Here is a 72,089-nt window from a genome sequence, read left to right as displayed (position 1 = left end):
TATATATATATATATATATATATATATATATATATACATACATATATGTGTGATCGTTTATGTATATTCATGTTTATTTAATTTATTTACACACATCATCAGAGGAAATGAAATGAAATTATCAAAATGTTCAGCTATGAATAAACATATATTTGGCTTTTCAGCACATACATTGAAAATGTTATGTGAATGGTGATTAAAATGTGCCTAAAAGTCATAGGAAAACGATTTTATACAACCTTAGCAGTTCAATATCAGAATGAGTTCAATAGTTTCCGGGATATTATTGCCAGGTCGGACGAGTAGTGATTTTCCCCTTGGATACTAATCGAAATCGGAGCCAAAACTTATGAAGAATTCTTGATAAAATTATTTATTAAAAATAGATTACTGGAGTGCCATCAGTAATAATCAAAGCCGCAACAAAAAATTATGAAGAATACTTGATAAAATTATTTATGACAAAAAAATGGAAGTACGTAACAATTAAACGGCCCGGATGTAAGCGCGACACAGAAAATAACACACACACTATCGTATTAATATAGATTTTTTTTCTAACGTTCGCACCTGACAAAGGATATCGTCACTTGGACGAAGGGGCTACTATTTGTGATGATGCCCATGAAAGATTAACAAGATGTTGGTTTACGTTACATTTAAACTTCCGCATATCAGTACAATCAGAGAAGCAGGTGACAGGAAGAAAACTCCAAAGTCCAGCTGTTCAAGAAAAGAAACTATTAGAGTTTAACTTTTTGGTAGTTAGGTACCTCAACAGTGAAGGGGTGTTATTTTGTTGCTGAGCGAGTTTGTCGGAGATATGTACGTCGAGGGGGCACAAATGCAACTAGTTCATCAGAACACGTTCTACTAAAATACTTGTAAAAAGAGGCACAGATTTTCCTTTTCTTGTTTTAAATATTTTTGTTTTATTGCATTCTAACATTTTTTTTGCGTGGGGGGGGGGGTAATAGTATCACAACTGGGTTCGGACGTTAAAAAGAAACTCGAGTCTTGGACTTCCGGTTCGTTGACTGTCATAGCTCTTGTGAGCTGCGACGTTGTTTGGCTGTGGAATTTATTATATACAATCTCTCACATTCTGAAAATCATATATATATATACATATATATATATATATATATATATATATATATATATATATATATATATATATATATATATATATCGCTTATGAAAAAAGAATTAAATCCTTATAAAGTTGATTCTCCACTTAATCGTCAAAACGAACCTTAATAGTACATGCAAATTTACAGGACTAAATTATTTCATTCATTCATGTAAAGGCTACCGTACTTTCTTCGAAACTATCATTAAATTTTGGCTTTTTTAGTTTCGCCACGCGAAATCTATAGACTGAGATAAAAGATGGAATTGTTTGAAATTCAGGTACTTATGTTTTTTGCATTTTTTTTATAGCAAATCACCATAAGTCTTATTTAGACAAAAAAATTAATTTATTCAAAAAAAATATATGAATCTGTTATCCATCGAGAAAAAATATATAAATCTGTTATCCATCGAGAAAAAATGGCGGTCAATAGTGTTTTTTTGGGGGGGGGGTTAAACTTAAAATTCTATTAAAAATCGTAGCAAAAAGTTTTATATTATTCTGCTTTTAATATGATAAAATTCAGGCTTTTATCTTTCAGAAAAAAAAGTTGCTAAAAAATAATGGATTTTAATTCGTTAAAAAAAAAACAATTTGTTTTTTCTACTATTTTTTTTTTTTTTTTTTTTGGCCATGAGTAGTTTAAAGCGAGGAAAAACAACTTCACGAATAAATATTTCTTTTTATCTGTGATATAAAACGCAATTTGAGTTCTAAAGGTCAGATTATACAAAGTTTTCTTTGTTTTTTTTTGTTTTTTTTTTGGGGGGGGGTCTTAGAAGATTGGCTGATTTACGGTGTTTATTTAATTCACGTCATCCGACAAATACGAAAAGGCATATTGTTACGTAGGAAGCTGTTGGATACAACCTATAAATAATAGTTATTTCCCTTGGTTTGAAGACGGAAGAATTATCGCCCTAGGAAAAATATTTGTTTTTGGTAAATATTTTTTTAGGTATGAACCTAAAAAGATATTTGTGAACTCTTAACTAAAAGTTGTGACCAAATCCGTTTTATTGTTTATTTCAATCATATCGTAAGAAGTAATTACGATACTTTGTGTTGACTGCACTGCAGAACGTCTGCTGGTGGAACTCAAGAGTTTGTTCGAACGACTGGACGAAGTTCCTTGAAGGGCGAATAGGCAGCTGCAAGTAGTTGTGCTTCTTGATCGAGTATAATTTCGTTGTAAATAAACAGTAACAACGGTTTGTCTGTCACGCTTAAAAATACTAATAATATGGTTTTTTTTTTTGTTGTTGTTTTTTTTTTTCTTTTCATAGATGTCAGATTGCGAGTGGACATGATCCGTCATCAGTCATTCTTTGTCAGTTTGTCACGGTTGTTATTTTTTAATTTGTTTTTATAGAAATCGCTCGAGACTTGACATGAACCATTTAATGTAAGAAGCTAACAAGAACGAAAGATGATTGTCGCTAAGATAGGAGATGTCTATTGATCTTAGTTTTGAAAAGACCAAAGCTGTAGGCAAAAGGAAAACAGTAAGCAGGAAGAGAGTTCCACAAGCTCGTAGTTCTTCAAAAGAAGCTACAGGAATGAGAAGCTTTATTGCAGTGAGTATTAAAACGGCACATTGGTGGAAACTTCTAGACTTAACAAGTCAAATAAAGGAAACAGAGAATAGATTAGATAATTCTGAAGAATGCGTACCATCTTCTATAATATAAATCTCAACTGTCTGGTTAAATGTATGTATGTATGTATGTATGTATGCATGCATGTCTGCCTAAAACAGAGGCGACGGATTGTCACAAGATCGATACCGTTTGAAGTTCGACCCTTCGGACGACAAATATCGAAAATTTGGCTAAAAAAAATGATATCTTTTACCCTCAACTGGGCACATTTCAACAAGGAGGGGGTCGCTTTTTTCGACGATTTTTTTCAAAAGTCATCCCCACTTTTCAATTGACTAACATTAATTTAAATCTTCGCCACTTCCGGTTTGCCGATGGACGTAACAGCAAAGACGTCACGGTTTTTTAACGTTCTTTTCCTCCTTCGCGGTACGGGTTCGAGCCTGCCAGCTATCATTTTTTTTCTTTCTTTTTTTTCTTTTTGCTCAACACACACCTCCAAACCCTGGGACAACGCCGGGCACCCATGGCACTAATAGTATGTATATATATATATATATATATATATATATATATATATTTTTTTTTTTTTTTTTTTTTTTTTTTGACTGAGACTAGCAACATTACGTGCGCGTGAGAGAAAAAGAGACCAGAGAAGAAGTGGGAGAGCCAATGAAATGACAGATACGTTTCTGTACTTTATCAAAAACCTTAAAATGGTACAGAAATTCGGTAATGCAAATACGGCAACAGTATTCCATATATGGTCTGATGATTTACAAACATAGAGAATAGCCTCAGGTGTGAGAAAGTGCTTAAAGCAATAGAGAAAACCGATTTTATAACGAACAGGAAGAGAAATGAATCTGATATATAAACTAAAATTAATTAATCTCATATATAAACTAAAAATCAATGAATCTCATATATAAACTAAAATCAATGAATTTGATATATAAACTAAAATCATTGAATCTCATATACTAACTAAAATCAATGTATCTGATATATAAAACAAAATCAATCAATCTGATATATATACTAAAATCAATAAATCTGATATATATACTAAAATCAATCAATCTGATATATAAACTAAAATCAATGTTTCTGATATATAAACTAAAATCAATGTGTCTGATATATAAACTAAAATCAATGAATCTCATATATAAACTTAAATCGATGAATCTAATATATAAATTAAATCAATGAGTCTCATATATAAACTAAAATCAATGAATCTAATATATAAATTAAATCAATGAATCTCATATATAAACTAAAAATCAATGAATCTGATATATAAACTAAAATCATTGAATCTGATATATAAACTAAAATCAATGAATCTCATATATAAACTAAAAATCAATGAATCTCATATATAAACTAAAATCAATGTATCTGATATATAAACTAAAATCAATGAATCTCATATATAAATTAAATCAATGAATCTCATATATAAACTAAAAATCAATGAATCTCATATATAAACTAAAATCAATGAATCTCATATATAAACTAAAATCAATGAATCTCATATATAAACCTAAGTCAATGAATTTGATATATAAACTAAAATCAATGAATTTGATATATAAACTAAAATCAATGAATCTCATATATAAACTAAAATCAATGAATTTGATATATAAACTAAAATCAATGAATCTCATATATAAACTAAAATCAATGAATTTGATATATAAACTAAAATCAATGAATCTCATATATACACTAAAATCAATGAATTTGATATATAAACTAAAATCAATGAATCTCATATATAAACTAAAATCAATGAATCTCATATAAACTTAAATCAATCTATCTGATATATAAACTAAAATCAATGTATCTGATATATAAACTAAAATCAATGAATCTCATATATAAACTAAAATCAATGAATCTGATATATAAACTAAAAATCAATGAATCTCATATATAAACTAAAAATCAATGAATCTCATATATAAACTAAAAATCAATGAATCTCATATATAAACTAAAAATCAATGAATCTCATATATGAACTAAAAATCAATGAATCTCATATATAAACTAAAATCAATGAATCTCATATATAAACTAAAAATCAATGAATCTCATATATAAACTAAAATCAATGAATTTGATATATAAACTAAAATCATTGAATCTCATATATAAACTAAAATCAATCAGTCTCATATATAAACTAAAATCAATGAATCTCATATAAACTTAAATCAATGTATATGATATATAAACTAAAATCAATGAATCTGATATATAAAATAAAAGTCAATGAATCTCATATATAAACTAAAATCAATGAATCTGATATATAAACTAAAAATCAATGAATCTCATATATAAACTAAAAATCAATGAATCTCATATATAAACTAAAATCAATGAATCTCATATATAAACTAAAAATCAATGAATCTCATATATAAACTAAAATCAATGAATCTCATATATAAACTAAAATCATTGAATCTCATATATAAACTAAAATCAATGAGTCTCATATATAAACTAAAAATCAATGAATCTGATATATAAACTAAAATCAATGAATCTCATGTATAAACTAAAATCAATGAATCTCATATATAAACTAAAATCAATGAATCTCATATAAACTAAAATCAATTAATCTGATATATAAACTAAAAATCAATGAATCTCATATATAAACTAAAATCAATGAATCTCATATACAAACTAAAATCAATGAATCTCATATACAAACTAAAATCAATGAATGTCATATATAAACTAAAATCAATGAATCTCATATATAAACTCCAAGAAATATCTGATGAAAAATTAGGAGGATTCAAATATCAATTTGTCGGTACGTCCAGTCAACTCTAAAATGGATTCTGTCTGTTTGTCAGTTTGTCTGTAACGCTTAAAAATACACATTTCTGTTTTATTTTCAAATGTGTTTGATTACGATGAGAGGAGTCCCGTCATCAGTCATTGTTAAAATAACTTTAGACCTGCGATAAGAGAAATGGCGGGATAAGAAATCTCAGATTCATTGTTTATGACGTCGTTAATTTAAAATCCGCCATTTTTTTTTTTTTTTTTTTTTTTTTTTTTGTTTACTTTGTCGAATCAATTTGTCATTCTTACTTATCAAAGGATTTATTTCATGGACGTTTCTTCTTCTTCTTCTTCTTCTTCTTCTTATTATTATTATTATTATTATTATTATTATTATTATTATTATTATAATTATTATTATTATTATTATTATTATTATTATTCTCTTCATCTTCTTCATCTTTTCTTACAGTCTACTTAATTTTATACTTCTTGTTTTTCTTATTCCTTCTCCTCCTCATCCTCTTCATCCTCTATTTCATTTATTTACCTTTTTTACAATTCTTCTTGGTTTTTCTTCCTCTTTATTTCATTTTTCATCCATACTGCATCCTCTTTTTCCTCGTATATTTTTTTTTATTATATCCTTCTTCTTGAATCATCATCATCATCATCAACAACATCATCATCATCATCATCTTCTTCTTCTTCTTCTTCCATCCTCTTTCTATTTCGTCTTCCAATTTATTTTTATTTTCTTTTTCATTCATTCCCTTCTTCCTCGTTCTTCTTTTCCTTCTTCATCATTAAATTCTCCAGTTTTCTTAGATTCTTCTTACTCAAGACTTTCATTATTTTCAAACCATATAATAAGTGAATGCAGCAAACTAACCCGCAAAAGAATATAAGAATTAACACGATCAAGTAGAGAAGGAACTATGCAATCAACTGCATTTTGAACACCTAGACTAATAGTTAAAACACAAACTGGCAGGAGTATTTGAAAACGGAAATCATAAAATGCTATTGGTCGTGAATGCATAAACAGATAAACCTTATCCAAGCAGGGAGACCAGATGTAATAAGAGTTAACAAGAAAGAACATTTTTCTTCGTACCAGCAGATCGCAGTATTTATATCAAAGACAAAGAGAAGTGAAGCAAATATACGGTACTGGTTGGAGAACTTGGAGCAATATGGAATATAAATAAAATCAAGATAATATAAACAATTCTAGGATCACTCTAGGAACAATCTCGAAAAACTTCGTAAAAAGAATGGGAGAAATTGGAATCACGGGTATAGATAAGAAGATACAACGGACAGCAATAATGTAAACGGCTAAAATGTTAAAGAAATCCCTTGAATGCGGAAACTAATACACATGGGCTAATTGACCACATAGAAACTGCAACAGAAGTAAAACAAAAAGATAGAGGAACATCACGTGGAGCCAAGAAAGTCGCAAGTTTATTCCTCCGAAAAGAAGGAAACATTGTGCGGGCATCAACTGACACCACACCCAATAATCGAGAAGGATCGAGAAGGACAGAAAAACAGAGGAGAGAAAACACTATCCAGACCTCCACCGTATGAGTGCGAAGATTACTAGGACCTGGAGGGGGCGTATTGCCATCCAGATTCCCCCAGTTTTTAATACCACCATAATCGGGCGCCACACCAAATAATCAACGAAAGTCAAGGAGGATGGGAAGACCGAGGAGAAAAGGCTCTACCCAAACTTCCACTGGACGAGTGCGAAGAGTACTAGGACATTGGGGAGGTTTATTGCCACAAAAATTCCAGTGAAGGCCAATGGTCGCTGCAAATTAAATAATAAACGGTAAACAGCTATTGTGATAACGCAGACTAATTTGCAAAGGTTATCAAAAGAGATGGTGAGTACTGGAAAACTGGGGAGACTTGTTGTCACTCAGACTCCAGTGAACGCCACAGGTTGTTTTCAAAGGGAATTCTATGAGAATAACCTATGTAAAGACTCCTACTGAATACTACTACTACTACTACTAATAATAATAATAATAATAATAATAATAATAATAATGAAATTGCATATTTACAAGTTCTACACCCCCCCATCATGCATCCCCCCATTGTTTCATCACCGATCCCCCCCCCAAGAAAAATGATACCAAAGGGCCGAGAAGGGTCAATAAGGACTGAAAGACCGAGGAGCGAGCGCCAACCAGACCTCGGCTGAACAAGCGCAAAGAGAACCGGGACCTCGGGGAGGCTGAGTGCCACTCAAATTCCAGTATAAACCAATGGCCACTACCAGCGAGAAATCAATGGTAAGCGGCTGTTGCGATGATGCAAATTCATTTGCAAATGCTATCGAAGGATGGTGGAGAGAGCTGGACGTCTGGGGAGACTTGTTGTCACTCAGCTTCCAGAGAACACCACAGGTTTCCAATCAGATCGTTTGTTGACTTGTGTGAAAGCTCCATGTGAGCCAATAATAATAATAATAATAATAGTGGAAATTTTATTATGTGGTAGCCCTTTGGCTATGATCACAGTGTAGTATCTTTGTTATGTTGTGGCGGGCAGTGCCAAATGTCAGAACGACTATTATGATTAATTGCTAAATTATTTAGGTAAAAAAGCATATTGAGAAAAATGTTTTAAAAGAAAAGAATGTTAGTTAAAATATTTTAACTAAAATATTTTTGTTAAATATTTTTTGTTAAAATACTTTTGTTAAACTATTTTAGTTTGAAATATTTAACTATGGAATTTTGGTTCAAGGAAAAATGTTCTGAATAAGGGCAAAGCATAAACAACGATGTGGCGTACGTGACAAACAAGATTGTCCACTCTGACCGAATCAGAATTAGGAATCACTCTGAAACGGGACGCCGACGAGACGAGTTGTGAGTTAGCTAGCCACTGAATTAGGGCGGACAGGAGTTGCGTATGTGGTCCAATGGAAACATCTGCGGACCAACTAAGGAAGATGTGGGGAGAAGGGTAAGAGCTGCAGACTCCAAGACGTGAAACATTTTCGAAATAAAAATCGAGAAATGATAACTCGGCGTTTTGAATGTTCAATTCGGAAGAAGATGTCTTCATTTTCAGGTGCCTACTCCCAAAAGGGGAGAGACAAACAGTGAATAGGGTATGTGTCAAGCTGACAAGGGTTTATTCATTAATTGTTAAAAACTATTCATTATTGTCCCGTTCGTTACTGTCGTGAATATGTAAAAACACCCACATACACACAAAAAGACTATTAAATATACACGTAACAGATAGGCAGGTACAGACACCCCGTAATGCTAAACATTAGACGATACATGAGCATCGATTATACAAACACGTATACCTCATATACACTAGACATCCATAGACACGGTAGTATAAACCCGATGAAATGCAACATTTGTTCGAAATGACAATAAGGCTTAGGCTGAAAAAATAAAATGGATAACAATAATGTAAACTTAAAGAAAAATCCTAGAATGCAGAAACCAACCATATAAACTGCAAACGCTAACAGTAACTTGAGTCCTGTAATAGAAACAAAACCAAAACATACGACCATAAGGCACTAACAACACGGAAACCACTAAATATTAACTACCCCCTCTACCCTTTTAAAAAAAAAAGGAGGTGCCGTTTAAATCGGACTGAAGAGGAAAAGCACTAACTAGACCTCCACTAGAAAAATGTCGAGAGCATTAAAGTTTTGGAAATTCTTTTTACCACGCAAACTCGAAAGAATACCAATGGCTGTTACCAGCGAAAAATCAAAGGTAAACACCTGCTGTGATAACGCAAAGTCATCTATTATAGCTATCGAGAGAGGTTGAGAACACTGGAAATCTGAGTAAACTTGCTGTCACTCAGACTCCAGGGAACACCACATGTTACTCCCAGTAAGTGATCGCTCGTGATGTCCTGTGTGAGAACCCTAGTAAGTGGGTAATCATTATGGCTATGAAAAGAGAATATTCTTTTCATTATTTGGACTCTCGAGTATATATCAGTTAATATCATATATGTTTTTGGATAGAGTGATGTGGTTTTCGATTGATTAACTATGTCTAACTGTGTCGGATATATACTCGAGAGTCAAAATAATGAAAAGAATATTCTCTTGTCCTAGCCCTAGTAATCACTGCTGAAACCAACATTTATAAGCAGCGAACGCCAACTAGCTGCAGGTAAATTGAAACAAAAATAAAGTAAAAAATATAGAAAGAAAATTAAATGAGTCCAAGGGAATTGAAACTGCCAAAAATCCCATAAACAGAAACCACCCTCATAAGGGCATACACGCACGTCGTAAAGGGTCAAATTGATGGGTGGAAAACCAATGAAGGTGAACATTATTTGAATTTCCATTGGAATCCTATGAGGAGCGCGGGAATATGAAGGTGGGGGGCATTCAAACTCTCAGAGAAAGTTAACGGCTTTTATCAGAGAGAAATCAATGGTAAGCGGCCGTGGCGATAATGCAAAATAATTTACAACGATTATCAAAAGAGGCAGAGAGCGCTGAATATCTGGGGAGACATTGCTGTCACACAGACTACAAGGAAAACCATTGATAATGACTCGTGTGAAAACACTTAGCGAGTAAATAAGAATATGCATAACCTGCCCCTGCTTCCGCAGTCGCACCAACACTTGTCAGCACGAGGTGAGTCACGGGAAACGGATGTTTTTAAGGGAAACAAAATATAGCGAATATTTCAACAAAAAAAAAACATAAAACCATTTACTAAACACATTCTAAGCATGTTTTAAAAACACCTGTACAACAGAAAGTGACCGCTAATGATCTGAGAAAATGGAAAGGCCGACGGGGGGGGGATGGGAATACGGACTATTGAAAAGTCTTATTATTACTAAGCCTATCATGCCTTGACAGAGTACAGAATAGACTTCGTGGCTTAGTGGGGGATGCTCTTTTCTCTACCCTGCAACCTCTCTCCCACAGAAGAGACGTTGCGAGCCTATCCTTGTTTTATCGTTATTTTCATGGCAGGTGCTCGTCTGAACTCCAATCCCTGGTCCCCCCTCGCCAATCTTTCACGAAAAACACCCGTCTAGCTGAATCCACTGTGAAAAATTTCCCCCACTCTATATCTGTGCCTAAATCAAAACGCGGATTCCATGAACAAAGCTTCTTTCTTAGAACTGCACGCCTGTGGAACTCTGTTCCGTCTGCCTGCTTCCCTCCGGACTACAACTTGGATGTCTTCAAGTCTAATGTTAACAAATTCCTAATGAACCGCCCCCTTAAGTAAACACTCCATCAAATCTCCACACTAACGTAATGTACTTGCAATAACCCTTATCCCTGAGTGGCTTCCGGGCCTTGATAAGTGGTGATCACTGTGTAAAAAAAAAAAAAAAAAAGATTCCCGACCTCTTCTTTTTCTTCTACTCAGTATCCAGAAAAAGCCATTGGTTTTTATCAGCGTTTAAATCACTCGTAACAACGTGTGTAAGACGAACCTTTATGATGACATCTTTTCTTTTTCTTTCTTTTTTTCTTTTTTTTTTCTTTTTTTTTTCTTTTACCATTTTATACATCTCATCTTCTTATCACTTTTCTCCTTCTTTGTCTTCTTTCTTTTCTTCTCCGTCCTCGTTTTCTTATTCTGTTTATTCGCCATCTTGTTTTTACTGTGCCTAAATCAAAACGCGGATTCCATGAACAAAGCTTCTTTCTTAGAACTGCACGCCTGTGGAGCTCTGTTCCGTCTGCCTGCTTCCCTCTGGACTACAACTTGGATGTCTTCAAGTCCAATGTTAACAAATTCCTAATGAACCGCCCCCTTAAGTAAACACTTCAGCAAATCTCCTCACTAACTTAATGTACTTGCAATAACCCTTATCCCTGAGTGGCTTCCGGGCCTTGATAAGTGGTGATCACTGTGTAAAAAAAACAAAAAAACTTTCATTCTCCATCTTCTTACATTTTTCTTTTTCTTTTTTTCTTTTTCTTTTTCATCTACTTTTCTCCTTGAAGGTCTTTGTCCTTGCACCTCTCTTCTTCTTCCTACATCGGCATCTTTTCCCATCCTCTCTCTCTCTCTCTTTCTCTCTCTCTTCTTCTCTCTCCCTTCTTCTTCATCATTTGTTTCTTATTCACAACATTTTTCTATCATTCTTCTTCAAACTCGTTTTTTTTTCTTTTCTCATTATTTTTTTCGTCTTTTTATTTTTATTTTATTTTTATTTTTATTTTTTATTTTTATTCAGCTTATTCTTCCTTGTCCTCTCCTTCCTCACATTCTGCTGCAAATTCGTTGTTTTTTTTCATCATACTTTTCGCCTTCATCTTTTTATTTTCTCTTTCATATTCTTCTTCATCATCATCCTCTGCTTTGCATCCTCTTTCTCCGTGTTCTTCGTCATCTTCTTTTTTTTTTACTCTTTTCTATTATTTTTCTTCTTCATCTTTTTCGCCTTCATCTTTCGCTTTTCTCCTTTATTTTATTTATCTATTCTGTCACATTCTCCTTCCGCCTTCTTTCTCTTCTTCGCTTTAATCTTCATTTTTTTCATCATCATCATCAGCAGCATCCTTTTCTTCTTCTTCTTCTTCTTCTTCTTTTTCTTCTTCTTCTTCTTCTTCTTATTATTATTATTATAATTATTATTATTATTATTATTATTATTATCATTTCCCTCCTCCTCCTCCTTCTTCTCCAGCAGCAGCATCAGTAGCAACTTCTTCTTCTTCTTTTTCTTCTTCTTCCCATACTAAGTGGCCTAATATCATTATCTTTTTATTCCTGCGTCTTCTTTCTCTTTCATTTCTTCTCCTTTCCTTCCCCTTCTCCTCCCGTTTTTCCTTCTCTTCTTTTTTATCCAGCTGCAATTCTAATTATAACAGGGACGAAACGTAAAAGATAAAAAAAAAAACTCGAAACTAAAAACCTAATTGATAAAACACGAACAATTTTTTCTTTCATTCATTTCATCACGTGTGACATTATTTAATTGCTTGTCAATGTAGCAAAATATGCCACAAGGCCGGAAGTTTAAGGGGACAAGCTCCCTTGATGGGGCACTATGACTTGGGTATAAAAATACCCGGAAGGTGAGACAAATCAGTTTCCTCGAGGGGCTGGGAACCTGTCGGAAAAAAAATCCGATAAGGGCTCTCAATATTTTATAGTAGGGGAGCCTCAGGCAACCGGCAAGAAGCCCCCCCCCCCCAACAAAAAAGAAAACTTTTAGTGGAAAAGGTAAAACATGGGAAGTTGAATCTCTTTTGACTGACCTGAAGTCATTTCGACAAAGTAAGATTCAATTACCAGTGAGAGAAGTTAAATTAGAAGCTAGTTAAACGTAGGGATAGAGAATTCTGTTCCTTTTTAGTGGGGCGGGGGTCACTCTGGAAGATAAAAAAAAAATATTGCCAGGAACTGGTCAATTGGAATTTCACGGTAGGAGACGACTCAGATGATCACCACGGAGATGGTAAAACCTAGGAGGGTGTACCTCCTATGAAGAAACCGAACAATAACACTCTGAAGATAGTGATGGTACAATCCAGTCCCTAGGTTGCCAAAAGGATGACAATGCGATTTTTCCAGGTATCCTCGAGTGGCTTTTAGGCTTTGAGAAATTGTGACGCCCATGTTAAAAAATTGAAAGTAAATAAAAAACGTGACCGCGTCAATTAAAACATCGGTTATGTTTTGTTTATAGTTTGTTTTTTTGTTTTGTTTTTTGTGTGTTTGTTTGTTTGTTTTGTTTGTTTTTTGTTATGTTTTATTTCTAGTTTGTTTTTGTTATGTTCTGTTTTTAGTTTTTTTTGTTTCTTTGTGTGTTTGTTTGTTTGTTTGTTTTGCTTGTTTTTAGTTTTTGTTTTGTTTTTTGTGTTTGCTTTGTTTGTTTTTTGTTTTTTGTTTTGTTTTTCTTTTTTTGTTGTTGTTGTTGTTAATTGGTTGGTTTCCTGTATTATAGGCGTTGGTAAATAGGAAATCAAATCGAACACGAAACTCGCCATTATCAAGATTTTTTTTTCTCTAAAACCTCATGGGAGTACTGTTAGGCGAGACGAGTTTCTTCGCCGAAATATATCGATAAACGTTATTTTAAATGGTTTATTCTTTGCGTTGGATGGCTTCAAAACGTATTTTTACATACATGTTCTAGTTGTTTATTGCTTTTTTTTACATAGGCATAAGCACTTATCAAGGCCCCGAGACCACTCGAGGATAAAGCTTAAGAGTGTACAGTAGTCAATTGGACAATATAGTAATCGTTAGTAATGGAAATTCGGTAAATTTGTTAACTTAAGTGGAACGGCTCATCAAGAACGTGTATACGTTGGACTTGAAGACAACCATATTGTAGTCAGTTGGAAAGCAGGAAAACGGAAGGCAGTTCCACAAGCGTGCAGTTCTAAGAAAGAAGTTTTGTTCATGAAATCTACGTTTAGGTTTAGGCACAGATAAAGAGTGGGGGAATTATTGATAGTGTTTTCAGCTAGACGAGTGTTTTTTGTGAAAGTTTGGCGAGGGAGGTTCATTGAAGCTCAGTCGAGCACTTGCCATGAAAATAACGATAAAGCAGAGACAAACTAGCGACATCTCTTCTGTGAGAAAGAGGTTGCAAGGAAGAGAAAAGGACATCTCCTACGAGGCTACGAAGTCTATTTTGAACTGTCAAGACAGGATAAGCCCTTTCTAGCAACTCCTACCCAGATGTGGCAAGAGTACTCCATCCTTGGACGTACCTGGCTCTTATATAGATAGAGAATTGCATCAGCAGTGAGATATCTACTAGATCGATAGAAGGATCCTACTATTTTTCCAGCGGCCTTGGCAATAGATTTGATGTACCTGTTCCATTTAAGAACAGGAGTAAAGGTCAAGCCCAGAAGCTTGTCAAAACATGAGACCTCCCCAAGACGAGAGCCATTCATTTCAATTAATGTCAGATGGGGATCAAAGCGTAAAGATAGAAGCTTGGTTTTAGATTCATTAAGAATCAGCGCTTATCATGGCTGTAAAGCCACTTGAGAATAAGTGTTAATGAATGTCAGGTCGACGGGACAACTTCGTGATGATTGGTAATAATATAAGGAATTAAGCCAACAAAAATACTACTTCAGGATCAAAAACTTGCGAATGATAAGTCTTACATGGGATAGATTCTGACCCTGAAAACATCAAATCTTCTCCCTAATTCTGTGTAGCAATAACACGTCATTGTCAGTCGTCGGGTTATGTTCTTGTAAGTTCTCTGATACATCTGGTATATCAGTCAAGTAATATTGAGTGATTATTTTTCACAATCCAAAAATCACGTACACTGATCAAGTAATGCTGGGTGCTTATTTTTCACATTCCAAATATCACGTACATTGATCATTAATGGCAAGTGCTTAGTTCAGCCGCAAGAGTTTCAGGGTAGATCTGAAAATTATCTGAATTATTCTCCACCATCAAAACAATCAATAATCAATGATAACTTCCGAGACCACTTTCTTATAAACGAAAATAATTATAGCATGAGATAATTCCAGATACAATTCGTCCAAAGAAAAGTTAACTTATTCGGATTCTTGGCAGACATAAGCCAATTAAACGTGTTACTTCTATGCATGCGCAAATATACATTTACACCATTAAGAACGTTATTTACGACTTAGTAAATATATACTATGCCGTACACGCCGGTTCTAGTCATATCACCGAAGTTAAGCAACGTTGAGCCTGGTTAGTACAAAATGGGTGATCATTTGGGAATTCTAGGAGCTGTATGTGCTCTCCGCTTATCTCGGCATTTCTTTCCAGTCGTCCTGTACATACACTTCACTTGCCACTGGTATTTAACAATGTCGACTCAGGAGAGGTGTGGTTGGAAATTGTGCACCTCCTGCCACAAAAATTTCACACGCAGGCACCCCTATGTGGGTATTCATAGTCTGTCAAAGACTGAAGGAGCCTGCTGTCTCTCTCTATAAATATATATATATATTATTTAATATTATTTTACGTGCATCTTCGTCAGCACAGGTAAGGATCGAACTCATGAAATCAGTATCCGCATTCTAATATGCTACCAATGAACCACGGTTGATCACCACTTTAATGCACGGTTTTTTATCGCTTATAAAGATTTGTTGTGGGTATCCATAGTCTAAAGACTGAATGAGCCTGCCTGTGTTGAAATATATACTGTTTGTAAAGGCAGGATGTTTGAACTCAAATTCTGTCAGACTGCTTCGCGGTAAGAGTAGGAAAAGGCGACCTTAGACCCTGGACAGTTAGCTTTAAAGACTGACCTGTCCCGTTCGATGCCAGCAGGCAAGTCTCTCCTATCTACCAAATCAATGGCTTTTTCTCTTTATTTTCTTTCTGAATTGATGTTCTCTCTCTTTCTCTCTCTCTCTCTCTCTCTCTCTCTCTCTCTCTCTCTCTCCTTTTCGTAATCTAAGTTGATCTCTTGCTTGCCATAAAATACATGCCTTACCGCCGATATTTTCGTGTATGTCAATGCAGACACTGTCAACCAAATGTATAGATTATCTCGTTGGGAAATTAAATTTTTCTCTACGATATCTCAACAAAAACACATTCTATCATTTTCCCCCGAGATCTGGGATTTCTTAAATCTCGTGTTAAACACCTCACTAGCGCATCAGGCCCTTAGCCCGTAAGCAAGGTGATTTGATTCTGGCCGGCGCATGAAAATAGTGTTCTACTCGATCTTCCTTGTTTTTTTTTGTTGTTGCTGCTTATTTATTTATTTATTTATTTATTTATTATGACAAGTACGGTTGAAAAACTGTCACATGTCGACTTCAGCGCGTGTTGTTATCCAGACTAATATACATAGCGCATTTTTTGGACATGTTGGAATAACAGTTTAATGACAATTTCCTAGATCATCGGACTTAAGTACGCAGTGAAAACCAACCTACAAAATGCTCAAATAATCAATATTGAATACAGGAAAAAACATCGTTAAAAAAATGATCAAACAAAATACATTGAATAGGTATTCCTATCGCAAAAAGAAAAAAAAACGTGTAGCAATCAGAAATAATATTGGAAGACGTTCAAAATGTTATTATTTTAAAGTTAATTCTCATCCTCTTCCTTCATTATTATTACATTGTACAATATCTCTACAATTATATAAATGTCTGTGTGTGTGACTTTGTTCCTTATACACTCCGAAACGGTTAAATAGATTTTCTTTAAAATTTACAGAACTTTAGTGTATAAGTCTGGGGGTGATCTTAGTTAAGTCTTGTCTCAGAATACCCCCCGATAGTCACCGATGTGTGTTCGTCCGTCGAAACAACGAGGACCATCTGTTCATTCTGTAGGGTAGGGTGGGGGGTCATCATCGGTAAGAACGGATATGGCCGATAATCGATAATCGAAACCGTTTTTTATTTATTTATCTATCATCGGTAAAACCATTTTTTTCATGTCGTCGCTTAGCAACAATGATAGAACAAGGGGCCGTGAAAATTCTGCTGTGGGTAAGTTGAAACCGTGTTTTTTTTGGGGGGGGTGCATGACGTGGTCTGTGCGTTCAAACTCCGCACGTAAATTGTTATTTTTTTTTCATTAATTGCAAAAAATCTTATAAAACTTGGAAATTTACGTGCATTTTTTTCTCTTCTTTCTTTTTTTTTTTTTTTTTTTGTTGCAAGATGTGGTCTGTAGGTTCAAACCCCGCACGTAAATTTCTTAATGTTTTTTTTTCGTTAACTGGAAAGAAGTTTATATAGAGTCACTGTATAAAAGAAACAGTAGGTAGTATGCAGAATACCATATATTTTGGACTAAGTTATGTAATGAAAGCATGTGAAGCTTCCTCCCGGGCGATTTCACGGATTTCGATGACAATAAAAATATAGGAGTGCGAAATATTCGTTGATCATCATTCAATTCCGGACAACGTCGGGTATCCTATGCTAGTTAATAAAACAGTGATTTCAAAAGTTACAAAATAAATAAAATATGACTTAGGTGCCATCAGCTGGAATCGAAACTAAAACATACAGCTCTCCAGCATTACTCGTAACCATTTGAACTAAGTCCATACGCATATAAAGGCGTTAAAAAAAATAACGTTCTTAATGGTATAAATATATATTTGCGCAGGCATAGAAGAAACACGTTTAATAGACTTATGCCGCCCAGTTCCATTTTTTTTTTTTCAATTTTAACTCCTCGTCAGCTATTTTATCGGCTAACAAAACAAATTGAATTGGTTCCACAAGTCCAAATCCCCTATATATCAAGTATCACGTCCGTAGATAAAAAAAAAATCTCGTCATTAAAAAAAATCAAATTCAACCATTTTCAGTTTTTCTAGTTCGGCTTTATTGCGAGCAGTTTACCTCTGCAAGATTTTAATTTTGTAAGAAAAGAGATTAAGTTTGTAAGAAAAGAGAAAATAATTCGCCTTAAACGAGATAGAGCCAGATAGACTAAAGAGGAGAGAAAGAGAGAAAGGGGGAGAGAGAGAGAGAGAGAGAAAACAAGTAACACGGCTAGCTATCCGCTCCTTACCCATTTTCTACTCGCCTACCGGTAAGAATTCTGAAGTAAAATTGTGCATTTTTTTTATTATTAAATTATTTCAATTGCTGTTAATATCGACAAAATTACCGCATATACATAGACAAAATAAGACAGCAAAATTAAAAACGAATAACACCAAGCATAAATGAACTGTAAAAATAGTTATGCAATACTTATGGATCGTTCGTTGAAAGGATTTTTTTTTTTTACATAGGAATCACCACTTATCAAGACCTAAAGGCAACTTGAGGATAAGATTGTCAGCTGGTCGGTGAGACAACAACTCTGTAATGATCGGTAATGATGGAAATTAGATAGAATTTGATTATTAAAGACGATAGCTCAACAAGAATTTGTTTACATTGGACTTGAAAATGTTGTAGTTAGCTGGAAATTAGTTCCATGGTATAGAATTGCATAGACAGTAAATTCTAGGAAAGAAACTTTGATCGTGGAATGTGCATTTAGTTTTAGACACAGATAGAGAGTAGGGAAAATTGTTGACAGTGGTTGTAGCAAGATGAAAGTTTGTTGTGAATGTTTTCGGTGGGGGATAGCATAGATTAGAGCTTAGTTTAGCACTAGCTATGCTATATGTAACGTATTTCAGACGGTTTTATTGATTTGTATAAGAGTAAGGCGTTTTGATGGTAATCGTCGCGATGTGAGAAGCGTTAACTGCACCTTGCCACTGACACGTGCTTTCGTCTATGCCTCTTCTCCTCGAGGGCAGCTAAGCGGCTTTCTTAAAAAAGTATTTGTTTCCTCGGCTGCGATCTCTCCCCAAGTGTAACGTCGTCCGGGAACCAACACGTTGTATATTTCGTTGCAAAGGAGACCAAAAAGTAGGAAATAACTTCAACTCGCTTTTTGTTTTGTATAACGACATTCATTTTCTTCATTCTCTTGTAACCGCTGTGACGTCCCTCACGTGATCGTCTTCTCGAGAATCATTCACGTCTCGCACGTGATCGCGAACGTCATCCACGTTTCTAACGTGACCATTCTTTTTCTCTTTTGATAATTTTTTTTTCTTTTGGTGACATCATTTCGTGTGCATTTGCACACGCGCGTCCGCGCTATGTTACACAAGTGGTTTGTTCTTAGTATGTAAATCCGACAAGTTGGAGTCAAAACTGCACTTATTTAAGTTGGCATGTGGGGTATCTGTGCAGTGTTTTTTCTAATCACCCTGATTACAGCCTTCTTTCATACGTTGGCCATAGAAAATTTGCTTCGGCAGTCGGGTGTCTGGTATTCTACTCAACGTGGCCACTCCATCTCAGTTAACTTTTAATGACGAACATTTTAACGTTAGTGATCTCAGCCTTCTAGAGGACACTGATTTTGGTGCGGTAGTCCCGCCCCACCAGTTGATGTACAAAATGCTCAGAAGGCAACGAAAATGGAAGTTCCCCAGAATCATTAAATAGCGACGATACGTCGTCCATGTTTGAAGCATAAAGAAGCGTTGGAAGTACGACAAATTTGTATACCGCTGTCTTAATGCTCGTCCGAATGCCATCATCCTGGAAGACACGTGTTCAGAGACTACCATAAGCAGCACCGCCGCGTTTTAGCCAATATTAAATCTCACCTTGGATGTCAGCACATGATGAAAAATAGCTTCCGATGTATATTTTTTTTTTTACTAGATCATGGGTCACCACTTATCAATGCCTGAAGGCTATTCGGGGATAAGGTTAATGCGTGTCAGGTGACTGATGAGACAATACCGTGATGATCAGTAATGGTGGAACTTGGGTTATGTTTGTTTACTTAAGACGATGGCGCAGCAGGTGCTTGTCCACGTTAGACTTGAAAACGTCCATGTTATAGTCAGGTGGGAAGCAGTCCTGCGATATTGTGTTTCACAGACGAGTAGTTAGAGTAAATAAATTTTTCTCGTGGATTTTACGTTTACTTTTAGGGGTAGGTAGATAGTAATGGAAATCGTTCGCAGTTGTAGCTGGATGAGTATCTGTTGCAAATGTTCTAGGGGGCATAGATTGGAGCTCAGTTGAGAACGTAATAAAAATAACGATAGGAGAGAGATAGACTAGCAACATCTCTTCTGTGAGAAAGAGGAAGTAAGGTGAAGAAGAGGTTTTTTCCCAACTAGATTTCGAAGCCATTTTGAATCCCGTCAAGGTGTTATGAAAAGGGACAGACCCCAGCAAGTAAGAAAGCAAAACTTGATAAGTTTGAAAATGATATTTGGAAAAGGCTAGAATCGAACCCAGTAGGCAAGTGTTAAAAGATAATAGATCTCGAAATCCTAGGAATGCAGAACGATTGGCATTGTTCTCGCAAATAACAAAACAATATTATTGACAATCATCAATCATCCAGTTGGTATGAATAATCATCTAATATTTGTAAACTGCTGTCTTTGTCTGTCGTCATTCCAGCCAAAAGGAAAAGGTAAATGTGTTTCTGTCCATTATCTTGTAAACGAACTTTGTATACCCCTCCTTCCAAATAATGTGTCCCCTCTTCCATCATAAATAATGATCCTCCCCCTCTGATGTATTACACATTCCCCTCCTTCAATCATGAATTCGCACCTCTTATGTGTTATAAATATGAACTGTGTAATGTATATAAATGTCGTTATTATCTTCTGTTCTGAGTCCCCGAAATATATGTACCTCGCTACACAACAAATGTTGGAAAGGGTACTCTTAGCAGCTCCGTCCCTAGATGTCGCAATGTTACGTTATCTCTAATAATGGATTAGAAGATATGACGTGTTATATTATATATGTATGTTGTATTATAAAGGGAATCGTATGTCATCGTCTAGTCAGAGTTAATGTTGTGTGTGAATGACATGTATTTTCAGAACCTACCTCTGCTTCTTCGATGTTGGACTATCTGGAATTTTTCGTCCTGGGGGGAGACTTGATACCTGTTTTGGGATGAAGATTCAATCGCTTCAAGACAAGGAATTGGTTCTATAGTTTATTTCACTTTCCCAGATGTCTTGCAGAAGGTGGAAAGTGAAATTGGCCTGTGTGGGTTCTTCTTCTACACACGTCAGCGTTCGTCCCCCCCCCAGTGAAGGAGAGGAGACAACGGGAAGCCGTCCGTTCTCTTCTAAGTCCAAATCAAATCTCAACGATTCAGCAAACCTGATCACATGACTCACACGCAATCCATTCAGCTGATCTTGACTTCCGGTCTACGTGTCTAACTATGTGATTTAAACAGCTCTCTCTCTCTCTCTCTCTCTCTCTCTCTCTCTCTCTCTCTCTCTCTCTCTCTCTCTCTCTCTCTCTCTCTCTCTCTCTTGGTCCATTCTCTATCTAACAGCAACAGTACTCCACGTTATGATGTATTTGGCTCTTATACAAGCAGAGGATTGTATCAGAAGTGACATACCTTCTCGGGTGGTTGAATGATCTAACAATCTTACCAGTAACGGATCTTAAGCAAGTTTTCCATCTCAAGTTAGGAGTGAAGGTCAAACCCAGGAGGTATGTGAAATTGCTGACGTTTTACAAAGTTTTCCCCACGGATGCTGAGAACGGGAATCTTGTCGAACTCTGAAACCTGCACGGAATTTCAAACGGAACCTGTTAAAAAGTGTTCAGAAGCCAACGAAAATGGAAGTTTCCCAGAGCCATTAAGTAGCGACGATACGTCGTCCATGTCTGAAGCATAAAGAAGCGTTCGGAGTACGACAAATTTGTATACCGCTGTCTTAATGCTCATCCGAATGCCATCATCCTGGAAGACACGTGTTCAGAGACGACCATAAACAGAACCGGGGTCGTATGTTCTCGTTCCGTCAGCCATGGTCGAGTGCAAGTCCTAAGTAATTCAGAATTGTATTCTGAGTATCGTCCGCACTTAGGATTGAACTTTCAACCTCCACAAGAGTGTCATTTACAACTGAATTTTTGCCTTCTACTTTATCTATTAAGTCACAGGTACTTACCTTCGAAATTCCGTACAGATTCCGGAGTTCAACTGAAAGATTTCCGAGTTCAACTGAAAGACTCCCGAGTTCAACAAGATACATTTAAAGAAGGTCGGAGGTTACATCAACCGAAACGTTATGCGAATAACAATCTAGATGGGAACATATGCGATTACTACGATATTGTCCCATTGACTACTGTTCCCTATTCAACCCTTATCCTCGAGTGGCCTCTGTGCCTTAATAAGTAGCAACTATTATGTAAAAGAATAAATCAATAAATAATAAAACAAACAAAAAAAACAGTAGTCCGAGTAGTCTAAATATTAACGGACATTTAATGCATTTAATGCCGGAAATCATTCTAATATCTTATTGACTTTCCTTTTAAATTTCTCCGTTCCTGTTTTTCTAGAATGCACCAACATGCAAAAATTTAAGTGTGATGTGAACAAACATCTTGCTGAAGATGTTTCCTATAAATCTATCCCCTAATCACGGTAGCCTCTTACGTGTCAGTTGCAATCTTACTTGCTGAAATAACAAGATGCCTGGCCCCTTATTACTTTATTCACAACCACTGCTTGCGGTAACTTAACACGCATATAAGTCTTTTAAATCAGAGCACATATGTTACACATAATAAAATCAAATGTTGGTTGTTTTTCAGAATTTCTCCCATATGAAAAAAAAAAAAAATAATCTGTATGATGTATGTGCTCGTTCTCGTAACGAAACAAAAACAGCATATTCCCCAAATCACGTAAATTTATCAAGTTGTTCGATTTTTAAATTAGAAAATCAAAATTTATAAGCAACGGACGAACGGCTGTCTGGCTCGCCATTTGGAAACAATCTAAATGAAAAAAGGGAGATAACTCAACAATAATTCAAACTTGCGAGATTTAAGTTGTAATGCCTACGAATTCCCATTAATCGCTTTAAAATGATTTCCTTTATAAAAATAAAACTACTTGATCAATTTTCGAGATTTTTTCAAATATATTTTCATTTTGTCATGAGTATCAGTGTATTTTTTTTTTTAATTTTTGTTTTTCAATATGGAGGGATTCTGGACAAGAACCTAAAATATTTTTGACCAATTTTCTCTCTCTCTCTCTCTCTCTCTCTCTCTCTCTCTCTCTCTCTCTCTCTCTCTCTCTCTCTCTCTCTCTCTCTTGTAACGCTTACCGGACAAAGTTAGACACAAGTCCAGTCCAGCTAGCTCCCCAAATAGGCACACTGTGTGTGTGTGCACGCGCGTGCGAGAGAGAAAGATAATACCTTAAAAATGCAAGAGAGAGAGAGAGACAAATTAAATTAAAACATAAAAAAAACATCATTAAACAAACAAACAAAAGCATTAATAAACAAACAAAACAGTTTAGTGGGTGGTCGCTTTATTTAATGCATTGAACCTAAAATGATCACCCAGTTCTTGACCACATAGCCGTGTTTTTATATTTCCAAAATGGCCACCATGCAAAACAATGGTTACTCCTTCTGTCCTAGGCTATGTGATCGAGAATCTAGCAATCGATAATGCCTTCTGGTTAGGAAGGTGGTGATTATTTTACATTAGACTTCCTTTTTTTTTTGTCTTTTTTTTTTTGTATTTTTTTATTTTGTCGTTTTTTTTTGTATTTTTTTTTTTTTTTTTTTTGCAGGTGTTTGAAAGGTGTTGACGTTAAATCGCATAATAAAAAAAAAATCTTTTTTTATTTTTCCGTTGCCAGCGTGGGATAATTTTTACTTATATTTGCCTCAGTCTAGATAGATTTCTCTTGTTTCCACAAGGACTTGAAGGTCAAGTACGACAATTTTAAAAACAAATAACAAAAAACAGTCAGTCCAAGCGTAAACGCCATAAAACGGTTATCAACGTAGAAAAGGACACAATCCTATAAATCATTAAGCTGTACGGCTGCTGATCGTCTGCCCCTATAGCTCAGTGGTTCAGAGCACTGGTCTCGTAAACCAGGGGTCGTGAGTTCGAATCTCACTGGGGGCATTGGTTGAGAAATTAACGTATTTTTTCCGAAATATTAACGTAAATCTCACCTCTTTTGTTATTTTTAGACAAATTACAAATATGACGGCTGGATAAGACATACTTCTCTTTCCATTCCCCACATGCAGTATTAGATATAAATTGTAAAACCCACTTTTATATTATTCTTTGTTAAATACTTTTGATTAAGCATCATGCTTAATCAAAAGTATTTAATAATACTAGCAGTATCTACCCGGCATTGCCCGGAGTGATTTTACTTTCGTTTTTGTTTGTTTGTTTGTTTGTTTGTTTTTGTTGTTAATGTTTTGTTTTTTGTTGTTAGTTTATTTGGGTTTGTCTTACTACACACATAGATTCGAAAAAGTTGTCAAAAAAAAAAACAAATATATAGCAAATAAATTTTATCAAAGGCAAGATAAGTTACTTTTTTACCTAACTGGATATTTTTTTAGTGTTTTTATTTAATGTAACATGTTTTTCAGCTCAAAAAACGTACAGTGTTTACCGATGTATTGGAAAATTTTAAATGGCGCCCAACTCTCTGTTGAACACGTTGAGTTTGAGAAAATGAGTTAAAAATAAAAAGACTATACAAAATACTGTCAGAAACGCGTTCAATATGTTACGGTGACATAGGCTGATTATGTAGAAAAATAGATTCTGGAGCACAAAAGTTTGCTCGTTTTAATGGTACCACCCCCATCTTTGTAGCTCATCTCATCACCTTCGTGAGTTAAAAAATACGAACCTTTACTCCTCTTATATATATATATATATATATATATATATATATATATATATATATATATATATATATATATATATATATATATATATATATATATAAATATATATATTATATTATATTATATTATATTATTATATTATTATATATATATTAGTATTGGAGATATATATATATATATATATATATATATATATATATATATATATATATATATATATATATATAATATTAATATATATATATATATATATATATATATATATATATATATATATATATATATATATATATATATATATATTAGTATTGGGTCGATTAATCGAGAATCCAAAAAAATCGGAAATTTTTGGGGTATCGGAATCGGTATCGGAATCGGAAAAAGTTGTGCCTATTTTCCGATGCCAACAACGATTCTTTAAATTGTTCTTTTTTTATTTGATTTTCTTTAAATAGAAATATTCCACCGCTGATAGTAATACTAAAATAGTGAATATCTGTTGATTTTAACCTATTAAGTAAAACTAAAATGAATAGATCATCGCTCACAAGTGTATCCTTACGTTTAATAAAATATCTGCACATTTAACGTGTTTTTATGGTAATCGTGAAAAATTAACAACTTTATAGTTAAATATGTAGAGATTTAGAAAGAATCGGAATCAGAATCGGTAATTGTATCGGAATCGGGGATTTAATACGGAATCGGTAATTGTATCGGAATCGGTTATATATTGAAGTTCTATATAAAAAAAAAGAAGACTTTTAATCTCAAGTCCTTCCTTTGAAAACAATTTTGCTTGTAAATCAATCAATCTCTTGCAATCATTGTATTAGTTTTATTCCCAGAACTTACGCTAATCCTAATGCGGATCATCAGTTGTTTACCATGAAAAACTATTTCGGGAATTTACAAAAAAAAAAAAAATATTATCTTTTATCATGGCTCTCCAGCAGTGCTGATCAAACATCACCTCGCTCAGAAAAAAAAAAAAGACTAAAACGTTTTGGATATTAGATCTAGTTTTTTTTGCTCCAAAGTAATTAATTTCCTAATCCATCTATGTTATTTCTAATGCCTTCCTAACCTGTGTCAGTCGTCTTTGCCCAATAAAATAAGTGTTTGTTATTTGCAATATATATATATATATATATATATATATATATATATATATATATATATATATCATTCACACTGAGGAAGATCGAAGGATCGGTCGGAAATGATGTGCTTTTGAAGGAAACATTCTTGTTTTTGGGGGGGTTTTCAAAACACTTTTTGTATTCCTACACGTCAACACATAGGAAATAAATACAGAAAAGATATAAACATTTATATATTTTTCGTATTGATTTTTTATTCATGCATATTTAAATATGTGTGTGTGTGTGTGTGTGTGTGTGTGTGTGTGTGTGTGTGTGTGTGTAGTAAAGAGAGAGAGGGGGGAGAGAGATGTGTGTGTTTTATAGAAAAATCTTCTCATTGAAAATTTATTCAAGTTTTCGAAAAACATGTAAAGAAGGTATTAATTTTTTTAATTGTATGACAAGGAGTGTAGGGGAACTTTAAAAACCTTATTTAGCGGAGTTTCGAATTATATATATATATATATATATATATATATATATATATATATATATATATATATATGTATGTGTGTGTGTGTGTGTGTGTGTGTGTGTGTGTGTGTGTGTGTGTGTGTGTGTGTGTGTGTGTTGCAAATAACAAACACTTATTTTCTTTGCATAATTTGAAAATAAATTAGAAATAAGAACTAAAAAATGAAGGCGGTATACAAGAGTGAAAATGATTCCTCATTACTCTCCGGGACTATGCCGGTATACCGGCCTTGCTAGTAACAGTTAAAATTTAAACTTCGGTATTTCTACAAAATTTGAACTAAACTCTAACCTAACAGTAACCTTACACTTAGCTAACTTAATGTAATCATAATCTAATCCTAAACGGAGCAAAGTTTTTGCTTTAGTGCGGATAATTTGGATGTGTTTGATTTATTATGAAGACAAATCGTATTTATCTAAAGAAAAAAAGAAGAAAAAGAAAAAAAACAGCGTCACAATTTAGGATATGGTCTATCGCAATTATTTAAGATTAAAAAAAAAGAATTAAAAAAAAAAGAAACTAGCACGAGTGGGGTTCGAACCCACGCGGACATTCGTCCATTGGAACTTAAGTCCAACGCCTTAACCACTCGGCCATCGTGCTGGGTGATAAGCGCTCGAGGTATATGCAACAGTTAAATACATAACTTTATTATTAGTATTTTGGTATGTTTAAGTAATTATTAACTGGAAAATGGTTAATTACAATAACTATTATTATTCCAAACCTTTTTAAGCTTCTTCTTATCTATTTTTCTACATATACAGCTAAAGACGTTTGATAGTTTTCGCCAATTAAGAAGCGAAGTGCGTGTTTTTAGCTGTTGAAAAAAAAAACTGCTGTGTTTTTATATCAGCAGTTTCGTTTTCTTTGTCGACGAATTAGTCATCCGTTCGTAAAAGTGACGCCCACACCGGGTCGTTGGTTTGTTGCCTGCTACTGCGAACAGCAAGTTTTGTAGCTAAGGTTACCTGCCCCCAACAACGCTAAGGTCAAATATTTCTTAGGAGAATAGTTTCCTTTCTTACCCCCTTCCTATCCAAAAAAAGGGGGGGTACTAACTTTCAATGATCACTTGACGGGATAGTGTAGTCTCAATGATATTGAATTTTCTTGTTTATATGCAGTGTATCTGAATTCGTGGTCATGGGTCGCTATCAGTGGATTGTACCAAACAGAAATAAACAACGATTAAAGTGGCGTTTCTTCATTATAAAAGCGAAAGGCGAAAATCGAAATAAAGTAGCCACTGTTTCTTGGTCTAATCTAAGGCACTACGTTGTACTTCATAGTAAATAAACGCTTTAAAATAAATTAAAACGCAATTTCGTTTTGTTGTCTATGGTACAAAATGCATAACGTTATTTATTACATATTTTGCTTATTTGCAATTTTTCCGTTGTTAAGTACACTACAACTTTGCCAAATCAAGTAGAATGGTTCCATTGTGTGCCTAAAGTGGCACAAGTGAGTGCGCGTTAACTCGCCAGAAGTATTGTTTGTTTTCATCTTTGGTAATACATAAAAAAAAAATAAAATAACGGGTTTGTATTACTGTACACATAGATTGGAAAAAGTTGTCAAGAAAACAAATATATAACAAATAAATGTTATCAAAGGCAAGATTTACTTTTCTACCAAACTGGATAATTTTTTAGTGTTTTTATTAAATGTAAAATGTTTATTCGGTTCGAAAAACACAGTGCTTACCGATGTATGTATTTGAAAAATACAAATGGCGGCGGACTCTGCGTTGAACACGTTAAGTTTTAGAAAATGAGTCATAACTAAAAAACTAAATTAAAAAATTCTGTTAAAAACGCACCGAATATATGTCACGGTAACACATATTGAGTGAGTTTCTAACAGTATTTTGTATAGTTTTTCAGTTTTAACCCATTTTCCCAAATTTAACGTGTTCAACAAAGTCCGCCGCCATTTTTACTTTTCAAATACATACTGCGTGTTTTTCAAGCCGAGAAACATTTTACATTTAATAAAAACACTAAAAAAATTATCCAGTTTCGTAGAAAAGTAACTTATCTTGCCTTTTATAACATTTATTTGTTATATATTTGTTTTTTGACAACTTTTTTGAATCTATGTGTATAGTAATACAAACCCTAAATCTCTAACAATTGCGCCCCCAAAATAAAGATGGCGGAAATAAATACAGTTGATGTACAGGACGAAAGTGCGATACCATGTTGAGGTGTGTTTGCATACTTCTTGTGTTATCATTAAACAATTAAAAGAATAATTAGCTTTATTTTTTGTTACAATTCTTTAAATTTTTTTTTTTTTTTTTTAGTTTTAACATTAAAAAATAAACTTATTTTTTACATATCTTTAAATATTTTTTTGTTTGTTTGTGCCATCACAAAACAAAAAAAATGATTTTTTTTGTTTTATATTTCTATAAATGAATTTCTTTTGTTGAAATAATATATTAGATATATTAACACAAGTTTTTTTCTGTTTGTTTTTTTCTGTTTAATGGGGGTTTTCTGTTTAATATATTTCATCCATTTCATAATATTCTAAACTGAATATTATTTGTGTACTTTAAAAAAATATTTCTTTTAAAAATAATTATTTTGAAATTTGTAAATTTTAAGCATAATTAATTTTAAAATATTGTTTCTAAATTTTTAAACAATCTCAATAAAATTCAATAAATGTTTCGTTATCCAATGTTCTCTATTGTGACATTTCGTTACTTTAACTTGTTTTGAATTACCAAAAAGATTGATTAACAAACAATTAATAATTTTAAGAATTTTCAGTTTCTTATACTCAATTGGTCGCACAACTCTTTCGCGTAAAACATGCGGTAAAACTCAATAATTCGATAAATTCTATTTTTACTTTTAATTATTTTTTTTTTACTTGATCGGTTTTCGTAAATTTTGGAATTCATATTAATTTCGATATGACGCGTAAGTATGTAATAATGTTTTCACTTGAAATGCGTCGGTTTAAAAGATCACCAATCTATACAAGCGCCTGTTTTTCCTCGCTTAATACACAACGGGAAACACTGCTAGGAGGCGGACTACCCAAAAGTAGGCCAAAAACAACAACAAAACAAAACAAAAGCAAAAACAAAAACAACAGCAACAATCGCATGAGAAACTTGTAAACTGTTAAAGAGACAAAAGCTACTACAAAAAGTAGTTCATATATAGCACGATGGCCGAGTGGTTAAGGCGTTGGACTTAAGTTCCAATGGACGAATGTCCGCGTGGGTTCGAACCCCACTCGTGCTAAAGTAATTTTGTTTTTACTTTGTATAACGTTTGCATTTACGACTGTAAAAATGAATGGGTTGATTGTAAGTAATGATATGTACTTATATGAATATAGTAGAAAAATATTCCTTTTCAAACCTATACGAATGTGTGTGAGAAACAGCACTAAACTGTTTCCTCCGAAGGAGGAAGTTCTATGGAAGTATGGAATTTACAAACAGTCCCCAGTCGTACATTTATATATATATATATATATATATATATATATATATATAGGGGATATTATGTACATGAACTGATTATTATCACATTAATTATATTAAGCGTTAGCACTTTGGGCGCTTTCACGATATCATCAATTCCTAGAAGTGCCCCCCCCCCCGAACTGGAATTAATCGAACAAAAAAAATATGTATATGTGATTGTGTGTGTGTGTGTGTTTGTTTGTGTGTGTGTGTGTGTTTGTGTGTGTGTGTGTGTGTGTGTGTGTGTGTGTGTGTGTGTGTCTAACAACATAGGTACCATCGGTCTCGAATCAACAAGTGATCAACAATGATCGCGCCTTGTTTACTTTCTTCAGCCGAAGAAAATGTATCGAGACACAGAAATGGGTATGTTTGATCTGGCAGAACGGTGGTTCATTAAAATTGTGAGGTCTGCCTTCGCGCCTTCGTCCACAAAGTATGGAAATAAAAAGTTTAAAAATTAAAAAAAAAACGTTTACAAGTGTTTTTGATATAGATGTACGTAAGAATACTTTGATAAGTATGTTTAATTTAAATAGGGATGGTATAATAAAATTGTGGGGTCTGCGTTCGCGCCTGGCATCCATAGAATGGAAATAGGCACAAACTTTAATAAAGACTTTCCATATCTATCTGCGTAAGTATACTTTGATAATTATGCTTCAGTTTGAAGAAATATAGTATCATAAAATTATGGGATGTTCATTCGCGCCTGACCTCCATAGAATGGAAATATGTCACAAAGTTTAACAAGGTTTTTTAATATAGATCCACAGAATATTGTGATAAGTGTTTCAGTGTGAACAGGTATGGTATAATAAATTATGGGGTTTATCTATTTTATTTTTACTTTCATCATATTTTGCTTTGGTTTTGATACCCCCAAATTCGAAGCTATCTCATTACAACCCTTCCTTTTCATAACCTATCATACTTTCATAAATCAGAGTCCATTTTCTGTAGGCTGTTTTTGAACCCAGTCAACAACGGGTACTTTTGCTAGTATATATATATATATATATATATATATATATATATATATATATATATATATATATATATATATATAATGACTCGATGTCGATGTATGAGCTTCCGCCACAACAACTAAGATGTTCGGAAATCAAGGCAGATGATTTGTTTGTAGTGGTGAAGGCTTTGTGTAGAACAAACCACACTTTTTGGAATTACTGCTAACCTTTGTCGGTGCAGATGACTGCCACAGGACAGAGTATACAGTATAACGCAGGTTTTTACATCAGAGTTTTCTTCCTCTAGATGTATGTCTTAAAGAAGACTGAGGGTAGATCTCTCCCAGCGAATTAATGCGCCCTCAGGTACCAACCTGGAAATTTCTACGACTCGGCGCATTATATATATATATATATATATATATATATATATATATATATATATATGTGTGTGTGTGTGTGTGTGTGTGTGTGTGTGTGTGTGTACTAGCAGAGAGACCCGACGTTGCCCAGGATGGAATGATGATCAACGAATGTTTCACTCTCCTATATTGTATTATCATCGAAATCAATGAAATTGCCAATTTTTCAATTAAATCGATTAATTGCCTGCTCTAGTTGGGAACCCACCGCGGTGCACCCACCGCGGTGCACCCACCGGGAGTAAGTTTCACATGCCTCTTTGCAGTAACTTAGTCTACAATACTTCGTAGTTTACATACATTGTAGTTTGCACTGTAGAGAACCTAATTTTGATTTTTTTAAAATTATTTTTATATAATGGATTGAAGTAAAGTCTTAAAAGAAAAAGATCAAGTATCATTGTTCAATTGCGTTCTAAATATAAACATTCATTTCGCACGTGCTGCGCTGCCCCTGTCATATCAAAGGGCCTATTGTTCATTTTATCTGTCGAGCCCGTATGCTTGTGTGGAAATAAAATTTCTTAAATGCACTTGTGATGTTAAACTGTATAAGGCGTTAACTTTAGTAAAAATCGTCTGTTCCTTCTTTCATCGGAATTTTTTTCGCCTATCGATTATCGATACTTATCGATTATCGATCATCGATGCTTATCGAAGACATTCCGATGCAAAACTTATCTAAGGCACATAAAGTACATTTGTGTGAAATTTCAAAACCTCGGCCCAGCCGTTTAGTAGTCCATGCGGAACGAACTCACACACGGACGCGCGCGCACACACACACACACACACACACACACACACACACACACAAAGTTCCTTAATTTCTCATAGCCTTTCTGTCCGTTTCATTTTTTTCTCAGAAACTATTGGACGAATTTGGTTGGAACTTTTTATGGAACTTTATTGCGATAAGGTGCAGCAAAGTGAGTATTATGGTATGCGCTCGGTGCACAGTAATCTATACATTTCTGAGAATTAAAAATTCAATGAAACCGCAGTAAAGCGATTAATTAAATTACATCTATGATTCATGTTGTAGAGTTGTCAATTTCAATAATAGAGCTTATGTAAAAGTTTAGAGTCATGAAGTCAACCACATCCAGTCGACTCACTTGTGATCGTCCTCACACCAGTCGTCATCGATGATTACTCACTAAAGAAACCAGTGTATTTCTCTGGAGTCTGAGTGACAGCAAGTCTCTTCAGAATTCCAGTATACTCCGTTTCATTGCTTTGACATACTTGGTGTTATTGCATCAGCCGTTTACCTATGATTTTTTACTGATGAGGATATTTTTTCTGGAATTTTAGTCACAATAAACCTCATCATCATCATCAGCAGCAGCAGCAACAGCAGCAGCAGCAGCAGCAGTGCTTATGGGATTAACGACACGGACTGACAACCTTGGCATGCCAAGTTTGCCCTTTTCGTTACACAGAAACATTTTCACTTAGGGATGTTGGCAACCTTCACGTGGTCCCTCTCATAAGTCCTAAGTAGTACTAGGGAGTTTGAGAGAATTAAAACACCGAAAGGAATAGTACCATTCACACCTCGACAGGGAGAGCGGGAGTTAGTAATTGAATACTTGAGGGGGGGGATATTATTCCTCAAATCCATGAGAACGACGGTGGCAGTTATCAACGCTATGGTAAACGGCTGGTGCGAGAACTCAAAATGAGTATCAATGAAACAGAGAAAGTTTGGGGGACCTGCTTATCACAAAGATTCCATAGACGCGCTCTTTTTTCGCCAGTGAGCAATCACCGATAATAACAACGCACAAGGAATTTTATATTTTGTACAATATTCCTACAATAACATTTAGGCCCTGTCGGTGGGGCATTAGAATACGCCGACTGCCCCCCTGCAGAGGGTAAAAGTCCCTCAATGGGGGTCCTGGATATGACCTTAAACTATATCCAGTCCAGTGGTGAGGGCCCCAGCTTGTGTGCTTTGGGGAGTGTGGAGCCACCCTTTAATTACCATTGCTCCCAGGTCCACTCTGACCCGGAGTGATAGTACCTGTTAGGGTCCCGACTATGGGTTAAATAGAAACCGACGTGAAAACAACAAATATATTCTATTAAAAAAAAAAATTCTTCAAAATCTTTGGATTCGGCATTAAATAACCCGAAAAGGGTCGATATGCCGTAAAACAAAAACAACCAACCAACCAACTACAATAACATTTATCAGAAACCGTTGCGCGTTGCGGTATTATTGTATATTAACAGCATCCGTTAACCTCCCCCACCACCACCAGCACACACACACATAGAAAAAAAAATTACGTTTTTAAGGCGATTACATGTTTATGATCAGTTTCGGGTATAACTTGAACGTAAAATTCTACCGCATGTCCGGACCATTCTAGCGTTTGAGGGCAGTTAACCATTTTTTATTTTAGTTTTTTTTATTTATATATTTTTGTATGGGAGATCAATCTTGGGCGTTTTTGTTTTTATTTATTTATTTATTTATTTATTTATTTGTTTGTTTATTTTTAGGGGGGTTACATTTTTAGGCGCTTTTCTGTGGTTTTACATAACGTTTAAGACAAAATGTCACAAAAATTGATTAATCTCATTTTCATCAAATTATATACGAAACTGGTCCTGAACTCTGAATTCTATTTTTTATATAAGTTTTCAAAGTGTTCACTTGTAATCGCCTAAAAGAAGTAGAATCTCTTTTTTTTTCTTTTTTTTTTTTTTTTTTTTCGGTTTCGGAGATTCAACGTTGGGTGTTAATCTATAAAGGTACCACCGTTGCTTTCTGTAGAATATAAAAAGCACTTGTTGAAAATAAAATAAGTTTCAAATGGAAATAAAAAAATAACGACAACAGCACTTGTTTTCGCATCTTAAAATAAATCGCGCATCTAACAATGGAATCACATCTCCAACGCCACACATGGCTGACAATTAGATTACGTACCTGCTGTGCTTCGTATATAAATGGCTCGTTGGTCTAGGGGTATGATTCTCGCTTCGGGTGCGAGAGGTCCCGGGTTCAATTCCCGGACGAGCCCAACATATTTTAAAAGTTGTGTTTTCGATGTCTTGTACAATATTTTCAAAGTACGTTATATAAAAATAAATTTAATGGCTAACTATTTCAACCAAAAAAAGTAGCCGTAGCCTATATTAAAATCATATATAAACTTCAACTAGCATAGATGCGAGGTGTTGACCGGAGATTTTGACGCGAACCAATGTGTTTGTTTTTGTTTTTGTTGTTGTTTTTTATGTTTTTGTTTTTTTTTTGGTAAATTTTTACTTACACTCCACCTAACCATCGCCTTTAAAATGACAACTTTGTAAATTTCCGGGTATGTTGAAAAACGAATATCGTATTTAAATTTTCTACAAATAGATAATTTTCCGGATATTAAACAATGTAATTCCTTATGTTATAAGTAATGGCTTATTGTTGTACGTGCAAACGCGTTCCAGAAATATGCGCGCCCTGGAAATACGCGCGCCCCAGAAATATGCGCACTTGCGCGTACAACAATGGCCACCACTTTTAACATTAAAAATTACATTACTTAATATCCAGAAAAGTATTTATTTGCAGAAAATTTAAGTGTTACAGCATACCTGAAAACCTACTAAGTCGTCATTTTAAAGGTGATGGCTAAAGTGGAAAGTAAGTAAAAATTACATGGAAAATGCCTCAGTCTAAAAAGATTTATTAGGGCGCGAATCTAAAAAAAATATCTTTTGAATTATTTAGATTTATATGTTTGCTACGGTTAGCATCGGACGTTTTATTTCATTTTCTTTTCTTTTTTTCTGTTTTGAATAAAAATAGGGTTGGTTGGTTGGTTGTTTTTGTTTTACGGTATATCAACCCTTTTCAGGTTATTTAATGCCGAATCCAAAGATTTTGAAGAAAAATTTTTTTAATAGAATATATTTGTTGTTTTCACGTCGGTTTCTATTCAACCCATAGTTGGGACCCTAACAGGTACTACCACTCCGGGTCAGAGTGGACCTCGGAGCATTGGAGCAATGGTAATTAAAGGGTGGCTCCACACTCCCCAAAGCCCACAAGCTGGGGCCTCACCACTGGATATAGTTTAAGGTCATATCCAGGACCCCCATTGAGGGACTTTTACCCTCTGCAGGGGGGGGGGCAGTCGGCGTACTCTAATGCCCCACCGACAGGGCCAAAAAAATAGGGAAAATGTACAATTTAAGATTTTTCATTTTTTTTTTTTTTTAAGATTTTTAAGAGAATGGGGCGTTTCCTCAATTATGAAAATAGCGATGACTTGCAAAACAAACATCACCGTGAAAAAATCCCCGTGTTTTGCTAAGTAAAAGTAACGATAGCAACTGTTAACGAACTTTATCGAAAATTCTACCCATTACAAATCGAAATGTTCCTTTTCTTTCATTTTTTCCTCTAAACTAACCAAAATCTAAACCTAAACTTAACATTAACATAACCCAAAACTAACCATAAACTAATCATAAACTAAGTTTTTGATTTAGTTTACAAAATTAGCTTAGTTCCGTTCGTATTGTGTAAAAACATGGGAACTAAAAAAATAATCCTCATCCCACCCACGCCAAAATCCTTACACAGTGATCCCCTACTCTAAAACCTAAAATATTTGACGGGTATTTTTTTCGAGTTAAATCATTATTTTATATTCCATGCTGGGAGACGCGTCGTCCTACTAGTTTAATTTTCTGGTGCAACTTTATAACAGAGTATCCTCGGAAAAACACATTTAAGAGAAAACATTATTACGTCTATATCAGGCAGAAATTAGTATACATTCCAAAAATTATGAAAACTGATCTACTAGAAAAATAATTATAAGTAAAAACAGAATTTTTCGAAGTTGCGATTTTTTCACTTTAGATGCTTGAAATTAGGGGGAGATAACTGCAATCTACTGTTTAAGTTGCTTTGCGCACAATTCAATGACACTATCTTTCAGGTCGGCCATCTTGCTTTTTATTGCACATCTATTGGACCATTTTTCGTGATGTTTTGGAATATATATATATATATATATATATATATATATATATATATATAAAACATATATATATATATATATATATATATATATATATATATATGTTTTATATATATATATATATATATATATATATATATATATATATATATATATTAATTTTGACATTACACGTAAGTACGTAATAATGTTTTTCCTGAAATGCCTTTGGTCGAAAATACATAATTGGGTCGAATGAAACACTATAGTAAAGTTACACCAATGTTTGTATTTTTTTAAGGGAAATCGCTCGAGACAAGGTGTGAACGCACTGGATGTACAGAGCTAACAAGAACATAAGATGATTATCGCCAAAACATGAGATACTTACTGGCCTTAGTCTTAGGTAGGGGGAAAATGCGCAGTAGGTGTGTCAGAAACTTCGTGAAAAATATTGAATAATTCGACCCCTGTCTTTCCGAGCTAATAACTACTCGAAAAATGTAATTCAAACCCTAATTTTATTTTCAATTAAAGGAGCAAGGACCAAGGTTTCATTAAAAAGAAGTACAAACAACGTGTTTTTTTGTTTTTTTTAAAAAAGAAAGGTTTTAAACTTCGGACTTTACAGGTAAATTTCCAAAAAAAAAAACTGTTCTTTTTTGTTGTTTGTTTGTTTGTTTTAAATTAGAATATATTATTAATTGATCTTTTATCTTCAATTTGTGATATATAAAACTTTGGCACATAAATTAATTATTTACTTTTTAATAGACGTTTCAAAATGGGGGGGGCGTGAATTAATTCGACCCCCTGTCTTTCCAAGCTTATAACTACTCTAAAAATGTAATTCAAACCCTAATTTTTTTTCAATTAAAGGAGCAAGGACTAAGGTTTCATTTAAAATAATACAAACAACGTGGTTTAAAAAAAAAAGGGGGGGTTAAACTTCGGACTTTACAGGTAAATTTCCAAAAAACTGTTCTTTTTTTTTCGCTTTAAATTAGAATATATTATTTATTGATTTTTTATCTTCAATTTGTGATATATAAAACTTTGGCACATAAATTAATTATTTACTTTATAATAGACATTTCAAAATAGGGGGAGGCGTGAATTTAAAAAAAAAACGTTTGTCTAAAATATTATATTCGGCTTATTGGAAAGAGCATAAAATTTCACATTGACTCTGAAAATATCGTAAAAATAGAATCAATAGAAAAATTTTGATAGATTTTTAAAGTTTAAAAACTGAAAAATACTGAACTCGTAAAATTCAATTAATTTCATTACTGTTTTTTAAAAAATAAAAAAAAATAATATCTCTATTACTTTTTATACAACTTTAATAGTTTATTTTGGAAGTATAATCCATAAAGAAAATTTAAAAAAAACTCACTTTTAAAAGAGAAATTACGAGTTTTTTTTATATTTTATTCGCAGTTTCGTGTTAGGGGTGTCAAAACAGTAATCTCCAAAAATACCGTTAGGGCTTACAACATGGCCGCCAGAAGAGTCAACAAAAAACTTCGAATAAAATATATAAAACTCGTAATTTCTGTTTTTAAAGTGGGTTGTCAATTTTCTTTATGAAATATACTTCCAAAATAAACTATTACAGTCGTTTAAAACATAATAGAAGTATTATTTTTTATTTTTTAAAAACAATGTTTACAAAATGTCTACGCACGTTCGTAGACATTTTGTAAACATTGTTTTTAAAAAATAAAAAATAATACTTCTATTATGTTTTAAACGACTGTAATAGTTTATTTTGGAAGTATATTTCATAAAGAAAATTGACAACCCACTTTAAAAACAGAAATTACGAGTTTTATATATTTTATTCGCAGTTTTTTGTTGACTCTTCTGGCGGCCATGTTGTAAGCCCTAACGGTATTTTTGGAGATTACCGTCAAAACTTCCTACAAAAATTCTGACACACTTAACCTTGCAGTTCTTGGAAAGAAGCTACTGGAATAGGAAGCTGTATTATAATGAGGTATCAAAACAGCAAATTGATGGAGACTACAAGACCAACGAGTCAAACGAGTTGGAACGCAGGAAGCAGGGAATAAATCAGACAAATATGAAGAACACGTGCTATAAAAGTATTAATATTTTTTAAAAAAAAAAAAAAAAAAAAAAGCTAGTGGCATCACACACAGAGACGTCAGAAAGAAAGTTCGCACTTTTTTCAAAAACCGTAAATTTAAGCTAACTTGAATGTAACTGTTTAAACAGCCGATACCTTATTTGATTCGCCTTTTATTCCTCTATAAGTGTACCTGTTCATATTTGACGTTTAATTGAAGTATCCTAGAGTTGGCGTCAATTTTTTAAAAAATAGCTTTAAGAAAATTGTCTGCGGTGTTGGACTGAAGGAGCAAATCAAAAATTGTATTGAATTATGTAACTTTCTGGATATTTATTAGGATTTATTAATTTAATCAATAAGATAAGGGTCACTTCCATATTTAAAATACAATTGAACGCCATTTTCATAGAAATGTTTATAAACTCATATTTGCTATGTGCTATTGGGTTTTTTTTCTCTCAAAAAAACTATTTTTACGCTATCCAGATTACGCTATTGATTCAATATATTTCTCATTCCGTGAAATTTCCACGGGTCCTGTTAGATTTTTGTTTGTTTGTTTGTTTGTTTTTTGCTTTTTAGTTGTTTTTTTTGTGTGCGTGTGTGTTTTTTTTTGGGGGGGGGGTAGATATGTTTTTTATTTTTTATTTATTTATTTATTTTTGTTTTAGTGACGGGGTGATTGTAAAGAAATTCTATCCCTCTAAGTTTCGAAATTATTGAACTACCGAATCCTTAGGGAGGATATCTTGTTGCGCAATAATAACGATTAAAAAATTATGGACCCACATTCGTCTGTCTAGAACATACGGAAATGGCACAGGATTTTGGCAATGGATCACAGGATTTGAATTCCCAATATAGTCACTATTACCAACACCGCACAAACTCTAAATACATCGAATTGAGGAGTTGGTGGGGTGGGAAGCTGCCAGAGAAAAGTAATTGCATCCTCAAGTCGTTTTAGCAATGGAGTGGCTCGACGTATGATGACGTCAAAAACCCTTATATGTCTTGGGGTTCCTAACATACGTCAACTCAGTTCAACAACGAAAAATGCTATTTCAAACTTAAGCACTCATCTAATTACAACCACTATCAACAATTTCCCTCACTCTCTATCTGTATCTATATCTAAACGCAACTTCTGTGAACAAAGCTTTTTTTCATAGAATGCCCGCATGTGGAACACTCTTATGCTGGCCTGCTTTCCAGCTGACTACAACATGGTCGTCTTTAAGTCCAATGTAAACAAGTTTTTGCTGTACCCCACCCTTAAAAAATCAAATCCTAACCAATTTCAGCTATTAACTATTAACACGCTGTTATCTCAGTGAACACCTTGTCGCCGTTCAATTATAAGAACACCTGAATACAATGTGCAAGTTTATCAATAAATGTTATAAAGTCCTTTCCGAGGAGTTTGAGCTCACCACGTTTAAAAACTTTATGCATACCTTAGGCATAATTTAACTCACGTTATTATAAACATGATGACTTCAGAGCGTGTTGCCAACCAAATTTGATCCTAGCTCAGATGTTGATAAAATCCTAGCTGTGTGACATGACAGACACAAAGGGCGGCTGGGCTCCCCAAGGGAGGAAGCAGAAACTTAAATGCATTATAAAAACGGGCATACGTAACTTTTTATTGAATTTAGTGTGCCCGGGCGACAGCAAAAATCCCTGCTGAGAGAAAATAATAAAATAATAAATGATTGCGTTTTGGTCATTTTTGATTATTTGCCATCAGCAATGAAAGTTGTATGAAAACATATGTGATGAATCAGTGCAAAATTCGTATATTGCAGAACGAATGTTTACATCTCGACTACAGTCCTAGGGATCACGAGCGTGACCTCAAGCGCCTGGTAACAGCTTGCGACCTTTTCAGGTGCGATTACGTGGGAATTCGAAGAGGGATCCAATCTAGACAAGGCAGAAGTGACGCTGTCGTAGTTGATTGGTTGGGAGAACCACCCCACGAAACCCTGCCCCGGTCTGGAGTCTGGAGTTCGGAGTTGAGTTCTGAAGTAGAAGTTGAAGTGATCGTTTACCCTCTCCCCTCTTCACGACCCCCGTGTCACTAAGCTGCATTACCAAGAAGATAAAGAAAGGGAAAGGCCTAAACACTAATTGCCGATTATATGAACTTTATATTTGTGAACTGTACATATATATTTTTTTTTTTTACACAGTGATCACCACTTATCATGCCCGGAAGCTACTCAGGGATAAGGGTTATTGCAAGTACATTACGTTAGTGTGGAGATTTGATGAAGTGTTTACTTAAGGGGGCGGTTCATTAGGAATTTGTTAACGTTGGACTTGAAGACATCCAAGTTGTAGTCAGGTGGGAAGCAGGCAGACGGAACAGAGTATATATATATATATATATATATATATATATATATATATATATATATATATATATATATATATATTGTTTGAATTAATCAGTAGACTAGAAGAGCTGAGGTTGTTTTCTATCTTTGTGTATTGAGCGCTTCCTATCGGGCGGCGAAATGTGAGTTGCTGATTCTTTTTCCTTAGCGGCCGACCGACCAGCGAGATGACGACATATCAATCCTGACATGAGAGATCTCAACAGGCGCCGGCTGCGAATGAAAGACGGACCAACGGATCCTACTGCATTGACGAGGATAGGTCACACTTTGGTGACCGGCGACCGAGAAAGTGGCACATTTTGGTTCCGTGACCGAAGTTTGCCTCTTAGGTGACAAAAGGATCCCTTAGCAAGGGATCCGGTCACAGCAAGGCCAAAGTGGTTTATGCGATTGAAGTTAACACGTAAAAAGGTCAGATTTTCTTTTATTTTCAATGTTCTATTATTTTCTATTATTTTCTGTCATTTTCTATTATTTTCTAATATTGTTTATTATTTTCTACTATTTTCCATTATTTTCTATTATTTTCTAATATTTTCCATTTTATATTATTTCTATTATTTTCTATTTTTTTCTATTATTTTCTATTATTTTCTTTTTCTATTATTTTCTACTATTTTCTATTATTTTTTATTTTCTATTATTTTCTATTAATTTTAATTTTCTATTATTTTCCATTTTCTATTATTTTTTATTATTTTCCTTTTTCTATTGTTTTCTATTATTTTCTATTAATTTTAATTTTCTATTATTTTCTATTATTTTCAATTTTCTATTATTTTTTTTTTTTTTACAAAGGCATCACCACATTATCAAGGCCCAGAGGCCACTCAAGGATAAGGGTTAAAGAGTGTACAGTAGAAATTTGTCAATATAGTAATCATTAGTAATGAAAATTTGGTAAATTTAATAACTTATATGGAACGGCTCATCAAGAACTTATTTACTTTAGACTTGAACACAACCATATTGTAGTCAGCCGGAAAGCAGGAAAACGGAAGACAATTCCACAGGCGTGCAGTTCTAAGAAAGAAGCTTTGTTTATTTTCTATTATTTTCTGTTATTTTCTATTATTTTCTATTATGTTCCCTTTTCTATTTTCTATTATTTTCCATTTTCTAATGTTTTGTATTATTTTCTATAATTTTCTATTATTTTCTATTATTTTCTATTATTTTCTATTATTTTCTATTGTTTTCTATTATTTTCCATTTTCTATTATTTTCTGCTATTTTCCATTTTCTATTTTATATTATTTTCCATTTTATATTATTTTCTATTATTTTCTATTATTTTCTATTATTTTATATTATTTTATATTATTTTATATTATTTTCTATTGTTTTCTATTATTTTATATTATTTTCAATTTTCTATTATTTTCTATTATTTTCTATTTTTTCTATTGTTTTCCATTTTCTATTATTTTCCATTTTCTATTATTTTTTATTATTTTCTATAATTTTCTATTATTGTCCATTTTCGATTATTTTCTATTATTTTCCATTGTCTATTATTTTCGATTATTTTCTATTATTTTCTATTATTTTCTATTATTTTCCATTCTCTATTATTTTCTATTATTTTCCATTTTCTATTATTTTCTATTATTTTCTATTATTTTCTATAATTTTCTATTATTTTCCATTTTCTATTATTTTCCATTTTCTATTATTTTCCATTTTCTATTATTTTCTATTATTTTCTATTATTTTCTATAATTTTCTATTATTTTCTATAATTTTCTATAATTTTCTTTAATTTTTTATTATTTTCTATTTTTTCTTTAATTTTCTATTATTTTCGTTTTTCTATTATTTTCTATTATTTTCTATTATTTGCTATTTTCTATTTTTTTTCTATTATTTTCTATTATTTTCTATTATTTTCTATTATTTGCTATTTTCTATTTTTTTTTCTATTATTTTCTATTAATTTCTATCATTTTCTATTATTTTCTATCATTTTCCATTTTTTATTGTTGTCTTTTATTTTTTATTATTTTATTTTTTTCCTATTTTCTATTATTTTTATTATTTCTGTTATTATTCATTATTATCTATTATTTTCTATTAGTTTCTTTTATTTGCTATTTTCTCTGATTTTGTATTATTTTCTATTTTTTCTATTCTTTTTTATTCTTTTCAATTATTTAAAAAAATTTATAATTATCTATAAATTTCAATTATTTTCTTTTATTTTATATTATTTTCTATGTTCTATTATTTTCTGTTAATTTTTTAAATTTTTTATTATTTTCTAGTATTTTTTATTATTTTCTAGTATTTTTTATTATCTTCACTTTTTCTTTTATTTTCTATTTTTTATAATTGTTTTTTATTATTTTTTCTATTGATTTTGGATTATAATAATTATCTTTTATTTTCTATCATATTTTATTATCTTCGATTTTTTTCTATTATTTTTATTTACTCTTTTTTTCTTATTTTCTATTATTTTGTATTTTCTATTATTACTAATATTTTAATTACTTTTTACTATCTTTTTTTTTCTACTATTTTTATTATTATCTATTATTTTCTGTTAATTTCTATTATTATCGATTACTTTATATTATTACTTTTATTTTTTTATTATTTTTTATTATTATCTATTATTTTCTGTTAATTTCTATTATTATCGATTATTTTATATTATTTCATTTTTTATTATAATTTATTAATATCTATTATTTTTATTATTATCTATTATTTTCTGTTAATTTCTATTATTATCGATTATTTTATATTATTTTTTATTATTATCTATTATTGTTTATTATTATCTATTATTTTCTATTATTTTCTATTTTATATTGTTTGTTATTATTATCTAATCTTTTCTAATTTCTATTATTTTCTATTATCATTTATTAATATCTATTATTTTTATTATTTTCTATTATTATTTTTATTTTTTATTATTATTTATTAATATCTATTATTTTTATTATTATCTATTATTTTCTGTTAATTTCTATTATTATCGATTATTTAATATTATTTCTTTTATTTTTTTATTATTTTTTATTATTATCTATTATTTTCTGTTAATTTCTATTATTATCGATTATTTAATATTATTACTTTTATTTTTTTATTATTTTTTATTATTATCTATTATTTTCTTTTAATTTCTATTATTATCGATTATTTTATATTATTACTTTTATTTTTTTATTATTTTTTATTATTATCTATTATTTTCTTTTAATTTCTATTATTATCGATTATTTTATATTATTACTTTTATTTTTTTATTATTTTTTATTATTATCTATTATTTTCTGTTAATTTCTATTATTATCGATTATTTTATATTATTTCTTTTATTTTTTATTATTAGTTATTAATATCTATTATTTTTATTATTATCTATTATTTTCTATTATTTTCTATTTTATATTGTTTGTTATTATTATCTAATCTTTTCTAATTTCTATTATTTTCTATTATCATTTATTAATATCTATTATTTTTATTATTTTCTATTATTATTTTTATTTTTTATTATTATTTATTAATATCTATTATTTTTATTATTATCTATTATTTTCTGTTAATTTCTATTATTATCGATTATTTAATATTATTTCTTTTATTTTTTTATTATTTTTTATTATTATCTATTATTTTCTATTATTTTCTATTTTATATTGTTTGTTAGTATTATCTAATCTTTTCTAATTTCTATTATTTTCTATTATCATTTATTAATATCTATTATTTTTTATTATGTTCGATTATTTTCTTTTAGTTTCTATAATTTTTATTACATTTTTATTATTATCAATTGTTTATTATTATATATTATTACCTATTATTTTCTATTACTTTTTTATCTTTTTTCTATTATTTTCTATTGTTTTCTATTGGTTTCTATTATTTGTCATTATTATCTATTATTTTCTAAGTTTTTCCATTTTTTTCTATTATTTTCTATCATATTCTCATAATTTCAATTATTATTTATTATTTCCTATTACTTTTTTATTATTTGTTAGTATTTTCTCTTAATTTGTTATTATTATCTATTATTTTCTGTATTATTTTTTATTATTTTTTATTATCCGTTTTTCTATTATTTTCTATTATTTTCTATCATTTTCCATTTGTTTCTATTATTTTCCATTTATTTCTATTATTTTATATATTTTATTATTTTCTGTTAATATCTATTATTTTCTAATGTTGTTTATTATTTTCTATTATGTTTTATTTTTGGCTATTATTTTCTATTATTTTATTTTCTATATATTTATATAATTTTCTATTATTTTGTTTTTTTTATTATTTTCTAATGTTTTCTATTTTTTCTATTATTTTCTATTAATTCTTTTTTCTGCTATTTTCTATTATTTTCTTTTTTCTATTATTTTCTATTATTTTTTATTAATTTCTATTATTTTCTTTTATTTTCTATTATTTTCTATTATTTTTTATTAATTTCTATTATTTTCTTTTATTTTCTATTATTTTCTATTAATTTCTGTTATTTTCTTATTTTCTATTATTTTTTTAAAACTTTTTCTAGGAAACGATACAAAATCTGAAAAACACCCTACGCAGATCAATAAAAGATCAAATTTTCTTGCGTTGTGTAACAGCTTTTTTTATTTGACTTTTTTTTAATTTTTACCCCCTTTTTTTGCTAACTACACTGCCAGTTTTTCTTGAGGATGCTACCAGATCAGGCTATCTGAAGATACTGGCTTCCTGGCATAAAATGCACCAAACATTGATGCTATTGTTTCTTTCTTTTTTCCATTTGCAAAACTCAATCATGTTCTGCTAAGCCAAAAACAAAAACAACAATTTTCGTCTACAAAACAACCAAACCAAACACAATGAATAAATATTTGAAGGCATGAACAACATGTGCATAAATAACTTTTTGACAAATTGACTGGATTTGACGTTAAATAGCTTGAAAAGGGTTGATATGTTGTAAAACGAAAAAAAAAAATCCATGAATAAATATTTGAAAATATAAAGAAGTTGAAGCTTAAATACTTTTACTCAAATAACGTATACGGCATTAAATAATCAGAAAATGGATAGATATAAACAAAACAAAACAACCAGACCAAACACCATGAGTAAATATTTTAAAATATGAAGAATTTGGAGTATAAAATCTCTAACCAAAAATAAATAAAATAATAAAAAAATAATGTGAAAGGGTTGACATGCCGTAAAATAAAACAATAAAATCAGCCTCTTTTTTTTTCATTTTTTCTTTTTTTTCTTTTTTTTTTTTAATTTTTTTTTTTAATTTTTTTTTTTTTTAATTTTTTTTTTTTTTTTTTTTAACGTGGTGCACTTAACAGATATTCTAGACACAAATCTAAACTATTGCTGAAATTTCCACGGGTTCAACAAGTGAACTCTAAACAATAACCTAGTTGTCCGTATATCCAATAGACGGGAAATAACGGAATGATCCGGATATTTATAGTTTTGTTTCTGCATTTCTTTTGTTTATTATTTTTAACGAGCAATTATGTGATCGGTAAAAACCGGATATCCTTGTCGAGATTCAGTTTTATAATTCGACAACCTCTTAAAACGTTTTGGTGCCAGGAATTTAATGCATGCAGTTTGGAAACCAAACAACATTGGAAACTGATCATCCTTTGCCTAAGAGATAGATATGTTCAAAAAGGAATGCCGATGCTCAAAATGTATAAACATTTTGACCTATCCCTTTACTTAAAAAATCACCAAAAATCAGGAAATTAATCAATTTTAATAAATTTTTCAGTATTTATCAAATAATGATCTCGGAATATTATGAACCCATTATTTTTATTTAGATCTTAGTGGAAATGTATTTTTATTTAAACAAAAATACCTTTACTAAGGTTATGGTTTTCAATAGTAAAAAAATGAATGAATTTGTTTTTGCTGTTTTTATGAAAATAAAGCATCATAAATTGTACATTTTGTTTTAATTATTTAATTTTTACATGAACATTACAAAAAAGCCCCTTATGTCCGATATAATTCAAAGAAAATTTAATTTCTCGAACTACCGATATTATCATTGAATTAAGCATTGTTTATTTAATATTTGCACACAAAAAAATTATAATTGCAAAAAATATTTCTACTTTTTTTTTAGATTACATGTTTCGCATAATTTTATATGTACGATTCTCATATTTCCCTTGCTTGCATGAATGTAAAACTTTCGGCGTAACATAATTTTTATATAATCTTAAAAATTGTTTTTTTAATTTAAAAGCATAAACATAGAAAAAAGTATTACATTTTTTAAAAAATGGTAAAAGAAAGTTTTAACTTTATGCAGATTTCGTTTTTATCATTAAAGATCGATTAAAGAGTTGATTATTATATCGTAATCAATGCATAGTAGTGATTTCAAAAGTAAAAAGAAAATTGACTTTTGTGCCATCAGCTAGAATCAAAACCAAAGCATTTACCGTTCCAATCTTAGTCGTTACCATTTGAGCTATCGCAAGATCGATGAAAAGACGTTAAAAATGAACCGACTTAACGTATAAATTTATATTTGCGCATGCGCACTTTAAATCGACTTACGCCAACTGAGTTGCATTTTTTTTTTTCACTTCTGTCCCCTTCGGAACTATTTCTTACGGCTAAAAAACCAAATCGAATTTGTTCCACCAGTGCAATTCCCCATTATGTTTAAAGTTTCAAGTCTGTAGACCAAAAAATTGAGAGAGGAGCTTGGTAGAGACCGTCCCGCACATACAGATAAGGTCACTAGACAATGACATGATTCCTCCATGTGTTGACAAGACTTTCACAATATCATGATTGAGGACATGGGGGGAATAAACCGATTGATGCCCTCGCTACTGGATGAGAAAGACCAAGGCACGTTGAAAAATTCAAAATAAAATTCACTGACAACGATGTACTTGGACACTTCATACATTCGGTGATAAAACTTCTAAAATGCACTTGTGATGTTAGGCTGTATCAGTGTGTGTGTGTGTGTGTGTGTGTGTGTGTGTGTGTGTGTGTGTGTGTGTGTGTGTGATTATTAGGGCTGTGACAACAGCATATTCTTTTCATTGCTTTGACTCTTGAGTGTGTATCCGTTAATATCTCATATGTTTTTATATAGACGGGTGTGGTTCTCGGTTGATTAAGTGTGTCTAACTGTGTCGGATATATACTTGAGAGCCAAAAGAATTAAAAGAATATTCGGATTTGTATTACTGTACACATAGATTCGAAAAAGTTGTCAAAAAACAAATATATAACAAATAAATGTTATCAAAGGCAAGATAAGTTACTTTTCTACCTAACTGGATAATTTTTGTGTGTGTGTGTGTGTGTTTTTATTTAATGTAACATGTTTATTCAGCTCGAAAGACATATAGTGTTTACCGATGTATTAGAAAATTTAAAATGGCGCCGAACTCTCTGCTGAACACTGTAAGTTTGGGAAAATGAGTTAAAAATAAAAAAATATACAAAATACTGTTAGAAACTCGCTCAATATATGTTACCGTGGCACAAGTTGACATTTATTCGGTTTTTTTTTTTAACAGTATTTTGTATATGCTTTTATTTTTAACTCATTTTCCCAAACTTACTGTGTTCAGCAGAGAGTTCGACGCCAGTTTAAATTTTCCAATACATCGGTAAACACTGTATGTTTTTCGAGCTGAATAAACATGTTACATTAAATAAAAACACTAAAAAAATATCCAGTTGAGTAGAAAAGTAACTTATCTTGCCTTTGGAAGCATTTATTTGTTATATATTTGTTTTTTGACAACTTTTTTTCAGTAATACAAATCCGAATATCCTGTTGTCACAGCCCTAATGATTATACAGGGTGTCCCATTTAAAAGTAGCCCAAAAATGTAGTAGAGAGGAGGAAAATTCTTTTATTGTTTAAATTACCTTAGTCATTCTTTAAATTACGTGTAGTGCTTTAAAAGATGCTGGAAGTCCTCCCCATTGGCATCTATGCATTTCTGGACACGTTTAACAACGTCTGCAGATACTGCCTATAGATCTTCTCTGGTGATTCTGCTGATACCGTTGGTAATGTTCTCATTTAGTTGGTCTAAATAGTTAGGATTATTTGCATAAACTTTTTATTTTAAAGTCCCCCAAAGATAAAAATCACATGATGACAAGTCCAGGGAACGTGGTAGCCATAACCCTTTGCTTATTGTTCTCTCTTTCATAAAAATTTCTCGAAAAAGGCTTCCTTTATAAGGCAATTGCTCTTGACATATCAAAGGCCTTCGATAAGGTATGGCATAAAGGCCTACTTCACACGATTTCCAGCTACGGTATAACTGGAAATGTTTTCTCAATTATTAAATTATTTCTCTCTGATAGGCTCATAAGAGTAGTGGTTGATAGGTAGAAATCAGAGGCCCACAGTATTAATGCTAGAGTCGCTCAGGGGTCCATCCTGGGCCCAACTCTCATCCTGATCTACATCAATGATCCCAAAACACATACTTAAATCATTCGCTGACATCTATGCTGATAACACGACCATCTATAGCAACACACCAAAGGCCGTAAATGACAAAGTTCTTTATGCTCTCTCTCTCCTCTGATCTTGAGCACGTGGTACAATGGGCTGGTTACTTTTAATGCATCTAAAACCAAGCTCCTATCTTTACATCATCAACGCTCTGATCCCCATCTTGCATCAATTGAAATGGATGGCTCTCATCCTGGGGAGGCTCCATGTTTTGACAAGTTTCTGAGATTGACCTTTATTCCTAATCTGAGATAGAACACGTACATCCAGTCTATTGTCAAGGTCGCTGGAAAAATGGTGGGATCCTTTTACCGCTCCAGTAGATATCTCACTGCTGATGCAATTCTCTATCTATATAAAAGCCAAGTACGTCCAAAGATGGAGTACTGCTGCCACATCTGGGCAGGAGCTGCTAAAAACAGCCTATCCTGCTTTGACAGAGTACAAAATAGACTTCGTAGCTTAGTGGGGATGCCCTTTTGTCTTCCCTGCAACCTCTCTCCTACAGAAGAGACGTTGCGAGCCTGTCTTTGTTTTATCGTTATTTCCATGGCAAGTGCTCGTCTGAGCTCCAATCTCGAGTCCCTACCTAGCCAATCTTTCACAATAAACACCTGTGTATCTTAAACCAATGTCAATAATTTCCCCTACTCTTTATCTGTACCTAAATCTAAACGTAGATTTCCATGAACAAAGCTTCTTTCTTAGAAGTACACACCTGTGCAACTCTCTACCCCTTGCCTGTTTCCCACCTGACTACAACTTGGATGTCTTCAAGTCCAACATAAACAAATTCCTGATAAACCGCCCCCTTAAGTAAGACACTTTATCAAATCTCCATTACTAACGATTACTACAATATTATCCCATTGATTACTGTACACACAATAACCCTTATCCCCGAGTGGCTTCCGGGCCTTGATAAATGGTGTCTACCATGAAAAAAAAGCATGTCATGAACTCATGTCAGTGATCTTTGAGACGTTTGGCATGTAGCGCCATCTTGTTGAAAAAAAAAGAATTGCATTTTGCCTTGTTGTGTCAGTTGATTGTTAAAAAAAAAAGATTAGAGAGATCGGGCTACTTTTAAGTGGGCTACCAATTATTATATTTCTCTTACTCTTTACAAGAATTACGGCTACCAGTGAAAAAAAAAAAGGATACTTGTTTGAAGTATGCTCTTCTGGATCCACTGGTTCTATTTCTCGCCATGCATATTAAGAGGTTAACTTCGTAAAAAAAAATGTCGCCCTTTACCAGGTGTGGATGATCGTTCCCTGTTGGGGGTTTGTATTTCATACATCACGTGGCGTTGGGATGCACGAAGACCAGCCTAAGAAGCCAAAAATAGGCAATCTCGGAAAGTCTATGTGTGTAAGTGCATCTGCGAGTGCGCGCGCGCGTGTGTGTGTGTGTGTGTGAGAGAGAGAGAGAGAGAGAGAGAGAGAGAAAGGATTAACTTTCCAATAGAAATGTTCAACTTTTTTCCCATGGTAATCAGAGGTATGAGGACATTAAAATCTGAAACAGCAGAAGCGAAACGAAATTCGAACCCGAATCGAAAATGAAAGATCACAAAATGTATGAAATTGCTGAATCCGCCGAAAATTAATAAAAATTAAAAAATAAAAAATAAAAACTATACATTTTAAACGAATATTGCCCGTCCCAAGTGACACTTGTTTTTGTTTTTTTTTCTATTTGCATTTTTTTTTTTTCAGAAATTCAAAAATGTTCATTTTAACTTTGTGAGAAAATAGAAATGCAATGATTATAAGCGAACGGTCTGATGCTTTTAATTATTTTTAGGCTAGACTAGCAGGGATACCGTTTTTGCCTGGATGTGACACGCCACTCAATGTGTTAGAAAACAGAACCCAAGAGAAAACAATAATAAAAAGAGGAAAGTAAGATTAATATAAATACAACGAGTGTAGCGGTTCACAAAGGTACACAAAGGAAGCAGAAACAGGATTGTTAATCAAGGTGTGACAGTAACTGGGGCAAAAGACTGGACACATTTAAGTCAAACTGAATTTTCTATAAGTGCCTTAAAGAAAAAACGTTCTTACAGAATTTCTATGTTTCTGTGACATCTCGAAGGTTGCTTATGGATTTTTACTATATGCTAAGCAGGGATATCAATGCTTCCCAATTTTTGCAAAGGCTAAAGTAGTTCCTCTTAAACGGAAAACTCTTCCCACTTTAGAACTTATGGCTATTTATTTCGCCCTTAAAGTTGTCCTCGATGTATTAAAGGCATCGAAGCCTGTCGACAGCCATTTCTTACATATCGTCTCTGATGCGCAAATGGTTCTATCTTAGGTTTTGAATGGAAAAGTGAACTAGAAAGAATCTCTTTGTTGAGAATAGAATTGTTAAGAGGGTGTTAAAGGTGACTTTGGTATTTTCCCCCAATTTAAATATGTTCCTTCTGAAAATACTGCAGGTCTATTAACTAGAGGTCTTTCCTCTACTAAGTTCAGGGCATTTTAAGAATGCTTGGGTAAATCAATGCAATATTGACAGGCCGATATCTTAATTACTTTGTCTAAATGAAACTAATAAAAGAATTTTCTCTTGGATGTCGATATATTTAGAATTAGTTTGCGGGCAGTTTTAGAGTGAGAGTGAGTTTTGCGACAGTTTACGACAGCTAGCGATCGTTTACAACGGTTAGCGACAGTCTACGACAGCTAGCGACAATTTACAGACAGTTTTGAGTTTGTGACAGTTGAGGACAGTTTCCAGTTAGTTACAGTCGATGGCAACTTAGATCAGATCGGGAACCGACGACAAAGAGGTCTCGACATACAACTAAGATGTGCACGTTAGCGCTTAGGCGGTCAATTGATAATTACGGAATTTGTGTTTTCTGCGTTGGAATCTTTTGTTCTTCTTGTGTTGCTTATTTTTATACTTGTGAACCAGTGTTTCAAAACGAAAATGGAAATTGAAAAAGAAGACAATGGCAACAGCGTTGGAGTCGGCGATTGTAAACTTAAAATATTGCAGCTTTAAGAATATATATATATATATATAATGTTATAAATTGAATTTAAAAAAGAATTTTTTTTATTACATTTTCACCCCAAACTAGGTACATTGCCACTTTGATGTAGGGGGCTACTATCAGGGGTAACATATTATTAGGGACATAAGCTACAGCTACAAGCTTTTGAACCTGGTCTAGGAGTGAGAGACTAGTAGCAGATGCACCGGGCCAAATATGACAACAATACTCCATACATGGGCGAATGGTGGCCTTATAGAGGTACAGGATACTTTCGAGCGTTAGTAGCTTTCTAGCACAGTAGAGAGAACCCACCTTTTTCTTGGTCTGATATACATAAAATAGGACACGGTTTTGGATGCTACATTACGAAAAGCACCAAAACTAACTTTCAAGGCATTACATCCCGGTGACAATAAGCAAAGTGTCAATTTGGCTATTGCTGTATTCCACGAGACAACAATTGCTGCTTGTAAAAGCTACTTTCCAGAACGGACCGACATTGCAAATTTTCTTAAACTGAGATGGTGCTGGTGGACTATAGCCAATTCTAATCAAAGATTTGCCCCTAATTTTTTTAATAATGCTGTTACTACAAGTGATGATAAAATCAACTTTTACCAAACATTTTCTAACTGGGTCGAGTCTTGGTCAAAAATTTCTGACTTTTGCCTCACTGCACAGACTAGCAAAGCATTTGTCACAACTTTGAGAGCACAAGCAATGCTTATGAAAAAACTGCTGAATGATGGGTATGAATATATTCTCACTCGTAGATTTCAAAGTGATCCCCTTGAAAAGCGATTTTCACAGTATCGTCAAATGAGCAGACGGAGATTTTTAGTGGGTCTTCGTGAGATTTATAGCAGTGAAAAGATTTTAATTTTTAGATGCCTTTTAAAAGAAAATATTAACATTTGGGAGGAAAATCTCAATCCATTGTCAAAGAATGAAAATTATAATTTTCTGGATATTTTATCCAAACATGAGTCAGAAATAAATGAACTATGTTTATCACCTGACAGCAAAGAAGTAGCATATTCAATTGCTGGTTATGTTGCAAAAAACTTTTGAAGCACTTTAACTGTGATATTTGTTCTACTTTTATGGTTGGCAATGATACGGAGATCACTGAGAATCATTATCTTAATTTATTATTTCGATGAGGTTTGACAATTCCATCCACTCAGATTGCTGGATTTATTTGTTCTTGCTTTGCAATTTTGGATTTTTCTTCTCAATTCATCGAATAACATGGTCAGTCTATAACTAGGAAGTCTGCAGAAATAATTTAAAAAACTTATTCGCCAAAGTATGTATTTACATGTGAGAAACACATTGAAAAAGTACATAAATTTGCAACAAAAATTGACATAAATATATTTTATAACAACAAGCAAAAACTTTCTTTAGATGAAATTAGAAAAGATTCATTAAAAATTTTTAAAAAGCGGCAACGATCAAAATAAAAGTGAAATTTACTGTTGAACATTTACCTTTATTTACAATTTTTATTGAATTTCTTGTGCTTTGTAAAGATACTTCAAAATTCCTCTTGTAAGAAAGATGGCAGTTAATGATTTGATAATTTTGTAACAGAGTGAAAAACAATTTACTTCCTTTCCAATTGTAAATATTTTGATATTCTTAAAAAAAAAGATATTATTAGAATATATTTAAAAAACAAATAACCTGTTGAAGTCAAAGCAATTTTTTTTTTCATATTAATAAACAACAAAATTATTGGAAAGGTCAGGGGAGACAACTCAAAATGAATTTGTTTTTGTTTTGTTGTGTATTATAAAGAAATAAAATGGAAAAATACATCTAATTAATGGAAACAGTTTACTTTGGACAGGATAACAGTAAAATATGTAAGTAGAATTCATTTAAGCATTATTTCAAATATTAAAAGCTAAATAATTATTTAATTATCTAAGCATTAACATCTGAAATAATGTTTGAATAGAAAACAATTTCTGAGTTACCTCCCTTTGTCTTAGTTTCAATGGCCTCTTAGAAAATTGCCTCTCAATGTGACATATACGGCCATATTATTATAGTAGGCCATGACTTAATGCTGCAATATTTTAAGTTATAAATGTATTATATTTTTTACTAGAATATCTTGTCCTTTTCTTCTTCAGTTTTAACAACTAGTCATTTATTTTTCCATGTTTAAGCTTAACCATATTACTTTTCATGCTCGCATTTTTCTATAATCCATGATTTTTCCAGGTTTCCAATAAATTCACTTGTTTTTTGTTTCATTTCAGTCTTATTGTTTTTGCCCCCATAAACACATATGTAATAACAATGTACGGCTTGCAATAAAATCCCCCAATAATCTTCTTTTCATGCTTTCATTCTGTCTGTTTCACGAGTTACTTTTCTTTTCGTGAAAGTAGTCTCTGAAGCGACGTGGTTGCTATGGAAACCAGTCATAAAAAGCGTCGCTCACCTCCTTACATATTTTTACGATTTTGAACACCAGAAAATTCATCATAACTTTTGTTTTACTGAACGAAAATTGAAAAAAAAATTTCACAATAGAGATGAGAAGGTGATTTGTAATAGATGTTTTAAATTTGGTCGAAAAATAAGTGAACGCTGAAGCTTTAGTGCAGTTTTTAATCTTTATTTTTATTTCATTGTTTTATTAATTGTGTAAATGGTTTTCTCGTGGAAAAATGTGCCGATTCTATCGGGCAAGTAGATTTGAAATAGAGCATAAATAGATCTGAAAATGCTGATTTCTTACCCCCCCCCCGTCCGTCTACTCGTTACTACTTATAAAAGAACATACTTGTCCAAGTAGCGAGCTATGTCACGTGATGAACGTTTTCTTTTCAAAAATAAAAACGCTGAATTTTATTTCAAGCAAAATCAATTCCTATTTGAAGCCGCGAAGGACGTATTATTATAGCAGTTAAGTTATGATTTTGTAATTTCTTTTCTAGATGCAAGAGCTAATATTATACTTATTTCAGTTTTTAATCTTTGTTTTTTTTTTCATTGTTTTATTAATTGTGTGAATGGTTTTCTCGTGCGAAAATGTGCCGACTCTATCTGGCAAGTTCATTTGGAATATGTATTGTTTTATTTTTTTTTTATAATAGATTTTTCTTGTCCATAAATGTTTATATTTTTCAAGTTGATAGAATAACAGATTTGGCAGTTATATTCATTTTCAGTTAGTGAGGGGGGAATCTTTCATCATACTTTTCCATAAACACGCCAAATAGACTCAGGCCTCGTATTTTAATGAATGATTTTTCTGACAAAGGGAGAAGAAAAAGCTGTATTCTAGGTTGGCAGTATTTTGCGTGAACAGTCGCCAGAGATGTCGGAAATTTTCTGTTTCTATGTCTATCCTTGTTGCCATGTCACTAGTAAGGGTGCTGAAGGTAAACGTTTTATCTGGGCTGACGTTATCCGCCTGATAGTCAGGGACCCGGATTAACCACTAAGGAGGCTGTCCTATCAGCAGGTGCAAAGTACTGGGGCTGCTGTATTGCCATTTGGTGAATGGATTCTGGACCATGCAGTAGTTTCTGGTGGGGCCTCTCGATGTCATATTAGTGGGTAATTGTTACAGCTTTACCTTTTCATGTGCTACAAAAAAAATATTTCTTCATTTCTATTTCTCTCTTACTTTCCCTCTCTGTCCTGCTTCAAGCAAGTCAGTCGACCTAGTCCACAATTCCCAAAACTCCATCATGAAAAGTTTCAATAAAAAATACACGATTAAACCCGGATCTCCAACTTCTAACGTAGAACTCCACTACCATGTCTCTTTCTCGAACATCAGGGGTCTACGTTCTAACCTTCCAGAGGTTGAAAGCCAATTACAGGAGACTAAAGCAGACATATTCTTTCTAAGTGAAACTGGTATTGGAGAAACTATTTCACTAGATGAGTTTGTAATTAAAGGATACTCTAACTTAACTTCAAATTCTGACCTCCAAGATCGCCATGGGCATGGAATATGTGCCTATATAAAAGATAGGTTTCCATGTGGTAGGGACATCTCCAGAGAAGATCCTGACTTACCCTATATGTGCTTCCGGGTTGCACTGGCTCACACTACTGCATTTATATTTGCTCTTTATCACCCCCCCCCAACAGTGGAGTTACTATCTTTAAAAGCATATCTGAGAAAATTGACAACGTCCTATCTGCTTATCCTTTAGCTAATATTCATGTCTGTGGAGACGTTAATGTTCACAGTGTGGAATGGTTAACTAACTCAAACAAGACCAATGATGAGGGGAGGTTCTGTCATGATTTCTCCATTGCTTATGACCTTACTCAGATTGTTCACGAACTCACCCGTGTGCCTGATACTGACGGCCAGTATGCAACTGTGTTCAGCTTCCGTTCTGTCTCCACTGGATCTTCCGACCACTCTGTTGTATCAGTTAAGAAAAAAATGAAATGTAATAAATCCTCAGATGTATCACTCCATCATACAGTATATCGATACTCTATGGCTGACTGGGATAGTTTCCGTACATTTATATCAGATCTAACTCTGCGTTCCGTGTTTAAAAAGGATGTGTCCTCTATAGTATCAGACCTGACGGAATGGTTAATTGTAGGTATAGACCGTTTCATACCCTCGAAAAAATTCCAGCAAAAACCTAACAGCCAGCCATGGTTCTCTCCAGAATGTGCTGCTGCCATTGCGCACAGAAATCACTTTTTCCATTGCTTCCAATGTAATAGATGTGTCTTGATCATTACTAAAGCTGCTTTCAGGACTGCCAGCAACCACTGTAAAAAATTATAAAGAATGCAAGAGAGTTATATGCTCAATCCGTTAAGTTCAAAGTAGCTGAGCAGCGGCTTGGTTCCTACCAGTTTTGGCAAATAGCAAACAGAATCCTGAACAGAAACGTGTGCTCTATCCCAACTATCATCAATCGACCTGAGGTAATCTCGTCAGCATCAGACAAAGCCAAACTCTTTGCCAATACCTTTGCAGCTAATTCTACCCTTTGCGACCAAGGCTGCCAACCTCCAATATTTCCTCCTATATCAGAAAGCACGCTTTGTGAAATATCTGTACGTGATGTTGCCAAGCTAATTAAAAACCTTGATTCCAGTAAAGCAACTGGCCCTAACGGTATTCCAATTATAGTACTCAAAAGACTTCAACCAGAACTAGCGGATATACTTACAAAACTGTTTAAACGTTGTCTTAAGGAGAATTGCTTCCCATCACCCTGGAAAATCTCATCAGTATGCCCTGTATTTAAGAATTCAGGTGATCGCTCATCTTCCTCTCAGTACAGGCCAATAAGTCTCGTGTGCGTCATGAGTAAGTTGCTAGAATCTGTGTTAAATAGAGAAGTAATAAACCATCTCAGCAAAAATAACCTTCTTAGTGACACGCAATATGGTTTCCGTTCTGCTAGATCTACAGCAGATGTGTTTGCAGTTATATCTCATAGGATTAGCGAATCTCTCGACGGAGGCTTCTTTTCTAGGGCAATTGCTCTTGACATATCAAAGGCCTTTGATAGAATATGGCATAAAGGTCTACTTCACAAGATCTCCAGCTACGGTATAGCTGGACATGTCTTCTTAATTATTAAATCATTTCTCTCTGATATGCTCATAATAGTGGTTGATGGGCAGAAATCAGAAGCTCTCAGTATTAATGCTGGGGTCCCTCAGGGGTCCATCTTGATCTACATTAATGATCTTCCAAATCACATCCTTACATCATTCGTAGGCATTTATGCTGATGACACTACTATCTATGGTAGCACATCTAAGACCATAAACGACCAAGTTCTCTCTGATTCTCTCTCCTCTGATCTTGAGCACGTGGTACAATGGGGAAGGGAGTGGCTGGTTACTTTAATGCATCTAAAACCAAGCTTTTATCTTTACATCATCAACGCTCTGATCCCCATCTGGCATCAATTGAAATGAATAGCTCTCGTCTTGGGGAGGCCTCATATTTTTACAAGCATCTTGGCTTGACTTTTACTCCTGACCTTAAATAGAACACGTACATCAAATCTGTTTCCAAGGCCGCTGGAAAAATGGTGGGATCCTTCTATCGATCGAGTAAATCACTGCTGATGCAATTCTCTATCTGTATAAGAGCCAGGTACGTCCAAGGATGGAGTACTGTTCCCACATCTGGGCAGGAGCTGCTAGAAAGGACTTATCCTGCCTTGATAGAGTTCAAAATAGACTTCGCAGCATCGTAGGGGATGTTCTTTTCTTTTCCCTGCAACCTCTTTCTTACAGAAGAGATGTTGCGAGTTTCTTTCTGCTTTATCGTTATTTTCATGCCAAGTGCTCGGCTGAGCTCCAATCTATGGTCCCCCCTCGCCAAACTTTCACAAGAAACACTCGTCTAGCAGAAATCACTATCAATAATTTCCCCCACTCTTCATCTGTACCTAAACCTAAACGTAGATTCCATGAGCAAAGCTTCTTTATTAGAACTGCACGCCTATGGAATCGTCTTCCGTTTTCCTGCTTTTAAGCTGACTACAATATGGTTGTCTTCAAGTCTAACGTAAACAAGTTTTTGATGAGCCGTTCCATATAAGTTAGCAAACTTACCAAATTTCCATTACTAACGATTACTATATTGTCCAATTTCTACTGTACACTCTTTAACCTTATCCTCGAGTGGCCTCAAGGCCTTGATAAGTGGTGATATCTATGTAAAAAAAAGTTCTAAATTGACTAAAACTGACACTTAGCCATATATTCAAACACGTGCTTGAATGATACCGTAGTACTTCTAACGTACGTACGTACGTACGTACATACGTACGCACGTACGTGTTTCACGGTTTCAAGATTATAAATTATTCGATTGGAAGATCCTATTTATTGTTCTATTCTCCTTTTTCATAAATAGGATCTCCCGATCACCGAAGACCCAATGTATAATAAAAATTAATTTAAAAAAAATAAAGTCGTTTTTTGGCCGTACGTGAAATTAAAATATACCTTCCAAGATCCAAAGGGACCCACACGTTGTATGCAGTCTACGTCACAAAAGCAGACCAAGACAAAGAATAACTCGAATTCACTTTTCATGTTATGACAACATTTATTCCCTCATTCTCACGCCACGCGTGACTTCTCGTTACGACCGTGACATCACCCACGTCTTTAACATGATCCTTCCCTCTGACTTCTTTCGTTTCGAACGTGCTCTCGAGCGTACTCTCGAACGTGATCGTCGGTCTGTGCACACACTCTTTTTATAGTCTTTTTCTTCGCACACGACTCAACATTTGCATACGTCACATACTTATTTTAATGTACAGTAGAACCCCGCGATACTGTGGCCCTATGATACGTTTTTTACGGGTTATGATGTGGAATACGACGTTTTCCCGGCCCCTGGTTACGGTATTTGCCCCGCCTTACGGTGTTATTTATAATGATACTTGAATTATATACAGGTGTTTTATATACTGTACTGTATTTTGTTACTAATTTTTAATGCCGTATCCCGGGGTTCTACTGTATATTTAATAACATAACAAATATTAATCCAACGGGTTATGTGCGATCTATTTTCTTTAAAACTTTTTGATTTTCTAATACAACGATGCAAAGACTGAACCCATAGTCATTAGGGAGTGGTGGTGGAGTGGTGAATTAGTACTTAGCTTTGTCCGTCATTTGCGATGAAGAATTTTGTTTGAAAGAAAAAATGTCTATGACTTCTGGGAGTCGCAGAGAGACGATCAGTATAAAATGAACCGTGCGTGGGACTCTCTCTCTCTCTCTCTCTCTCTCTCTCTCTCTCTCTCTCTCTCTCTCTCTCACACACACACACACACATACACACACACACACTATCACGCACACACATGCGCGCGCATACAAACACGTGTGTGTGAAGAGGTACTTATCATAATATGCGGGTATATGATATAACCGTGAGAAAGTTCAAAGAGCGAAAAAAAGAAGAAAAATGCAATGAAAAAAATGCATAAATTGTGAGAAAAATAAATTTCAAAAGAAAATGTTAATAGAAAAAGAAAGAGAGAAAGAAAAGAATGAAAAAGAGGCATTTAAAAATGATCAAAATTGATGCGAAAAAGAAAGGAAAGAAACAAGAAATCCTACTATATAAAACGAAGGAAAGGAATAAAGGAGACGCATAAACGAAAGGAAGGAAATACGAATAATTTCCGGTTTGTTTCACTTATTTTATTTTACGGCATATCAACCAATTTTTAATCATTTCGGCTAAGATTGTAACGCCTCGCCACAAACATTAAAAGTGGCGCATACATCGGTTGTCTGCATTTTCCGTGAGCACGAAACTAAAACTTGTCTTGTTTCACCGACGTAGCTGAAAGCACGTCACGTAACAGAGATGTTTTTTTTTCATCCAATCGGATTACGAAGAAAGCAAATTTCAAAAATAACAGCCTTCGCTGGGAGCCGATTTAAAACTTATAAAAAGGCACTTCGCGCCGAAACCAGTCAGTCGCAGTCAAAATCAGCCAGCATGCCATAAAAAAAAAAAAAAAAACAGATAGACTCCGTCGCCGTCCGACGTAAAACAATCAACATCGTTTCGCGCGCATCACTCATCTAAATTCTCTACACGGAAGTACCAGATCAGCGAGAATTAATATTTTCCCTTCTTGCTCCATTTTGCCTCAGTCAGAGGAAGATTTCTCTCTCCTGCTTTTCATGCTCCTCTTCTATTGAAGAGGAGCATATAAAAACGATAAACAACCACAGAATTCGCGCATAAGCCTGAAGAGTCCTAGAGTGGATGAAACGCGGAATATTCAGTGTAGCTTAATCGCCATATATATTTTATAAATTACTAACTAGCTCTACCTACGTATTGAGAACTTTGGAAGTGAATACTTAAAATTTACGCATAAATCTATACTTTCGTATATTAATTTTATGTGAGTAAATGAAGTAGTTATATATATATATATATATATATATATATATATATATATATATATATATATATATATATAGTCCTAGCGACCATACAAACAGTTACAAAATATTCCTTTCTAGAACATTTTTACATACTCAAACTTTGAACGATTTAGTCAGAAGGAAATATGTGTCGTTGGTCATCCTTGATCAAATATAATAAAAAAAAATGTCTAGCGTACTCTTAGTCAGAATCATCCTCGTCACCACAATACCACATTCACACCGTCTTACTTAAAATATCCCGTAATTGTTCATATATTTAGCTGCTGACTTCCTGTCCCATTTGATGGTTCTTGATAAGACAGAGAAACGTATCTTCAATTTCACTGACCCCACATCCTTCTCCTCTGCAACCTCTCACAAAGACGTGATGTTGCTAATCTCAGTCTTTACTATGAATACTATTATGGCATATGTTTTTCATAGAATTAAATCCATTGCTTTTTCTGCTTCTCATAAAATTGGTTCTCCCATACCCTCTAAACATTTTATCACACATGAAACTATTGTCTATTGCTAAAAAATCTACTATCAGACCATATATGGAACACTGTCATCATATTTGGGCTGGTGAATCGCTGTTCCATTTGAAGGTTCTTCATAAGATGAAGAAACGTATCTCTAATTTTATTTTCTCCAGAACAAAGAAATTCAAAGCAAGAAAATTCAGAACGAGTCTCTCTCTTTTCTGTCTGTTACTTCAAGGCGGTCGGGCGTGTCTTCATCATAATTATTATTCCTTAAATCAAGGGGCTTTAGACCTTGTCTGGGTCGATTTCTACATATCCCCATCTTTTATCGCTTACCCAAATAACTCTGAATTGTCCCGAAGGATGATTGAATATCAACCCCACCCACCCCCAGTTGGCAAAAATTGCATTTTTTTTTTTTTCGTAAAGACACTAATTCGTTTTGTTCGCTAATATGCAATAAAAACTTTTACGTTTTTCAAGGTGTAGTGATCTCAAGGGGAGATAATTCGATGAATAGTGATACCAAGGGAAGATAACTCAGGGTGGTGATCACTGGGGAAAATACCTTGGCAAAAGAAATAAATTAAACAAAATACTGACAGAATTCAGAACGAGTCTCTCTCTTTTCTGGCTGTTACTTCAAGGCGATTGGACGTGTCTTGATCATAATTATTGTTCCTTAAATCAATGGGGCTTTTAACATATTTTAAAAAATTATTGCTTATAAATACACATTATATATACGAGGACTTCATTGGAACAAAACAGAAATCAATACCACATTCACTTATTTTGGTAAAAGTCTTTGTGCTTCAAGTTGTTAATGGTCGGGTTTACTTGCCTTCAGGAACAAAAAAAAAAGTAGCACAATCCCAGAAGGTATGAAAAAATAGCACTCATCTCCTCGTTATGTATAAAAATAGCGGAGAACGACTGCGTCTACATTTTTCTGCGCGAGTACATCGGACACAGCAATAAAGCAGTCTCATATCATCGCAAAGATGAAGAGTTATTGCCATGGAGATTGTATCTCCTAAGATCGAACCAATCCATGCATATAACGTAGTACACACGTTTGTACACGGGACCCAGCACGTTGTATGTACTCTCCGTCGCAAGGAAGACCAAGACAAAAAATAACTCGATGCGGATGAAATAACGATATGATCACCAGCAAAGAAGTTCCTAGAGTGTTAGAATGATGCCAAGGACGACGTATCCCCATCATTTATCGCTTATCCAAATGAATCTGAATTGTCCCGAAGGATGATTGAATATCAACCCCACCCACCCCCAGTTGGCAAAAATTGCATTTTTTTTTTCCGCAAAAATGTAAAGACACACTAATTCGTTTGGTTCGCTAATGTATAATAAAAGCTTTTACGTTTTTCAACGTGTAGTGATCTCAAGGGGAGATAATTCGAGGAATAGTGATACCAGGGGAAGATAACTCGAGGTGGTGATCGCTGGGGGAAATACCTTGGAGAAAGAAAGAAATTAAACAAAACACTGACAGAAACACAATCAATAAATGTTTGTTTTTGTTTTTTTACATGGAGGTCACCACTTATCAAGGCCCGGAAGCCACTCGGGGATGCGGGTTATTGCGTGTACAGTAATTAATGGGATAGTGTCGTAGTAATCGTTAGTATTGGAGAATTGATAAAGTGTCTTACTTAAGGGGGCGGTTCATCAGGAATTTGTTTATGTTGGACTTGAAGATATCCAAGTTGTAGTCGGGTGGGGATGGAATCTACGTCACTAATCGTCAGAAAATGTAATGTTCTACTGGTATTTGGTTTAATTTTCGATTTTTGGTTCGAATGAAACCACCATTTTGTTTTTTAAGCTAACTCGCTAGTCGTTAAACTGCCTTCATTTTGAAGTTAAAAAATGTATTTTAAAATAAGTTCAAACACAAAATATTATCCAAGTAGGTAGAAGAGTAACTCATCTTTATTTATCGTATATTTTTTTTTCATCCCGTTTTTATTTTATTAACTATTCTTTAAAAAAAAAAAAACACTAATATCTAATTCGCATCATCAACATCAGAGAGGTGACGTGTATGTTTTTGCACGAACTGACAACCTGTGTGTGCCAACTTCGAATCCAAGTCGTTCCACAAAAACACTGTCACTTAGGATATTGGCAACTATAACGTGGTCCTTCCCTTAAGTACCCGATATCAATCATTATCATATCATATAAATCCGAACATTCTATTGTTGGTGTTGGTTTCCCAGATATATCTCTAGACAGAATTCTTTCTAGAAAGATATCGGGTATTTATGGGAGGGATCACCAGAAGGTTACCAACATCCTAAGTGAAAGTGTCTTTTGTGGAACGAACTGGACTCGAACTTGTAACACACTGCTAGAGCACCGTCACCTCCCAAAATTATTAATAAAAAGATGCCAGAGAAACAAATGCCAACAGAAGCATCATCATTAATATATACGACACATCAACTAAAATTCCGCGCTTAAACTTTCCTGAAGCCTATTATCCTTCTCCGAGTCAGTTTCTCTACTTTTTCATCGAAACTAAAATTATCGAAATGGTTAGATGCACAGAATAAAACCCCTAAATTCCTTTATTTTATCCTTTAGCCTTTCCATTCTATGATCGATATTTTTGGAAAAGAGGGAAGAATTGATATTTATCTAACACTTAGTTAACTATTTTTTTAATTTATTTATTTATTTTAGCTTTTTACCTCAAGTGGTTTCGCACATTGTCTGAAGCAATTTCCATAAAAAAAATTATCTGGGCATCATTTTGAACAAGGATGATTTATTCCACTTTCTCGCAGAAAACAAAAATAACCTTCTTAGTGACACGCAATATGGTTTCCGTTCTGCTAGATCTACAGTAGATGTGCTTACAGTTATATCTCATAGGATTAGCGAATCTCTCTTTCTTATTCAATTTCTACTGTACACTCTTTAACCCTTATCCTCGAGTGGCATCTTGGCCTTGATAAGTGGTGTTGCCTACGTCAAAAATAAATAAATAAATAAATAAATAAATAACAATGGTTGTCGAATGTGTTGTTGCGATTAAGACCAAACTAGAGAATTGTGTTGGTGGCAGGCAAAAATATAAGACAGACAGAGATAGACTCATGTTTCTCCCCCGTGTTGACAAGATTATCACAACATAATGAGTGAGGAAACAGGGAGGCACCGATTAATGGCCTCGCTACTAGATAAGAAAGACCAAGACACGTCCGGGACGGTAACAAAGTATAATTACAAAGATAGACACGAATACGCTTTCGCAATCATCAACGCAAGAAGTGACGATTGCCACTGGTCGAAAGATTCGAATACCACCACGCAGCCATCTCTGACTCCATTAACAAGGAAATTACCCCTGGGGCATCGTCAACAATCATGAAAATTAAGGGGAGTTTTAATATTTATAAAACCAAAAACAAGCATAACGTTATTAAGGTAGTCTAAAGTGATCGAGCGACAGGAACTCACGATCTCACCCAATGCAAAAATAAAATTTGCAATCCCCTCTGATTCATTCGGACAGAATAAAAAATAGAAAGCATTACATTTTAAACACCCCTTATATATATATATATATATATATATATATATATATATATATATATATATATATATATATATATATATATATAACTTTATTTTCATTTTTTACGAAAACCTGAAAGTACATGAACATCTTAAGACATATGAACACTCAACACATGAACAGTCCTAAGACTGTCTCTATCACTCTAAGACTCTAATCTCTTTCACTAAGACTCTCACAAATATGAACAACAACAAATAACATCAGTCCTCTTCTAATAATAATTACATAACAACACCGCTTATATATATATATATATATATATATATTATTAATAATTTATATATATATATATATATATATATATATATATATATATAGATGTTTTTATTTGTTTTTGTTAGCGATACTCTTTGAACGAATTCAATTATTTATACGAAAGTGCATTTTTACCTAAATGCGAGTTGGGAATAATTTTCCCTTTGACCAATTTGGTAACCCCTAAATGGGGAGCGGCATATATATATTATTTTTTAAATATAATTATCCACTGATACGTGTTTCGTCGTCTACGACTCATCAGAGTGGCTGAATTATATTTTAAAAATTATATATATATATATATATATATATATAACCTTTATTTTCATTTTTTACGAAAACCTGAAAGTACATGTTGTCCGATTCTTGTTTGAAAAACGCTTTTACATATATATATAGATATTATATATATATATATATATATATATATATATATTTATATATATATATATATATATATATATATATATATATATATATATATATATATATATATATATATATATATATCTTTAACTTCGCTCCCACCAGTCATGGCCAAGTTTATCTCCTCTAAAATTGAAAATGGTTCTGAACCATTTTTAATTTTTAATTTTTCTTGCCTGATGAGATCTATTATGAGCGAAACGGTCTGCACATCGTAGCAAAATATGAATGTATTTACATAAAGTATAATATATATATATATATATATATATATATATATATATATATATATATATATATATATATATTTAATTTAAATACCAAAGAAACAAACAAAAACAAAACGGGCAGGTGGAATTGTTAAAATTTTCCTTAAGGCCTTATCGTCTGACCCTCTAAGAGGAAACGTCAGAATGATACATTAAAAGCTAAGAATCGAATGAGGAAAGAGGGAAATTGGTTTCAGTTGGAAAACCAGTGAGAGAAAAAAAAATTAATTCTCACTGTTCAGGAGGTTTTAAATCAGTAAATATTTTCAACTGATGTTTCAAAATCTTTTGTCTACACAGACTAGGTCGAGAGTTATTAATGACTAACGCCTCAATGATATTGAGATGATAGTTCGAGCTAGCACTGTATAAAACAGAAAACCAACCATCGGAATATTGGTCAGAACACCTATTTATACTAATCAGGTGATTATTTTGTTTCTTTGGTATTTAAATATATATATATATATATGTATATATATATATATATATATATATATATATATATGTATATATATATATATATATATATATATAGTTAATGAATTTTTATTAATCTTAGAACTGACCACTACAATAGACATTGATAGACAATTGTTATTTTTTTTTTTTCTGTTTGTTTTTTTTTGGGGGGGGTCTTTTTAATAAATAGATATTTTCCGTAATTCCGATTTGTAATGCACAGTCGCGCCCACCTCCTATAAATTGATCGAGACCACTAGATCAACGAATCAAACGAGCCGGAACAAAGGAAGCAGGAAATAGATCAGACTACTCTAAAAAAACACATGTCATAATAGTATTTAATGAAAATACTAGCAGCATCATGTCTATGAGAGAGAGCTTACAGAGAAGAAATGTTGGAGGTGGGGCATCAAATTACAAATACTTTTTGCGCCTTATTAAAAACCTTCAAATGCAACAGAGATTCACTAACCCACGCATAACAACATTACGCCATACGTGATCTGCTAGTAGATTTGTAGAGATATAGAATGGCTGATTATTAAAACGCTAGGATTTTTTACTTTTATTTTAACTCATAATTATAATGATAATAAATGTTTGTTTTTTCTCATGCTTTAATAATGTTTCAGCTTAATTTCTCTTTTACAAGATATGGGCAAGAGCTGCTAGAAGCAGCTTATCCTGCCTTGACAAAATAGTTCAAAATAGACTTCATAGCCTAGTAGGGGATGTCCTTTTCTCTTCTCTGCAACCTCTTTCTCACAGGAGAGACGTTGCGAGCCTGTCTCTGCTCTATCGTTATTTTCATGGCAAGTGCTTGCCGCAGCTCAAATCTACGGTCCCCCTCGCCAAACTTTCACAAGAAACACTCATCTAGCTGAAAACATTATCAATAATTCCCCCTCTTTATCCGTGCCTAAACATAAACATAGATTCTATGAACAAAGCTTTTTTTCTTAGAATTGCACACCTGTTGTACTGTCTTCCGTTTGCCTGCTTTTGAGCTGATTACAATAAGTATAACGCAAACAAGTTCTTGATCAACCGTTCCCCTTAAGTAATCCAATTTATCAAATGTACACTACTAACGATTCCTATAATATTGTCCATTGACTACTGTACACTCTTTAACTCTTATCCTCGAGTGACCTCTAGACCTTGATACGTGGTTACTTCTATGTAAAAATGAATGTGAAAACCAACTTCCTATTATTAATCATTCGTAACTTATGATTGAAATCTAATTCTTACAAGAAACGAGTATGATAACAAAACATAGGGTTTTATTTAGAATTCAGTATGGGCGCGAGCATTAGCTACCCACTTTTCAAGTTGCCTGGTGACCGCATCAACTGATTTTCTAAAGGACTTTTCTTTTTTCACTAATAAGTCACGACTTATCAAGAAGGGAACGCGCAACGACAAAAAATATCTATATATTAATGCCGCAGTACGTTTAACGTACGTATGTATTTGTGTCACGATTTCCAGATTATAAATTATTTGATCGGGAGATCCTATTTATTAAAAAGAAGAATAGAGAGTGATAACATACTATGAACATTAAATTAGTATATAGATACTTCAATATCTATATACTAATGTAATGTTCTCTGTGTGTTATTACGTTCTATCCTTTTTTTAATGAATAGGATCTCCCGATCAGTAAAGACACAATATAAAAAAAATAAATATAAATAAATAATATGGTTTTTGAGCCGTACGTGAAACTAAAATGCATCAGAAGGCTAGGATCTAAGAGCAGTATCCGTTCTGTCTAAAGATGGTATAATGATATTATTGGGTTTCCGTTTTCGCCGGCGTCCATACAATGGAAATATGTCACAGACTCCTATAAGGATATTTGAAATATTATTCTGACACTACATTAACCAGATTACTTAGATAAATATGCTTACAGTTTTACCAAAACGTGTTAACTCAAAGTATGTTCAACCAATAAAAATCGTTTCAAGCTCTCAAAAAATAACAAATCTACGTCAAAATAATAAACTGATGCGAACTTTCAAACTCCTTTAAAAACGAGGAAATAAACAGCGAAAAACTAGATGACACCTGCCGACCCCGCCTGAACTGAACCCCAAGAACGTACGCTCAACAATCCTCACCCACCTTGTCGGAGTAGGCGAAAACGATTCAATGACTCACATAAGCAGTGTTTTTTTTAATCTCGTGCATACATTCTTAGACCCTAGCCAGAGTCAGACGAACAGAAACGAACCGCTACTCACAGTTATAGACGCACTAACAAGAACAAGATACACCAACGCACATACACAATGCCACGCTGCCAAATACTTACATACACATATTATTCACACTATGAAATTTTTGACTTGTGATTATTTACTCGACTTTCTTTAACGAACACAAGTTTACATCAATGAACATTGAATAATCGAAAATAACCTTTATAGTCTTATAAAAAATTTAGGTATAAAAATGTTTTTGTTATAAAATTTCGTTTCTCTTAATTTTCATTTACAAAAATCTGCTCTCATCTTAGTTAGCACTGGCTATATATATATATATATATATATATATATATATATATATATATATATATATATATATATATATATATATACATATATATATATATATACATATATATATATATATATACATATATATATATATACATATATATATACATATATATATACATATATATATACATATATATATATATATATATATATATATATATATATATATATATATATATATACAACAAAATCTACGTAAATATATAAATGAGAAAAACTAAACAGTAAATCGTCTTTGGCATCATAGCGTAATGGATTAATATGCTGTACTGAAATACATAAGGTCCAGGGTTCGATTCCTAATAATAGTCAAGCTACGCTGAAGAGGGGTAGGGCCCCGAAACATCCATGGTCGTGGATTTCTGTTTTAAAAAAATAATATATATATATATATATATATATATATATATATATATATATATATATATATATATAAGTTAAATTTAAGACGAGCTAAATATACGTCAGTTTAATAAGGAAGAACATTTTATAGAAAGATGAGTTATAAACGCTCTTAATACCTAGGTATTTCCGAGCCTACTGCTTCTCATCAAAAGAAGAGAAGGGGGCTTGGTTACAGATATAGGAAAATGCGACATCTAGCTTAGATAACATTAGGATGGAAATGTAAAATAGAAGCACAATAAAGAATTTAGAAAGATAAGCAGCTTTGAATTGTGTAGATTTTAAGCTGAGTGGGGGGATAAGTATTCCCTATTGAATATATCAAGACAAGTAAGGTGAAGCTCAACCCAGAGGGAAAAACTTATGCTCTGAGAATCGAGCATAACATAAAGTGAAATTTTAGACAAGAAAAAATAAATTATATATATATATATATATTTATATTTTGGTACCTACTAAATGGGGAGTGGCATGTATATTATTTTTAAAATATAATTATCGACTCACACGTGTTTATATATATATATATATATATATATATATATATATATATATATATATATATATATATATATATACACTTGTGCCCGATATTATTCATACCCCCCTTGAAAATTGAGTTTATTAGGTGTAACTTTTGTAAGAATTTATTGTTTACTTCCATATTGATACATATTCTTAATAAACCTCTTCTGATCATTTTCGTCATTTTAAAATCTCGGGATACTTGTAATAAAAGAAATATACAGCTATTTATAAAATCTGCAATGTTCAAAAATAATCATACCCCCTTATTTTTTCAGTATTAATCGAGTTTCTGACTGTTTGTTTTCTGTTTGATTCTTATTTTGAATGCTTTTATACAACCTTTGATTAATTTCATTTCGTTTTTTGCATTTTTCAGAAATTAAAATGATATCAACTGAAAACCAATAAAAGAATAAAAATTATTAGAATGAGGAAGAAAAAAGAGCTTAGTAATGATCTTAGGACTAAAATTGTGAATTCACATAAGGATGGTTTAGGTTACAAGTCAATTTCCAAGAAATTTGAGGTCCCTACAGCAACAGTACAGAGCATCATCAAAAAATTCCAGAGCCACCACACAACAAACAACTTGATTGGTAGAGGAAGGAAAAGGAAACTGTCTGCTAGAGCCACCAGGAATATTGTAAGAAGTGTTAATGCAAATCCAACCACCACTAATAAGGACATTTTAGAAAATCTGGAGTCTTCTGGCATAAAAATATCAAGGCAAACATTGCAAAGGACTCTGCATGAAAATGGTCTGAAAGGAAGAAGACCAAGAAGGACTCCATTGCACACCGGAAAACACCTTGCAGCACGTCTAAAGTTTGCTAGGACCCATGTGAATTCTCCAGAGTCCGTTTTCTCAAGTATTTTGTGGACTGACGAAACAAAAATTGAATTGTTTGGCCATATGGATGCTTCTTACGTTTGAAGGAAGAAAGGAGAAGCTTACAACCCAAAGAACACCATACCCACGGTGAAACATGGTGGTGGTAGCCTAATGTTTTGGGGCTCCTTTTCGGCTAGTGGTCCAGGTAGTTTGGTCAAGATAGATGGAACCATGAAGAAGGAGCAATATTTGGAGATACTCCAGAAAAACATTAGACAGGATGCGGAGAAGCTCCATTTAGGACCAAACTGGGTCCTTCAACAGGATAATGATCCAAAACATACTGCCAAAATAGTCAAGAAATGGTTTGAGGATAATCAAATTAATGTTTTGGAATGGCCTAGCCAGAGTCCCGACCTGAACCCTATCGAAAACCTCTGGCACATATTGAAAACTGAGGTTAAAAAGCGGAAACCTAGAAATTTGAGGGATTTGGAGAACTACTGCATTGAAGAATGGTCAAAAATCAGTGTTGATGCTTGTAAAAACCTTGTTGATAAATATCCCAAACGGTTACAGGCAGTTATTAAGAATAAAGGGCATGCTATTGACTATTAGTAAGAGAGGTATGAATAATTTTGAACTAGTGCCATTATTGTTTTTCTTTGTATAATGTTTCAAACTTGCATAATTTATTTATTTGTTGAGTTTAAATTAAATGCTTATGCTTGATTTATTGTTTGAAATCCCTTTAATATTGTCTACCTTCTGGTTTGAGCAATATTCTTATAGAAATCTCAAAGATCCGAGGGGTATGAATAATATCGGGCACAAGTGTATATATATATATATATATATATATATATATATATATATATATATATATATATATATATATTTATATATATATATATATTTATATATATATATATTTATATATATAAGGAAAAATTATTATACAACAAA

The 72,089-nt window shown here is 33.0% G+C and overlaps 4 non-coding genes across 4 annotated transcripts; 3 read left to right on the top strand and 1 right to left on the bottom strand.

The window, feature by feature from the left end:
* Window positions 1–23,969: 23,969 nt before the first annotated feature.
* On the top strand, window positions 23,970–24,043 carry Trnat-cgu (transfer RNA threonine (anticodon CGU)). Its single transcript has one exon. It is a non-coding gene; the product is annotated as a tRNA-Thr (tRNA).
* A 2,892-nt stretch (window positions 24,044–26,935) lies between these two features.
* On the bottom strand, window positions 26,936–27,018 carry Trnal-uaa (transfer RNA leucine (anticodon UAA)). Its single transcript has one exon. It is a non-coding gene; the product is annotated as a tRNA-Leu (tRNA).
* A 2,583-nt stretch (window positions 27,019–29,601) lies between these two features.
* Window positions 29,602–29,684, top strand: Trnal-uaa (transfer RNA leucine (anticodon UAA)). Its single transcript has one exon. It is a non-coding gene; the product is annotated as a tRNA-Leu (tRNA).
* Window positions 29,685–34,273: 4,589 nt separating this feature from the next.
* Trnap-cgg (transfer RNA proline (anticodon CGG)) lies at window positions 34,274–34,345 on the top strand. Its single transcript has one exon. It is a non-coding gene; the product is annotated as a tRNA-Pro (tRNA).
* Window positions 34,346–72,089: the final 37,744 nt, after the last annotated feature.

The sequence above is a fragment of the Euprymna scolopes genome, chromosome 37 (genome assembly GCF_053919585.1).
Source record: "Euprymna scolopes isolate OS-2025 chromosome 37, ASM5391958v1, whole genome shotgun sequence".
Lineage (NCBI taxonomy): Eukaryota > Metazoa > Mollusca > Cephalopoda > Sepiida > Sepiolidae > Euprymna > Euprymna scolopes.
Note: the sequence above shows the minus strand (reverse complement) of the source record. Positions and strands in the feature narration are given on the sequence as shown.